At 39.7% G+C, this 54367-nt stretch overlaps 2 protein-coding genes and 1 long non-coding RNA gene across 4 annotated transcripts; 1 reads left to right on the top strand and 2 right to left on the bottom strand.

Annotated features, from left to right (window-relative positions):
- Positions 1-8929: 8929 nt before the first annotated feature.
- Positions 8930-25432, top strand: LOC117438646 (hematopoietic prostaglandin D synthase). The gene is made up of 5 exons (XM_034074081.1): positions 8930-9070; positions 18339-18431; positions 20981-21090; positions 24225-24323; positions 24990-25432. The coding sequence occupies exons 1-5, from the start codon at positions 8938-8940 to the stop codon at positions 25152-25154; spliced, it is 600 nt and encodes a 199-aa protein (XP_033929972.1). The 5' UTR covers positions 8930-8937; the 3' UTR covers positions 25155-25432.
- A 3979-nt stretch (positions 25433-29411) lies between these two features.
- Positions 29412-45996, bottom strand: LOC117438647 (SWI/SNF-related matrix-associated actin-dependent regulator of chromatin subfamily A containing DEAD/H box 1-like). Of its 2 annotated transcripts, none has more exons than XM_034074083.1 (16): positions 45932-45996; positions 42435-42637; positions 41163-41253; positions 39844-39943; positions 38279-38338; positions 37993-38068; positions 37405-37540; positions 36215-36352; positions 35795-35887; positions 34831-34948; positions 34453-34574; positions 33118-33306; positions 32086-32204; positions 30948-31130; positions 30144-30253; positions 29412-29842 (listed from the first exon to the last, which is right to left on the bottom strand). In XM_034074083.1, the coding sequence occupies exons 2-16, from the start codon at positions 42626-42628 to the stop codon at positions 29781-29783; spliced, it is 1791 nt and encodes a 596-aa protein (XP_033929974.1). In that variant the 5' UTR covers positions 42629-42637; positions 45932-45996; the 3' UTR covers positions 29412-29780. The 2 variants fall into 2 exon arrangements, with proteins under 2 accessions (XP_033929974.1, XP_033929973.1); XM_034074082.1 differs by lacking the exon at positions 45932-45996 and adding an exon at positions 45711-45857.
- A 2786-nt stretch (positions 45997-48782) lies between these two features.
- Positions 48783-53861, bottom strand: LOC117438648 (uncharacterized). The gene is made up of 3 exons (XR_004550934.1): positions 53804-53861; positions 50283-50364; positions 48783-48843 (listed from the first exon to the last, which is right to left on the bottom strand). It is a non-coding gene; the product is annotated as an uncharacterized lncRNA (long non-coding RNA).
- Between the last annotated feature and the right edge of the window lie 506 nt (positions 53862-54367).

Below are 54367 nucleotides of genomic sequence, written 5' to 3'. Positions count from 1 at the left end.
TTATGGCCAATCTAGGCACTCCCCAGGCTTCTAGCCAGGTTGTGCTCAGGGCTGTAGCCCACACTTTGCGGTGCTAGTACCCTCAATTCAACTGGTTATGTCTGAAGTGCACTTTAGTGAGGTCCTGGGTCTCCTCAGGCTCGCTCTGGCTGTGAAAACAACTTCAAAATACCTGAAAACACATGAGATCTGTGCCACAGCCCACTGTGCTGCTGCCTCCTGGGCAGAGTGGCATGCACCAGGCACCCCAGGGCAGAGTAGGAGGACATCAGGAATATGTGATGCTGGAGAACTCTGCAAAGTGAACACCACCTTGCCTTGCTCTGGTGACAGGGAACACATGTTGTGCTGAAAAACCCACCTAATTCTTTTTCTTTCATGTCTGTAATTTTGCATATTTGTGGAAAGTTGTACAGCAGACTCACAACATGCAACAGTTCAGAGCAAAGTAGTTTAGACTAACAGGGGGAAGGATTTAGTGTTTGTATTCCCCCGTGTACATACACACATGCACATGGCTGAGATGAGATAGGAAAAAAAGCTATTTTTTTTCACATCCAAGGAAAGGTGCAAGTTGGCAAAACCAGCAGCCACTTAACACCCAGCAAAGTCACTCACAGCTGCATTCTCTGCTTTGGAGGAATATTGTGAGGTGGTGCCAGTTTATCTGAAGACTACAGAGGCAGATGCAAGACATGAGTTTTATGGGAACGACTGGTGTTGTCAAGAGTTAAGATTATTTAGGCTTTTGTTCTACCACAAAATGCTTCAGGGAGTTCTTAAAACATCTATGAGAAAATAAAAGACTTAAATAGTCTCTCCTGAAATGTTATCCTAACTGCTCCTTAGTCTGCATCTTTCCTGAGATCTCTCCTTTTGCATTTTATTTACCAGTATTTCACAGGCTGAGGTGCGCAATTTATTCATTTGAAGTTCACTGCAGCTTGGGAGGCGGCACAGAACAACTGTAAAAGTTATTTACATAAAACTAAGGCCAAGTAGCTGCAAATCAAAAGACTGAGGATCAGAGAGAGAGCAAAGTCATCACAGATGCTCAGGCCCTAAATGGAAGAGCCTGGCACGCAAGGCAGACCAGCAAAGCCCTGCCTGTCACGGCCTCTCTGCCTCCTTGTCCCTGCTGACATGAAAGCTCTCCCTTGCTTATTCAGTTCAAATGACTGGGGTGGACTGCAAATGTCTGAATCCTTGTCGTTTTGACTGCAGCTGCCTGAGGGGCATTCACATGAAGAGCAGCAGCTCTGAAGTCAGCCTGAAGAAACCCAAATGACCCTGGTGTGCTTCCCACAACAGTCTTGACAGCAACCACCCATTCACTGTCCAGGCACAATGGACTCTCACCTTCAAAAACCTCTCTTGGAATAAGTCAATTTCTAATCCTCCTCTTTCGACCAGATGTGTTTTTTTTTCCCCCTGTCTTCTCTAAGGATTTTTCTATAGCTCCGAGATAATTGCTCTCAGGTCTCCACACCCTCTTTTTTAAACCCACACATTCACAGATCGGGCTTTCAAAAGGCCCTGCTCATCCATCAGAGCTTACTCATCAGGTCACTTATCATACTCATATCATTAACACCTCTCAGTAATCCACAGCAATTTCATGAAAACCTCTTCTCATGTTAGGAGATTGATTTGCACCACAGGTTGCAAACAACTGGGTAAAGACATGCAAAATCCCACTAAAACCCCCATATACATGCTTTAAGCCATGCACATATCTAATCTTGAAAATCATGCTTAGAAGTATCAGGCCACAACCATTACATTTGAGATCTGTTATTTCAAAACTCAACCCTGCAGCAAATTGCATAAGCATTTACTTCAGATTATTTGTGTATTAAACAGAAAAGGGAATGCAGATTTTTTTCTCTTTCCTCTCCAAGGTCCAGACTGTTATCTGGCATAGAAAAGGAAGGGATCAAATTAAAATACTGATGTTCTATAACTGGGGCAAAGCAGGAAAAAGAGAACATTGTTTTTCATAAAAAGTTTATCTCAGACTGAGAGCTGACAGGAATTAGATAGAATTACTAAAGCTTTTCAATTTATTTGCTGTCAAAACACAGACTGCTTTGGAAATCTTCTGCTGGATGATTTGAAGTCTTCCATTAATCCAAACCATCTCCCCCAAAAGGGGGGAAGAACATTTCTTATTTTCTTCAATAAAAACAGAATTAATAGAAACTTTTTTTTTTTGCAAGAAACAGAAAGAAAAAAATCATTTTTTGTTTTCAAAGGCTGAAAATATCTCTTAAGCCTCTGATATTTTTTACTCCAAGTTAAAAGAAGGTTATGCTTGAGAAAGGGAAAATAAGCCTTTCTACTTTTTGCTGTGCAAAAGAAAGCACCATCTTGATTCTTCAATTCTGTTTCTTAATGAGAATCCCAAGTCACCAGCTACCCTATTCAGAGACTATACCACATAACATACCTACTATATCTCTTATTTCTTACCAGGGAACTGCAAAAGTTATTTGTCTTAGTGTTACTTACATCCAGATGAACTGCTTGGACTAAGCCAGTGCCATCACCTGGCAGCCACCAACCTTCTTTAAAAGCGAGGAATCAGAAGGGTGCAACAGCAAGCACATGGCTAGTTCTTGTTGATATGGATGTATTTCTTAACATCAAACTCTTTTCTCCCCAAAAATGGCCAATAGGAGGCTATTTCTGTGTTGAATTTCAGCCCTGAAGTTAGATATAAAATCTAAACACAGAGACACTTTAGACAGAGTAACTTTTCATCCCAGAGAAAAAAATCTAATGCTCCTGCAGTAACCGATTTGATCAGCAGTCACAAGAGCTGGACCATGCCCTGCAAACAGGGCAAGGCTGCTTCCCAGCAGCCCTTTTTGACATTGCTCAAGCAGGAAAAGATGACTAAGCATGCCTTTCCCCAAACCTTTCTGACCGTTAGGTTAGGTTAGTTAAATAGAAAGGAAGAAATATTGGACATTGACACTTTCTGTCTTTCCTAGCTTGCCAAAACGGCAAGTTGCACAAAGTTATGGCTGTGGAAGCTTTTCTTTCACTTGTCTCCTACTATAACTATTTAAATCTTGTCTTTCACTTCCTTCCTCTGAAAACTGAAAATTTTAAACAGTGAAGTCAGGAAGACTCACTTGGACAGGGAAACGTGTGTTGTTTTGTTGTTTTTTTTTAACTGAGGAAGGAGAAATCTGCTTCAACACTTGGCTTTCCAGGCATGAGTAATTCACATATCCGAGAAAGACAATAAGCAAGACAGGCAAATGGAACTTTATATTCCTAATGTGTCTCAGGTCAAATAAGACAAAATAAGTCTCCTGGTTAAAATTTTCTCTTTGGTACTATGTAAAGTAACACAACTCTCCCCAATCCCTAAGGATCAGAATCAAAAATCCTGAGCTAATAGCCTAAGGAAAAGCTCTCCTGTAATGTGTAAAGACTCTTCTGTCTGTATATACAAATTAAAAAACAACTCCTACAGCAGCCAACTTCTTTCCCTTTCTAAAATGAGCTTCCTAATGGACTTTAACACTACCAGGCCCTATGACTGGGAGTAAGGAAGACAAGGAATAATTTTCCCTCTGAAATGCCAGTGTCCCCATTGATCTTCAGCTGATACTGGTTGTAAGACCTTCAAGCCACATAGGTGGCATGGTACCTCGAGGACATCACAGGAATAGATGAGTAAATACATGAATTGCCTCAACTTGCAGCTCCCTCTCCACCCAAGCATGATACCCAGCTCAGGCTGTTGGGTATGCATCTTTTTCAAACCTACTCAACAAATTTCCAGGCAAACTTTGCAGAAACACCTTGTATAGAAACAGCAACTGCTTTAAAAGCAGCACTAAGAACAAAAACAAAAGAAATATTCTCCAGGCTTTTCAGCTTTGGCTAGATTATTGCTTAGAGAGGGCATGAACTCTGTTTCACACTTCATAAAGCAGGATGCTTCTTGGCAGTAAGAGTATGTGAGTGGAAGATGAACTGTTATTATACATTCCATTTTCATGATTTTATAAAACAATAGTATAACATCAGCTCCAGCAACCCAAACACTCCAAACTGGTAAGACAGCTGAATCTTGTAATAAGATCCACAGAGGTATCTATTGCCCGGATCATCAGTCACTAGTCCTTGGAGGGACTTTTTCACCTTTCTCATCAGAAAAGGCCCTACAGCAAGCACTGGATTTCCACCAGGAGATCCAAAGGTCCAGCATATTCTCCTGGTTGCCAACCACAGGCCCCAAGTTTACGGATGCAGCCCAAAGCTGTATTAGCACAAGGAAAGGAAACGGAGCTCCCTCAAGGCCCACATTTTGGTCCGGCTGCAATTTAAGTGAGGATTATGACACTAGGTAGCCAAGACCTTCAGCTCCCCTTTTCAGGCAGGCTCATGGCCAAGGCAACACTGTGTCAGGTTCTAGGTGCAGTGCTTTCCATAAGTGACTCCTAAATTAATGAAGAACCCTGACATTCCATATTAAAAAAGTACACATACAGCATTATGCATCATCTCTTCCAGGCAGACAGCTCGAGTTCCAGATTTTTACGGACACACAAATGATCCCTAACCCAACCCTACTGGTCTTGCTTCCTAGAGGAAAAATTTAGGATTTTTTAAATCTTCTGTCAATGATGAAACCTTAAGGCAAGGAAACCCTTAATCTCTCACAGTGCAAGGTACAATTAAAAGGGACTTTGAATCACAGGGTCATTTGTCAGACTTTGGATGGATGTGAACAAATAGCTCAAATTAGCTGGTTTCTCCTCCTTTGCTCCCAGCTCAGGGAAAAGCTCTCTGCTGCCTGTTTCCTCAAATATTAATAACCTTATCCAAGAAAATTAAATAAAGTCCTGCCTTTTGCTTTCTTCTTCTTTTGTTTTCTGAATTCACGTACTGAGTACCTGCATCCAGGTTTCAGTGTCTGTTATTAGCCTGAGTAATATTTCCATGTATTACTTTGAAGGCTGGATTTTCCAAAGCAGAAACAAACCCTGCTCGTCTACAAAGTCCAGTTTTCATGGGACAAAGACTTGGGCTGGGAATGCAGAATTGCACACCGTCTGGCAGAAGCAGCGTGCTCCAGTTGCACTGGGCACACACCATAAACTCATCTTGAGGAAGCAAAATACAGGCAGTGCACTTGTGATTTACCCTTTAAAACAGAGCAGGGACGCATACACTGTCATCCAGTGAAAGCGAAAGTATTGCACAACTTGCAGGCACCAGGACTGTTTGCTTCTATATTGTCCTGGTGCATTCATACAGTTTCCAGTCTGCCAGTGCTTTTTCTCTTCTGCATTAGTGCTATCTGAAATTCAGCATTTTAGTTCTCAGAGAATGAGGCTGGTCCCTTCCTGGGCTCTGTTTTTTCACCCTAATCTTGCTTAAAGTTTTCAAATTGATTTGAAATTGATGAAAGTATCCTGAACGCAGCAGGTTACATAGTACCTCCGTAAAGATATGAACAGAAATGATTTGAAATCTGTTCTAAGAGGTCTGAGACACTTGTAACTTCAACCGGAATTTTGACTCATTAATGACACAGAGGGTGCCACCTTTTACACATATTTTACCTTCTCTTTTCCTTTTTGATTTTGTCACAGAGGGGCTCCAAAAGTTGAATTAAGTCACAAGATCCACTAATCTTCTGTTTAAAGGTATGTTAAAGCCAGTTAAGCTGGCTTTAAGAAAGCTGCAGAGAAAAGCTAGAAAATCAGCTAAGCAGGTCAACAACTTTAAAGTATTAAAGCTAATTTAATAGCAAATTTAGATTAGTTGAGTTCACTGCTTTGAAAGTAGTATGTCATAAAATTGGGACTATGTCATGAAATTGGGGCTGAGATTCCCACAGGTCTCCCCCCAAAAATCCCTAAAGCACAAACTCAAAGTCTCAGAATAGATTCTTTTTTTTTCCCCTAGAAGTGACCTTTTTCAATTATTTAATGATTTTGGATGTTTTTAAAACGGATTTAATTTGTTCCTCATGATCCATTCTTTTACAAAACACACTGGGAAACAAAGTAAAAGGGCATAAAGAAAAAAACACCAACTGAATTTGAATGTTTGGCCAAAAGCTGTTCCCAACACAACCCTTTCTTTCATTTAGAAAAGTATCTGTAACTGTTTAGGAAGCGCTACTCCTGACATTTCACAATAAATACAAATAAAAAATAAAACCTACAAACATTTACAAAAACACGCTTACAATAAAGCTATAGAGACCTTTCAAATGTCAAGTATTTTTGGTAAACCCCCCGTAGGACTTTTTGTTCACAGACAGAAAAAAAAAATCCATAAGCTTAAATGTGCATCAGCGCTGCAAATGTTTGATTACTCTTTATGGTGTATTCATTAGAAATCTGTTTAGCTTTGCTTTAAAAGTTTCAAACAATAGTTCCCACTGCTTCCTTGACAGACCAAAATATTCCACCGTCTACTACAACAGCCAAAAAGACCTCCTGATCTTCAGCCAAAATTCCCTTTTCTTTACATCATCTCACTACTCCTGATTATACATGTCTTTATATACAAAGTTCTTCCACAGTAAGAATTAGACTCTTTCAAAACACTCACCACCAGAAATGTTACACTTCACTCACCTCCAGCCCCCTGTGGATGTAGCTGTTCACTGCCTTCCTTATGCTTCTACCTTGAGACCTTTTATTTTTGTGCTTCTAAATGCCTTTCAGCTGTCAACAGCTCTCTGCTAATGAACTTCTATGGCTGTTTGTCAAAGAAGGAAAGCACACACTGTGGGTTCTGCATGTTAAAGGTCATATCCTCTCCAAATGCAAATTGAATCAGTAGTACTTGCTTGCCTCTAAAGAAAAATTAAAAGTAACAACCAAGTGGGGGTTTTTCTCCCCTTTGACTCCCAAATCATTAAGTCATGTCTAAACTGAACCTCAGATAACACATGCTTTTAAAAATGCCATTCCTTGCTCTCAGATGACCAAAGTCAGAAACAGGGATGAATGGTGGGAAAAAAAAAATCTGCAAACTCATCCTCTCTTCTAACATTAGCTTTGTAGACATATAATCCAAACTCATCCTGTATAAATAAAGTATAATAATACATAGTTTTATCATACAATAAAACATAAATAGCAATAAATCTGGGCACCGAATTTGAAAATGGAATAACAAAGTTTCGCCGCTTAGCTAAAACTTGCTTGAAAAATTTGGAATTGCAAAAATTCTCTCTTTAGAGATAGGAAGAGTTACACTTGTAATCTGCAAACTGTTTACCAAGCAATACACAGACTGGTGGCTAATACATCTAGAAAAAAATCACATCCTAATGTAACTAATTTTGCCTGTGGCTTCCCTTTTTTATATGGTGCAAAGGAATGCACTTGCTTGACTTTAAAGAAAAAGGAAAAATAATAATTGTAGTGATGTCCTTGTTTTGAAGTATCTGTAGATCTCTCCATGGGTAGTTTAGTTCTGCTTCTCTGCTGGGCTATCAGCTGTGAAAAATCTCCATTTACTAATCTCCTCTGACCCTGCTGTGTGTGGTAGGGGAACAGGTAACTTTCATTCTGAATTAAGCAGCCTCCAGTGTATTCATTTGCTGTAGATATTTCTTTTTTTGCCTTTGCCACTCTGAGGATGGGAAGTTGATGTTTTGGACTTTTGGGGAGTAAGTGGCAAAGGCAATTTGCTCTTGTCAGCAAGAGTTAAGTGCAAACTTTTTCAGTTTCTGAACAAAAAGCCTCTCCCTCTAAAGTGAAAGCTGATGATATATCTGCCCTCAAGCATATGTTTTTCAAAGGCAAGATGACTAAATAGGGGGTTGTTTCTATTGCAAGGTTACGTAGTAGCACTTACTCATCAAAAAGTTCCCTTTCTTTCCTGAGCTGATGATCTGTGTTGCGTGCTTTATTACTAACACTCTGAATCTGATGGATATAAAAAGATGGTAAACGACATGCAAGGTCTACTTTAAGACCAAAAGGAGACAGGGTTGTGCTTTCAGTGAGGAGGTTGGATGGTTGTTTTAGTTTTCCTTTAGACAGTACATTTACATCTCAGCTGAGCTCATAGATCTCCCTAGTTAAGGTGCTCTGTGTGCAGAGTTTAAAAGTCTACTTTGATTTAAAGAAGACATAGCTGTTTATCTTTCCTGCATCATTGTTATTGTACAATCAAACTCATTAACATTTTCTTTTGTTGCTTGTTACACCAAGAGCCAAATAGAGCTTTTCCTGTTAGATGAGTCCTAACTAGAACTATAGGGGAAAAAAATCATATGAAAACCTAGCAAAGTCATTTCAGGTTTTCTTTTGGCTTCTATACAAGAAACTGAGAATTTGATGACCATTTCTCCAAAGCAACCATGCTGACTGCTTTTCAAATCAATTTTCTCTTCTAAAATAACTTGGGCTGATTGCCTATGCAACTAGGGTAATAGTTAATGAGAAAATTCACAACAGTTTGGCAATTCCTATGATTTGGTCTTGGATGAAGATCTCTGTAAGCAATAGAGGCTGAACAAAGCAGGCTTGAGCAAAATTGCTACTCAAGACAACAGCTATTTTCTGTTAATTGTGATTTCAGATTTGCTCTCTGAAAAACTTTATAAAAATGGCCCAAATTTGGAGTCACAAGAAAAATAAAAGAAAACTGAAAGTTCTTAATATGTTAAAAAAATTCAAACCATCTTTCTGGAGATACACAAGGAGGAACTGCAGGTTTAACTGCCATTGTCCACGTCCGAATATTGTGGTTGACAAATGCAGAACAAAAAGGTGTGACTAACGCAATGATTGCAAAGCACAACACATGATGTCTTCCTGTAATATTTCCTTTGCATTGTACAAGCATGTGTCTCAAAAACAAGCATACGGTGCACTTTTGCAAATAGGAATTGAGTTACTCATTCTAAAACAACATGGTGCCTTCCTTTCCTAGGGATCCAGCATGCCTCAGTACAAGCTGACATACTTCAATCTGCGAGGACGAGCAGAAATCAGCCGCTACCTGTTTGCTTACTCAGGCAAGAAGTATGAAGACCACAGGATAGAAGCAGCAGACTGGCCCAAAATCAAACCAAGTAAGTAGCATGACATCTTATGCCCAAAGCACAAATTGCTGTCAAAAAGCATAGCAAATGAAGAGGTTCTTATATGTTTCATGAGCAGAAATACATGTAATTCCTTTCTTTAATTTAATTATATGGGCATTTTATTGTCTACACAGACAAATGTCATTTCTGATGCTCCCACACAAGTCCAGATCCAAATCTTTAGACAATCAGCTGTCAACCGGCTGGGCTTTTACTGCTTATCAATTCAGTTCAGCTTTGTCTGTCTAAAGCTAACCAGATGCACGCTAATTTTCTCAGCTACTTAGGAGGATTTGTTCTGAAATAACACACTGAAGCCTGCACCTTGGTTTTTGGAAATAAGTGCCAAGGACACCCCTTTGCAACCAGAAAGGTCTTCAGAGAGAGGAAGTGATGATAGAAAACAAAGAAAGAAGTCAATACAGCGAAGAGAAAACAAAGGGTCAAAAGAGGTGCTAGAAAACAATTGTTCCTAAGAACAAGCCCTACCAGACCTTCTGAGAGTACTTCTGCATGCTGCTATACCCCATTCATTCATGTTTTTTAGCCAAAGTAACCTCTCCCCCAGCTATTAAAGCTATTTGTTATTTCTGTTCATTAAATGAGCCTCAGTTCAAATTAAGCAGATTGAGTTTGGAGACTGAGAATATGAAAACAGAGCTATCTGTGCCTTAATTTCATGGATTTGACCTGTATTTTACTAACAGGCTGTGACTTTTCACATCCAGAATGAAGATCCTTTAGTTTGAGGAAAAGACACAAGTAATGCACAAGGTGATTTCTGTTAATCAAGCATTGTGTCTTGATAGGTTTTCACATTGTTTAATAAGCCCACCCAGTGGGCTACCAAATTCTTGTAGGGTGCAGTTAAATTTGGTCTTTTCCCATAATGTTCACAGTGACCTGAATGACAAATACTCAAGCACCTCTGCTCTCCAGGTGGCAGCTGAAGCCGCCCATGATGCCAAATCTGGAAAGCACTGGCTCACAATCCACAGAGAGGAGTGTAAATGAAGCAGTGAAAACAGGGTATTATTTTTCAATGAGGGATGACTGACTTCAGAAAACTCTTCTTTGTAAGAGCTTAAGCCTGTTGACCATGTGGTATAGCTTATTACTCTCCCACTGCAGTTCTCAGGGAAGCAGGGTAGAAACTAAAAGTGAGATCAAGAATTCACTTGTGAAAGTGAGCTAAGGGGAGCTCTACATAGACCTTATTCATACTTAACTATTCACACATATACACACAGAAATTTAGATTCTGAACCAAGGTTCAGATAATATTAGCAAAGTACAATTCTATGTGGAGTTTTACATACTGATTTTTAAGTAAGACAAATTAAAAAGGCAAAGCATACATAGTCACTTAAAGGCTACAGAGGCATTAATATCCCAGGACAAGATGTTCTAACAGCAGATCTGTCAGACAAGGAGAAGGTATTGCATCTCTCTTTGAATATTGATGTCCCTAACATCTGAGCCAGTGCAAAAACACTTCCTATGTTCTCACATCATAAACCTCCCAGTGAAGCTTTGTATGTACAGCACTTTTCACTACAGAGTATAGCTAGGAAAATGCTGGGAGCAGAGGCACCCTAGAAATACTAAGACACACAGTTTGTAGATGTATATGCTGCATTAATGAGTGTTGGATAAGTCATTTAACCCTTGGGGTCTTTGTTCCTCTTTCTGTGGAAGTGAACAGCTTGTTAGCAGGTTTACCAAGGGTTAAGTGAGATTTTTCATTTTCTCTGCATAATGGCCTTTCACAGGGGCTGATCCCGAGGTGAAATGCCAAAGCAGATAAGGAGTTTCGTAAATTGTGGGAGCTGCTGCTCTCAGGTTTGTGAAATCATCTGTGCAAAATTTATGTTGGCCTAAGAGTTCTTTGAATTTCAGGCTTTTGTAGACTCCCAGGCAGTCAGTGGATGGGAACTGGAATGTATTCTACTAATTGACCTGGAAAATATACACCTACAAAGAAATAGCTGGATGCATGCCTGAAAATGCTGTTACATCTCATACCAGGATGCTAATTTCTGTTTCTGGAAGGCTCTCTGAATTCTAGCTCAAGCACTAATGTAATGGTAGCATTTGCCACCAGTGGCATCCGCACTGCAGACAGCATGCAAGTTAAGAGGTTCCTCAACTAAAACAAGAGTAAAGATATCTTGTTTGCATGATTAACAACGTAATGCTGCTAAGGAAATCGCCTGGAGATCAACTAACTGACGACTGTCTCCTCCTTTGTGAAGCAATCATTAGTCATGGTATTTCCAGACAAAGTAATCTCCCATAGGAAAATCATTCAGCAAAAGTCTGAATAAAGGTAGCAATAGGGCTTCCTAGTAAACAGCCTTACACTGTACAAGACAAGCAACAGACACTTCCCTAGTTTAAGATACCTAAACATTGACTCGCCAGTCTATGACTCAACACAAGAAATGGTTACCTCCTAGCTAGGGACTAGGCTGTATAGGGTTTGTGTCTTAATACCACAACAATATTGCATGCAGCAGAGATGAACCATGCCCTGTAAAGGAAACAAACCACTTGCATTCCCTACTACCCTGAATTGTCAAAATGTGCTTCAGCGGCTGAAAAGGAAAAAGCCAGTCCTCAGGAAAGCAGATAGCAGGACCCTTGCCAAACAAAACCTTAAATTACTGTTGTGTTCGACGGCAGATATGAAATGAGGGAATCTACCCAAGCCATTGCACATACCAGAAGCATAGTTCACTCTGCTGAGAGATCTTCTATACTACTAGCATTCATATTCTGCATTCAGATCTTTTTTATGAAGATCAGGCTTTTTTTCCCCATTTTTGCCTGGACTGGGTTTACTTCAGACAGAAAAGGAGTAAAGTAGCAGATTCCAGCCAGTCTTATTTTGGTGGAAACAAAAAGGTGTTTAGCCATGATAAGGGGAATTACAGCTGTATTTGATGTAGAGGCAGCTAATGTAATAACAGTTTGGTACACCACTTATTTTGCAACCCTCAAAAATAATTAAACATTGGTCCAAATAATTAAACTAATTACATAATTATATATTGAAGTGAGAGCAAGAAATATCTGACAGATTGCTATGCACATGTGCATACACCATGTTTGCATTTACACACTTGACTATGAAAGATCTAAACCCAGTTCTGACTTTAGACTCTGCAAGTACAATGTAATGTCCCTCTATTTTATAACTTCAAATATGATGAAAAAGGATAAAATAAAAATTACTTATGGCAGAAGTCTGGACAAGGAGAGCTTTTCATGTTTTATGAGATACTAAGGGAACAAACCAGAGAATTCAAATTTGCCTAAGTATATGAGGAGTCAGGTCTCTGCACAGAGGGTAGGTTTGCTTCATTGATTTTCACAAACTAAAGTAAGGCTTTGCAACAAATATCACCTCCCAGCCAAATCATCATACCATATGAACCAGAAAATAAATGTATCACATAACATCGATAAATAAAGTAGAAATCAGAGTTGCAGCTGCTGAAAGTTTAATTTTGACCTAGACAGAAGAGTGCGATATGTTTTGTTGTTTGTTTTGGCTTTTTCTTGTATTTGTTCCTCATGATCCAATTAAATATGAATGAAAAGGAAAAGCAGTTACTGATAATTTTCAAGGCAAAAGGAGAACTTGTTTAGGCAGAGACATCATAGCAAGAAAAGCATGGCTGTGACATTTCTTTTCCCTTATCTTTGACCCACTTTGACTACTGCATCCATCTAAGCAAAACCATTAATTCTTCAGGTTTTGGGGAACAGTTAAATGCTTACACACAGACTGCTTAGCATCAAGGTTGTGGATGGTTTCAGTAGAGGCAGGAGGCAGTATGGGAAAGGATGGGTCAGCTTGAGGGAAACAGGGGAACCTAAACTCACTTCTGGAAGCAAAGCTGAGTCAGAACAAGTGTGCGGAGGAAAGAACGGAGATGAGAAGAAGAAGAAGAATGAAGTTGAGTGGAAAAGGAAGAAAGAGCCAAGGGAAGGAGAAAACTAAAATTGTACCTGCATAGGGGCTCCTCACTGGCTAGGGGAGGACAGCAGGGAGAAGCATAGCACAGCACCAAGTGCTAGTTTCTTCACGCCAGCAGCCCACCAGCTTAGCTACCAGGCTAGGACAAAACTATGCACAGCTGTGTTGTGTTTCCCCTCCCTGTCCCTGAAGAATAAACTGGCCCACATGAGCACCATCCACTGAGTCATGCCCAGGAGGATGAGCAAGGAGCTCATAGCCAAAGGGAAGGCCTCTGAACAACACTAGTGAGAACCTATAGGCATGCCAGGATGGGAACAATTATCAGAGCCCTTAGGGACTTAATGGGATGGAGGCAATTTACACAGGTGTCCTTGCTTTTAACGTACATTGGGCCTAATCTCCCCTGCTCAGCATCCAGCAGACCATATAAACATCACAGTTTTATTCACAAAGCCAACCAAAACTAAAGTAGCTTAAAAAGGAATTAATCCAAATCCTGAACACCTCACAGGTCCTTCAATGGGTCCTTCCTAAAATGAGAAGAGAAACTGCAAATTGGTCCGATGACTTATGCTCACTCTCTGTGTCAATGTTTTCTTCATGGACAGTGTAAAACCTGTGCAGATTTCATGCCAGCATTCAATGTTAAAACCAATGAATAACCAAGATAACAGGAAAAGTAAGAGTTTGCTCATGAAGTTCAATTTGAAGGAGATAACTAACTTTTTTGGATAACTAACTTTAGTTATCCAAACAGCATTCTTGTTAAAAACCCTGTTCCTCTCTTCAGTGAGTTTTCAATCTAAATCTGGAAATCAACATGCATTTGTAGCACCTTCTAGTTCAGAGGAGCAGCAAAGCAATAAGAAACTGAAAGGGAAAGGTCACGTATTTCGTGCATGCCTGAGAAATGATGCTGTTTGTACGATGACAGCAAGATTTTTCTAGTTTTCCTTAAAATACATTTGCTCAAGTGGGAGTCAGAAACTCTGCAAGACAACATTGTTTTGAAAAGCATGGAAATGACATCCATATGGATACACAAGGCTATAAACTGACACAAGCACAAAGCAGCCCTCTAACCGACCAAGATTAAAGGAAAACTAGCCAAGTGACATGCATGTCCTTCCAATCTGCACTACTCTGACTTAACTGTTCATTCATGATTGCTTTCTGATACATGTTGTTTCATGACTTGCCCCCACAACCTCATTCTCCCCAGTTGAGATCCCTCTCACATTCCAGTTTCGTGTGGCACTTCTTTCACTTGCTTGCCTAAAGCAGGAGCCTGGCAGGAAGGAACCTGTATGCTTTGCTCATCTGGAGTCACGCAATCTGTCTCTTTTGTCAAAACCATGTAAAAATTAGCAGTTCTGATACAATGCCTATACACATGGCACATTTGGCCATGCCCAGAGGTTTTTTGAACATATGCTATCAATGAACAGAGCTGGGGTGAAAAGCACCACAGGAGACTCAAAGCAAGCCACAGAAGCCTATATCGATGAGTTTAAGGGTAACACAGCTCAAACTTATGTACAGACAGATGGTTTTCTGTTGTGCACAAGGAGCCCTTGTGTAGATGGCTGTGGATTTTGTCACACTTCAAGAAATGGGCTACAGGCAAGGTGTCTACAGGTCACATTGAGGTAGTTTGTTAAACCCTGACCTTGCCTCCAGCAATCAAACTGCACCCATCCATCCTGAAGGCTCTTCGCATCCTGCCTTAGGATGAACTGTGTGATACAAATCCACCCTCCTCCACTTGGCAAAGGAAGTCTCAAGTTTTCATAGGGAATCAATTAATCTTCTGGTTTTGCTATGAATTTATCAATATAGGATGTTGTTCTTTTGGATGAGGCCTTGGGTGACATGGTTTAGTGTGAGGTGTCCCTGCCCACGGCAGGGGGGTTGGAACTAGATGACCTTAAGGTCCTTTCCAAGTCTAGCTATTCTATGGTTCTATGAGTTACAAGAGCAAAGAGATACTTCACTGCAGGTTACTAAAACCTTTGGTCTTGATACATGAAGTTTGGATAATAAAGCTTCAAAGGCAAAGAGATTTCTCCCCTTCCCTATCTTTTCCAGACTGAAAATTCAGCTTTATAAGCCATTATATCTTTTTGCCCAAGAGAGAAGAGATGTACTATAAATATTTTCTGCTCCTAGACTGTTCTTTGATATTTGCTTCAGCTGTAAAGCAGGCTGGGTATCTGCTGTGCTTTCTGGTATGCAAGAACAGCACACCCTGAACCCAAGAAGAAACAATGATTTTTACAATGACCTGCACAGCACAAGTGTGCATAAGCACTAGCTTATGTTCAAATCAAAATTTTTTCCTCCTTTTCTTTATAAGAAAAAAATCAAATGGCATTCTGAACACACAAGAAAGGAAGCAAGATCTCCCATTTACCATTTCTTATGCTTAAGATAATCCATTGTTTAGTAATGATGGCTATAGATATGCTGCCTCTTAGCAAAAAAAAAAACCCCAAGCTTCATTATAAATCAAAGCATAATGCCTTTTGGACATTTAAGTCACATGGGACAATGTGCAATAAAATACGCTCTCATTTATTAATCCTATACTTGCATTAAGAATCATGCAAGTATATGAATATTTGTAATGCACACAAAGCAAAGCTCTATTTGTATTTTTAACTGTAAATTCAGTTTCTTTTCCAGGAAAGAGTAACAAGATCTTAATGAAAGTAGCTCAGCACTGAGGAAGAAGCATTTTGTAGGCACTACTCAAGTTTCCAAGGAATGAGTAGCAATTCTCTTTAATTCTGTCAACTACTAGGAAAAAAAAAGTGAATCCAGAAATGGTCAGATTCCTGAGAAACAGAATATGAGAGTTTACAACCACTCTGCAACCCAGCTGCCTTTCACACCTTAATCCATATTCCTCAACTGTCAAGAAGATGCCTCCCTCCTTTTGCTGTAAAGGTTTCTTAAGAAGTAATATATCTATACAAATAAACCATCTTTCATTTTCCTTGTTGCAACTGATAAAGTGAAACATCAGAGTTGTGGCTTTTAGATTTTCCCCTGTATGTAAACACAGCAGAAATGTTCTATTCAGTTTCTAGATGAAGCAACCATAGTTTCCCAAGCATCAATCGTCATTTAGACAGTTATTGCCACAGAGGCTGGCTTAGTCACTGGCTTAGTTGACCTAGCCAAAGCTGCATCAGTCTGTGGCACTCCTACGGGGGCCTCTGAAAAGGCTGGTTAACTCTGTCAGGGGCAGCTGCTATTGCTCCCGAGCTGCATGCACTTTTGCTGTTACCTCTTGTCAGACACTGGTATACAGCCCCGTGTGGTCTGGGGATCTGATGGTGGCTGTAGGCTGCCATGCTGGAACCTCCAGCAGCCATGCACGCTCTCATCCCCTCTACTCACACTTGCTTGAAAGATGTGCTGGTACCCTGCATAACCAAATGTTCCGTCACAGCTCTGTGGCTTTGGAGGCAGTGATGCTCAGGGCACTCTGCACCATTAATCCACAGCACAGAACCAAGGCTCTTCTCATTTTCACAACCAGAAAGCTTTTCAGTTTAGCCTTCAGCAATGCATCATTTTCTCTCTGGATTCTCAGTGAAGCAATACATGGACTTACCAGGGCCTTGCTACTCGCTAGATAATAAACATATGAAGTCTTCTGTGCAACATGTCTATTATCATTTCAATAACAAGTAGCAGTACACATTTTCTCCCGGGGTACAGCAGCTAACGCTCCTTGAGCTCACTTGCTTCTTCTAGTCATCAGTATCAAAATTTAATCTTCACAGTGTGCTAAACTTAAGAGGGATAAAAGGTACCCTGAGTAGTGTGTTCAGATGCAAGGGGAAAAAAATTGCACAAAGAAGACCTGGATGTCTTATGCAGCTGCCAAATTCATTTTGCAGATACAGATTAGACATCTAAGATTTTGTAACTGATGTGATTCACACACAGCATGCTAAATGACAGAGCCACGTGGCACTGTTCATCATTGATTAAGTCAGCTTTCTAAACACAACACAAATACATGAGGCTTCATTATTTATTACCTTTCATTAAGAACTAAAAACCACTCAGGGAGTAGAAGTGTCATTCCATCTGTCCCATAAGACAACACCAAGTTCTCTTGGAAAGTGCTTTGCAAGTTTCCAATGGTCAACATGCTCATTTTTCTGCTACTGTCCTTTTACAGTCTTAAGATGAGCATACATAAAGTAATCCAGATGAAAACCAGGTACAAAGCATTAGGCTGTGACCAGCACTTGCAGTCACATACTTGGAATTTATGAAATAACATTCCTTGAAATGCAGAGATTTAAAGTTCCTCTGGTAAGCAGCACCAGGGTCCCATGAGCGGATTTCACTGCCCTAAACACTACAGCTCTTCCTAGCTTAAGCTTTGCTCTCATGTTCCAGCCCCATTTGGTATCATGCCAGCAGCTTCTCCGTAGTGTAGCAAAACAGCAGTCCAAGTTTTCATGTACATTATGCTACTAAATTAATAACTGAAAAGTATGATTGATTTCTTATCTCAAACTCTCTTACAGATATCCATGATCTTAACAGCTATCCATGACAGCCGCTTAGTTTGTCTCCCCCTAATCTTGAAATATGGAGGCTTCTTCTCTATGAGGCTTCTCCCCCATGACTTCCCCATCCAAGCCAAGTCAATTAAATTTGAGTATCTTAACATTTGTGGTTCAGTATGGAGGATGTGTTTGTCTCTTGGTGATGACTGTCAAGTGAAATGTCACAATGTAAGTGTTAAAATACAGATAACTTCTCTGAATGACTGCTGCTGAATTTAAAACAAGTGTAAATGAAAAAGCACCTCTGTAGTCTTTACCCAGTCTTCATACCCCATCTGGATCATGCAAATCTTCAGTAGTACTTTGCTTAACCTTAGCAGTCACTCTCCTGGGGAGGAAAAAGCAGGGAAGTGAAGGAAAAACCAAGATTCTACTGAAAAGTTTCCCTGAACAAAGAATTTTGGATATGTAGGGGCACATTCAGCCTTTACAGCACAAGCCTAGGAAATAGGAAACACAGTACTTGGTTTTTACTCTATAGCTGCCTTCTTACAGTGTAATCTGATTATATCTTCAACCTTAGTTCTTTTCAGTCCATGCATTTCCATACAGAAATACTGTTAAGTGCTATAACAGGGCTTAAGTGGTAGAAGTGCAGCTATTACAGACTTCCACCATTAAAGGCTGTGATTTAACTTTTGGTTGTTTTTTCCTTTTTGCTTTCTCCTCCAAGCTATCCCATTCGGCAAAATCCCCATTCTGGAAGTAGACGGAGTTACCATTCACCAGAGCCTGGCCATAGCAAGATACCTTGCCAGAGAATCAGGTAACACATTTGACTATTTTCTTGCTCTGTTTTGCACCCACCTTTAAAGCCTCAGGAAAAATACACTCACAGCAAAAATAGAAACAAACCAACAGCTTGGCAAGCTCAACCAAGTAGAAGTCAACACCAATGTGGCAATAATGGTACTAGGGCTTTTCCCAGGCACAAACAGCTAATAGTTATCAGATTGTTGTTGCATCTTTAGTTTGTCAGCACCAAATGCTAACCACAGAAAAGCAACATATCACATAGGATGCTTTTAGAGGTGCCACTCAAAGAGTGATGGTTTTAAAAAGCACTGTGTGGTAGCATGCCCATATTCAATGGCCTTCCTTACCATTATTTGATGCCAATTTTGCTCACTGGGTTGGGGCTGCTGTTGTAATCCTGATGAGACCTCGGGCTACATCCCCTCGCAGTTCCAAGGTCAGAAAGAAGAAGTAGAGCAAGGCACATTGTTAGGATGCTGTGTGACAGAGTTTGAAGTCACTCAAAGGTCATGCAGAAAGTAAAAAAACAGACAAGGTTCAAAGTAACAATCCATATTGTGAAATGCTGTGCTGTTCAGAATCAAACTCAGGTAGCTCAGCTCCGTATCTGCACTGTGTGTAAAGTGCCTACAGAAGAACTCAGAAATTCCCCCTTAGGTATGATTGAGTTTCCTCTGCATATAATACCTGGGGTGTGGGCTTACTCCTCCAGACAATGAGTTTTATTCATGTGTCACTGAACAACACAAAGCAGGAACCTGTGGCTTCCCTGAGGCTTTTGGGGCAGTTTCCCCTGAAGTTAAACTTTGAGCTGCCAGGCTAACCAGAGAGTGCAGGAGGAGGAGGTTTTGGAAGCATTAGAGATGATCACAGTCAGCAGACAGAGCACTCTGAAGCAGATTTAGGCAGCAATTCTGAGCTGGCAGAGAGATTAGATCGGATGGTGACATCACTTGTATCTTTAAATACTTACATGTTAGGGAAGTACTCGACTGGGTAGATAAGGTGATATAAGACTTACTAATGCAAGTAACCGAAGAGAGTAGTCAGGGCTTGCTTTAGGTCAGCAAGCTGTCATTCAAAACCATCTGCAAAACTGGCCTGGCTGAAGGCAGATGTGTTCATGGTGTGCTGAACGTCAGCAAACTGCTGACTGGGGCTGGGAAGTGAGTACTATCCTACTTTTTCATACTCTGAGCAAAGAGACACAACCCACCTATCAAAATATCCCACATTTTGCAATTAAGGAAACAAGCAGAAGTGCACAGAGTTATTCTTCAGGGCACAGCCAGCCTGCAATGCTGTGCTCCTGCTGGTTTCCTCCATCCCTGATACAATCTACCACTTGCAAGAGAAGAGAATGATGAACATCCACATGGTAATAGAAATGGATGGGAAAGCCTGTCTTCCACTCATGCTGCCTTCTTCCCTACCTCCTGGCAGGATGCTGATCTGGACCTGTGCTCTTTTTTCAGTCTGATTTCTGACTTAGGCATTCCCCTTATGTTTCAACAGCCACAAAACCCAGGGTTCTGGAGCACATTCAGACCACTCTAGTCTGACAGTGTTGGTCACACTGTCAGCTATGGCAAGACAAAGAGCATGCATGGAAAGGGCAAGAAGTCTCTTCAGCTTCATAGTCAAACTTGCTAGTCCTGCCATTAAGTCTGCGTACATGTCACCAATGCCTTAAAATTAAGAAATATCATTTTTCAGTGCCCATCAACAACAACTCTTTACTGAAGGCTCATGGGATTTGATGCCCCAAAGGGGAAGCACACTTCTCACCTTCAAGAGCATATTGTTTCAATACAGGAGATGACTTGGAAAAGGATGGGTATATGGTTTATGGGAAACACAGAGCTTCCAAGTGAGTCTTAGAGAAGAGGAGAAAGATGACCTGCATGTGCACAGAGGTAAAAGCATGAGCACAGGTCTGTGAAAAGAGAGTGCGGGAGAAAAGTAGCAGCATTAAGAGGACTGTAGGCAAGCCACAGGAAAAAGGGAGGAAACCAGATTTATAAACAAGACAAAGTCAGGCTAAGCTGTCTGATCACAAGGAAGTGATCAAAAGCAAGCAGGGTGTAACAAGAAGATTCTAAATGGGGCTGAATCAGCAGGAGAGAGGGAAAGGGAAGCGGACTTTCACAGAAGCAGGAAATTGTATTGACCAAGAGGGAAAGACCATGAGATGGAGAAGGACATTGAAAGCTGGGACAGGGAAAGATTAACAGAAAGGAATTAGTGCTAAGCCTCACTGAACGTGCTGGCATAATTGAAGGCAGAGAAGATGAAGAAGCAGGAGTCCGGCTAGGGGTTCAGGTGATGAAAACTCACTACCATGGAAGGCTGTATGAGGCTGGAGGGGGGAAAAGAGCAAGGGTAGATGAGATTCCATCTGGAAGCAAGGGGTCAGATGCATGTTGTTAGCATCAAATGGCCTCTAGAGAGCATATATATATATGGAAATGTTCACAAAGAAGAGAGTTTACCTTTGAGGTATCAGAAATTCCTGTTGATGCTGCCGCCAACCTCCCTTCATATGCTTGCTTCCCACAGGTCTGGCAGGTCAGACACCTGTGGAACAGGCACTTGCTGATGCCATTGTGGACACCATTGATGATTTCATGACACTGTTCCCTTGGGCAGAGAAAAACCAGGACGTGAGAGTAAGACAATCACTAGCTTAAACAAAAATAACACATAGGGCATGACTCCATACCTGACCATCTCCTCTGGAGACACTGCATGTGTCAACCACTGCATCCATCACCTCATCTCATCAAAGCAGAGCTGGAGGAGCTCTGTATTTCTTCCTTAAGGATAATCCAGCCAAGGCCTTCTGCTCCCTCCCACCTTCTCCTTCAGATTTTTTTCCACCTTTGGTGGAAATGAGGCCATCAAGGGTGCCATATGTGCATACATCAAACTGCACTTCAAAGGGGAAAGACCGGATACAACCCCAGCCAACACCATGCAATACCTGTATCATGTTGCAGACAGACTACGATTGAATATTTCTCTTTCTGCTAACTCAAGAAGATTACAGCCCCAGCCCATCTTCTTTCTGTGCTTCTGCACCTTGATTTCTTATGGAATTTTAATAAGTATCAGTCTTCAATAATATCAGCTGCCAGGGACAAATGCTTTTCAATTACGAGCAATGGGTACTGCTAAAGAGGGGAGGTACCACTTCCCTCACTGTAGCTGCAGCCTTGCTTGTCAGACCCCTGTGGTCCCTCATTGGTCCTATGCAGTACCTCTGCATATACTGAGACCAGGCTAACATGCTGCCACAGCTGCTTCAACACACAGTTACAGGCAAGTCCTACAGCATTTGGGGTTGTTTTTTGACATCAGTCCAGTTTCTCTCACTACAGCCCCAAGTGAAAGCATGCAGACCAGCTGCTGGGGGAAGAGGATGATGGGTGAGTTAACTCCTGCATTACAATGGCTCTGACCTGAGCAGATTACTTGACCCTTTTAGGAAAGCATAACAATAGGTCCCATCATTTGCTGTGGGTGCAGCTGCATTCCATTTCTTCAAAGTTAAGGGTAGATTTAGGTTAGATATTAGAGAAAAATTCTTCGCTATAAGGGTGCTGAGGTGCTGGCACAGGTTGCCCGGAGAAGCTGTGGCTGCCCCATCCCTGGCAGTGTTCAAGGCCAGGTTGGACGGGGCTTTGAGCAGCCTGCTCTAGTGGAATGTGACCCTGCCCATGGCAGAGGGTTCTAACTGGATGAGTTTTAAGGTCCCTTCTAAACCAAACCATTCTGTGATTTCAGAAGCCACAAAATGTTGCCGCAAACCAATAATAAATAATGAAACAATATGAAGTGCTATGAAATCTTGCAGGTGAAAATGTGAGAGTATTCAGAGGGTTTAGTGTTCAAAAATAAGAAATGCTTAATTTCCTAGTGCTTTCCTGAAGTTTCCTAATATGGGGAGAGGAGCCTGACTCATGATTTTTAATCATTTAGGAACAACCACACTATTGCTAACGTGCTAGTGTAGAAGCAGCCCTATTGCTACTCCTTTACAGGGAAACTCCCATTGTAACCCTTGCGTGTGTCCCAGCTCACGGTGAAGCAGTTCTCCAAAATAATGACCCAGACCATGTCACCACTGGCTAATTTAAAAGAGGAGAGAGTTCTCATGAAGCCCTTATATGCCTGTATGCACGTATGCATGCAAGTGTTTCCGGACCGAGGAAGATCAAGAAGCTTACTTGCTGGGAGCTGATTTTCCCCGATGTTAGCTGTTCTCCCTCTTTCCTCCCGGATCCACTGCTACCACCTTGTGGTAGAAGTCCCGTCTTATAAAGACTGATAGAAGTAATTTACACACACGAGTCAGAAAAACTCTCCAGGACAAGTGTTTACAGGAACACACATCCCTCAGAGAAAGATGAAAGAATGCATTATGCTACCCGGCCAGCAGAAAAGAGAAAACCAAGCAAGGTAAAGGGGGCAGAGGTGGATGCTGCCTGTGGAAGCTCCCTTGGTGCCAGAGACAGAGTTTCCCTTCACCTACACCCCTCATACAAAACTATAGCTGGCCCTGCAATAGCGTTGTTATGCCTTACTGGAGAGCTCCAGGGTTGAAACAAGAGGTCCTGCCACTCTAGAAGATGGATCCTGGTCCTGTCCCCGTCACTGTCACTGGTTGACTGCATACTTCTGTAGCTGGGAGAGGTCATTATCATCATGATCACGCCTGAGGCAAGTGACACTTCACACTAGACCATGTCACCCAAGGCTCTGTCCAATCTGGCCTTGAACGCTGCCAGGGATGGTGCATTTACTAGAAGTACTAGCATTAAAATTACCAGTAGAATTTACTGGGATTAACCAGTTTCCCTCTCTAAAAGAAACAGCTAACCTTTTAAATTAGCCTTAAAACTTCCTGCTGTGAGGAACAGCTAACAGAGAAACACCACCATACACAACCTCATGCTTCATCCATTAACATAGAAGTAATAAGGTCCATACCCTTCAGTGCAGACTTCAGCCTTTAAAAACATATTTTAACCATCTCAAATCTCATTGCTGTGAAGATAAAAAAAGCAGAATAACCTGCTAACAGCAAAGTCCAAAGATAAACCCAGCAAAAGCTCAAAACCCAGGTTCTACATCTCACATGAGAATGGCTGATAACTGACCAGCATCTGACAGCACACAAAGACTGAGCTTAAGGGATTCTGGAAATCTGAGACCCTGTGCACTAGAAAGCATAGCATCCAAGAGTCCCCAAAAAGACCATGAGACATTGAGAGTCTGTTTTATAGATGGATTCTTCCCATATCTATGGCAGGGCTCCCATCTTGATGCAGCTGGGTGGCTGTTAGCATAGGTAAATGAGGAGCATCAGACCACACCTTGTGTCTCAGCATCCAGGAGCTCTCAGCTGTGCAATAAAGGAGCAATTGAGGCTTAAGTCATGGCTCAAGTGAGCCACAAATGCTGTGTTTTGGGCATCTAAGCCACTTCATGGGCAATTACTTCAGCTTTCCTAAGTTCTACAGTGCCCCATTGCATGTATCCAAGTGTATCCTCTGTATTTCTTTACTTACCTTAAATAATTGCAGTTTGCTGTATTAATCCTGACTTGGATGTTAACACATTCCTTCTTCCAAAGAGAACTGGCCATCCTCCGAAGTTTGGGTCAGACCAAACAATTTCATTGACCCCCTTTTCAGGTGTCAGCTTTCTTTTTGACAAGTAAGAAACCCCAAAAATTCAATTTTGTGGACTGCTATCCTTCTGCATTGTTGTGCATCTTTGTGTTTTGTTCATCCCCCAGAAACAAGCATTTGATAATATCCTCACGAACAAAGCACCCGAGTTACTGAAAGACTTGGATACTTTCTTAGGGAATAACACCTGGCTGGTAGGGAAGTCTGTAAGTATAGTTTTCATTTCTCTATTCCAATCAGGTTGCCAGAAAAATAAATGCATTGACTATTGTTGTATGTCTGGGTTTCAAGCCAGCCCATGAAACAATTCTCCTCACTCTTGTAACTCTTTGCTATTACCATCAGTCACTCAATTGCAAAGTGAAAACTGTTTTCTGTACTATTAGAGAAGTGAGGCAAACCAGGACTAGGATCTGCATTTTCTAAACCAGTTTAGAAGTATGTTGACAAAAAACATTATAAATATTTTGGTACTAGTCAAAACAGATGGGAGTTTAGAACCTCACTTACAATCATTGACCAGTTTATAGGACAATATGGAAATAACTCTGTGAAAATGTAAACCACTTTTTTACCCAAAACTGCTCAGAAACTAATCAAAACACTTCCCTGCAGCACAGTTTCAGCAAGGAAGATTAATATTGCAATGCAAGTAGTATTCGTAACAAGGGCTTTATTCAACCACTTTTTACTTAAATCAAGCTTTGCACTACAACCTAATTACACATTCTATAATCATAGGCTTAAAAAAGCCCTTACACAAACCAGCTCAGTCCATGTTTCATTTTTGCAGTTTACTGATACTGTCAGTAGCAGTTACATCTTTTGAGATTACCAACTAAAATTACTGCTTTCTCTCCTGTTTCCACCAGGTAACATGGGCAGATTTCTACTGGGATGTGTGCAGTACGACACTTCTGTCCTGCAAACCTGACCTGGCAGACAACTACCCCAGGCTGCTGGCTCTCAGGGACAGAGTGCAAGCACTTCCAGCCATTGCAGCCTGGATCCAGAAAAGGCCCAAGACTATAATGTAGATTAGCTTTTTAGACTGGAAAATACAAATGCATGTTTAGTGTTCAACACGACAAACATCCTAAGTTATTGATTTTAGAATCATTACTTTTAGATGGATAGGCTATGCCAAATCAAAATCTACCACTTGTAGAGGAGACTAAATAGCTGATTTATTAAAGCCTGAGGGAGAGGTATGGTTTCAACCACATTCTCCTCACTAATAAAGTGCTTTATCAACTTAATTTATGTCCTGTGGGATCTCAAAAGAAGATGAGACGAATAAACCTTCCTGAAAAGATGCAATCTGTTTGTTGCAAACTCCTGCTCTGGAGGAAAGCAGGGTAGTTAAGAGAGAGGATAAAAAAACCCTAAGACCTGCTTAGCCAACTGTCATGGTTTGAGCATGTTTTGAGGGTGTTTTTGTTCAAGGTTTTTTCCAGCCAGGGGGAGTCTGGGAGGAAGGAGAGACAGGCCACCTGACCCAGGCTAGCTAATGAGGTATTCCATACCATAGCACGTGATGCCCAGGATGCATACTGGGAAAGAGAAAGCTGGAGGGGGGGAGCTGTGGAGAAAAATGGAGGAGGGAGCACATGGTGCTTGGCCGGGCAGGGTGGAGTGAGTTATGGGTCGGTGGCTGGTGGGGTGTTGTATTCTTTTCACTTGCTGTTTGCTGTATCATTATTATTTGTAGTAGTAAATGGCAGTAGGGGTTTTGTGTTATGCCTTAGCTATTAAACCGTTCTTATCTCAATCCGTGGGGGCTACATTCTTTGGATTCTTCTTCCTAACTCTCCGGGAGTTGGGGGACTTGGTTTAAACCTCGACATTTTTTGGCGCCCAACGTGGGGCCCGAGGGTTTGAGATAAGAACAGATCTGAGCGGATTTATGGTCTCTTGTCACAATGCTGATTTATTGGCTCTTAGAGGTTTTTCTCTGGATCTCGCTGTTTCGGGATTTTACCGGGTACTTTGTGTATGGATTGGATGTGTTTGTGTTTGTGTCGGAGGCTTGTAATACGGTGGGGCTCCGGCAGCAGGGGGGGATGGACGTGGCCGTGGACTTGAACTTGTACCAGGCCGTCCCGCTGCTCTTCGCCGTCCTTGTCCTTATCCTCGTCGTCGTCTGTGTGGAGCTGCGTGAAGCCAGGAAGGAGCGGCCCCGGGAGCTGCCGGCAGCTGAGGCTGCCAGGGAGAGCGGCACGGGGAGCCAAACGGCTGTGGCAGAGCAGCGGGAGCAGGCGGGGGAGGAGCGGAGCAGGGCGGTAGCTGAGCAGCGAGATCAGGCGGGGAGGGTGAGTCTTGCGGCCGTTCCCGACCCTCCGACGGCCAAGAGTGTCCCCCGGAAGTCGCCCGCCGACCCCCAGCAGGATGCAGGAGACTACGCAGCACTTCCCAGCAAGGCAGAGGAGGAACCGAGTCCCGCCGCCGTTCCGAACCCCGCAGCATCCGAGAATATTCCCCGGAAGTCACCCGCCGAGCCCCAGCAGGATACAGGAGACCAGGCAGCACTTCCCAGCAAGGCAGAGGAGGAAGATCTGGACTCGGGAGAAGAGAAGCTGATAGTGGGAGAGCTGGCAAGCACGGCAGCTACATCAGCCCCAGTGACAAGTGCAGCAGCATCATCTGAGAGTTCTGACGGTTATGAATGGCTTTTGCGTGCCCTTGGGACCTGCCTGCTGATTGTGATGGTTTTCGGCATGGTGGCACACACACAGAGTGTGTTCCATCCACAACCATTTTGTCTGATCCCAAAAGTTAAGCAGAGTCAGGTCTGGGTCTTGTCTAAGTTTAGACAAGTACATAGGAGCACCAGTAGACTGTTCCCAAGGCTGGACAGTCATGAGTGGCAGGGCATGTGGGACAGTATAGCCGGGTATCTGATCCACTGGGCCCCTCCAGTGCTTTGGAAGCATTGGAGGTGGAAGGCAGCTGTATGGAGTCCCCAGCAGCAAGCTGTAGAACTGCTGAAGGGGACGGTGAATGATTTTGGTGGGCCCAGATACTTCAGGCTATTAGTCCAGAGATGCAACTTAGAGATGTCTCATGATCGAGGGGTGGACTTAAGAGTGATGGTGTATTGAAAATGTGGGATCTGGGCATGACGTGAATGGTATGGAATAAGGGGTGGATAATGTCATGGTTTGAGCATGTTTTGAGGGTGTTTTTGTTCAAGGTTTTTTCCAGCCAGGGGGAGTCTGGGAGGAAGGAGAGACAGGCCACCTGACCCAGGCTAGCTAATGAGGTATTCCATACCATAGCACGTGATGCCCAGGATGCATACTGGGAAAGAGAAAGCTGGAGGGGGGGAGCTGTGGAGAAAAATGGAGGAGGGAGCACATGGTGCTTGGCCGGGCAGGGTGGAGTGAGTTATGGGTCGGTGGCTGGTGGGGTGTTGTATTCTTTTCACTTGCTGTTTGCTGTATCATTATTATTTGTAGTAGTAAATGGCAGTAGGGGTTTTGTGTTATGCCTTAGCTATTAAACCGTTCTTATCTCAATCCGTGGGGGCTACATTCTTTGGATTCTTCTTCCTAACTCTCCGGGAGTTGGGGGACTTGGTTTAAACCATGACACCAACAGACTTCAAGCTTCTTAAAGCACTTTCTTTAGCCTCTCTGAAACTTGTGCTGTACCACTGAAAAAAACAACCAACCACCAAAAGCCCAAATCAAACAAAAAGCAGCGGCACAGCTGAGGTGGTACCCACACCAGTGCCAGTTCTCCATAAGCACACCAGCTGCGAAACATTCAGCAGCTATCTCTTCCACTAAGGAGAAGACAGATTGGTGGGAGGCAGTGGTGGAAACCAGGTTTAGAATGAATGAATGAATGAATGGTTTGTTGTTCTGGCACTGGGGTAAACAGGTAGGTGGAAACCCTGGCAAGGTGGAGGGTTGTAGATGCAAGTGGTTTATACAAACTCAAGGGGAGACAAGTGCTTGCAAGAGGACCCCACTGTGTGGTGTAAGCAGATAAGCCACAAGCTTGGGCAGTCCTCTTGGCTGAAAATGGCCACTGTTGGGAAAATATTTCCCTTCACACTTGATTTTCCCTCTCACTGTATTGTTTCATTGAATCATATATGTAACACCAACAAACCACTAACAGTTCAAAGGCAAACCGGTAATAGCACAACTGAAAGCAAGGTCCAGTCATTTGCTCATTCCAATGTGGCATCTTCACCTCCTTTCCAATTCCTTGCATGCTTTGTTCTACCTCTCTAGAGATTTTTCCTTCTTCAGTTCCCACTGTCTTCTTCAACAGACTTCAGACAGCTGCATTCTTTCTTCTTTTCCCTGTACATCCTTCCAAGCAGGCACAGAATCACAGAACAGTTGAGGCAGAAGGGACCTCTCAATGGCATCTGGTCTGAACTCCACTTAGAGCCAGCTGCCCAAGACTGTGTCCAGACAACTCTTGAGTATCCTCAGGGATGGTGACTCTACAATCTCTTAAGACCCCTTAAGAGATTGTTTAAGGAGTAACCACTGCTCAGCTGGACTGCATTAACCGATTACATGCACATACCACATCGTAACACCACACACACTACTGAGCTCTGCGCAGAGCACACAGCAGCTGAGGCTTTAACAGAGAGCCGTGACAATAAGGACTTCCCCACACTTTGCCTTACTGCAGCTTCTCAAAAAGCAGCAGTTTTAAATACTCCTGGGTTCAAAAGACTGAATTTCAGTCTCTTCCTCTGTCTAAGGAAATGGACATCCTTCTCCCTCCTCAAATCACACCCTTGCCAGGAGATTATAAACTTCGGGTGAAGGCACACCTCACCCTTGATAGCACTAAAGCTCTTCATTTCACTGAGATGAATTAAAAATTAATCGAAACTTCCAGAGAAGAGCAAGAAATACACTTTGTGTTTAAGGTACTTCACTGTCAGAACACAGATCTGGTATCTACACCAAGGAATGACAAAAAGCCCTTGCAACCTGGATGGAAAGTCCATTTGGCAGGAATTCTGCTTTTATGATCAGTATCCTTAAAACAACTGTGATTGGAGAATGATGAAACATTAGTAATTAATTACTGCTGGATAAAGCCAAATCAGTTCAAATGGAACATTTCAGCTAGTTTGAAAGCTATTTGCTTTATAAATACGAATTATTTCCCCTCTCCACTTTCCCCAAAAACCACAAAATGAAACATTTGGTTAACCTGTGGAATTTTATTTGAGCAAGTTGATACAAAGCCAGAATGGTACATCAAATGACTCGAGACTAGCTGGAACAGACTCGAGCATTGTCAAATAAGGCACATATAAAAAATCTGTAAGTGTAATCCAGTGAAACTGACAGTTTAAATATACATATTCGGAGGTAGAAATAATTATAAAAATACTGACAGATCTTAAGCAGTAGCAGTTATTGAAATGATGACTACACAGGTCCCTGTTCTGAAAATCTGTAAAAGATGTTTTTTCAGCATCCAATGTTGGCACATTTGGGCCATTAATGTTCTTAAGCATTAAAAGAATACTATTGGTGTTAAAAATTTTCAACAACATGAAATAATTATAACAATAATAAGCTACAAAAAGTTATAAAAGTACGTAAGAATTAAGTTAATCAGAAATGTAGAGTCCATGGAGTAAAATATCAACTTCTTCCTCGAATTTCACAGCATATTTAGAGACCTAATGAAGCTTTTAATAGCGTGGCTATATCCGCTGGGATGGCTCCTTCTTCACCTAGGGAATAGGAACAAGGGTTAGTAGAGCTCAAAATGTTTCACACAGACAAAAGTCTAGATCCCCAAACCTGTCTGAAATCCTCTACTTGTAAAAAGTCTGTCATTGACTTGTGGGTCAAATTCAGAGGCACTGCCTGTCAAACTGCACAATCATCAGCACAAATACATCTTTCTAGTTTATTTAACATGGGGCAAAAAAAAGACTTGTCTGCATCAAAAATTCCCTCTCTTTGTCAGAATAATACATTGCAACAACCTTAATTCATTTAAGTGGACATCATTACATGCAAGAGACTTACCTGAATCTGCTGCAGTCATATCTTGTTCTAACTTCAGTTTCTGCTCGCTGATTTTGAGCATGTGTTCTTCAACAGTCCCCTTACTGATTAGCTTTATGACTTTCACTTCCCTGAAAACCACAAAATAGGATGAATCAATTTTTACAGTTTGTTTGGATTAGTGCAAAAGGGAGGCGTGCTACACCGTTGCTCAGCTCAGTTTAAAACAAGGAGGAAATGAACAAAAGGGTGATAAAAAGCTTCTGGTTTTTGTGTCTGGACCAACTGTGCTCTGCACTGCCAGAAAACTTGTTTTCTCCTGCACTCCAGCCACCGTAAGTCTGGGCTGTCACCAAAATTTCCATTAACAGACACAACTTAAACTTCCTTCTCATGCTATATTACACAAATACCAGTTATTAAAAACGTTTTATTTCTCACATCAGCTTATTCTGACAGAGGACTCTAAAACAGTTCATGACTCTTCAGAGCTTAGAAGTCTCCCAAAGAGAACAATGAGCTCTGCCAAACAGTTTCAAAAGACCTCAGATCTGCCTTGAAATAGTTGTTACCACCACAAATTTGAGGATTATAGAGAATTTGTGAGTTAGAGGACTGGAGAAAAATAAGGAGAGAATGTAAATAAAGTTTATTCTGGCCACAGTATGTGCTGAGACACAATTACCTAACTCCCACACAATCCTGAGCTGGTTTACACAAATCTCTGCTTAAAAATGACTTTTTAATCATTAAAGATTGCTCTTTTAGCTTCCTTTGAGAACTTGCCTCCAAGAAAAGTCAAGCATTAGAATTAAAATGTCTTACCTTGTCTGTCCTACCCTGTGGCATCGGTCTTCTGCTTGTTTGTCATTGTATGGGTTGCAGTCAATGTCATGAAGAATAACAACATTTGCCGAGGTCAGATTAATTCCCAATCCACCAGCTTTGGTTGACAGGAGGAATACAAATATGTCGTTATTGTTATTGAACTCATCTATTAGATGTATCCTGCAGAACACAAAAAAACATACATGAGGCCAGAGAAACCACTACACTGGCTCCAGAGTCAAAAGTACAGTAGTTAGGATGATAATCTTCTGAAAGAAAGGAGAGTAGTATTGCAAAGCAGCCCAAAAGTACAGATGTTATGCAGAAGGAAAAAGGGTACCAACAGTCCTCAGCAGTGACCAGAGAAACATACTCAGAATAATAGATCAATAACAAAGAATGAAAAGAGGGTTGGAAAAAGATTTGGATGATCACAGAACACAAAGAACAATCTGGAGGGCAAGGGAAGGCTGAAACACATGAAGCAAATGGTGAGAGGGGAGGAATTTAGCTCCAAGACTGTCTTCTGTACTATTTGCATATACAAGGGAAGTAACAGACATCAGCTGTAAGTGGGAAGTAATACCACAGCAGTAACAAAGGGTAACAACGGTTTTATGAAATGTAGAAAAGAGCATCTAAGAAACATTAAAAAGAAAAATCAGGAAGCAGCAGAAAAACAGCACACCTCAAAGAAAAGCACTGCACTACTTTTAGCTGCAAAAGACAGAGTAAATGGTTTGTCCTAGAGAAAGAAACAGGTTTGTATGTCTATTATAACAGGTATACACTATACTTCCACGGGATAGCTACAAGTGAGCTTTTGTCACAGCACACTGTACAGAAGCAAATCATACACACCATGAAGTGCTGAAGATTAAAGTTTTGAATTTTGGTAGCTGAGACTGTAACTCAACCATCTAAAACTCACTCTTCTGCCTCATCCTTACTAAGGCAATCTGAAATCAAGCATAATCCCTCATTTATATATAACCCCTTCTATAGTTAGTCACTAACTATATATATATGTATAAATTACCACTTCTATAGTTAGTCACACATCCTTCTCTTTCCTCCCCTCCCCATTCACACTTCTATGTTTTTCCCTCTCATCTTCAGCAAGAAAGTCACATACCGGTCAGAAATCTGTGTTTTTCCATCCAATCTTAAGTATCTGTGTTGCTTTTGTTTTAGGAAAACTTCTAAGATATCCAGCATCATAGTAAATTGGCTAAACAATACAACTCTGTCTCCCTGGAAACGACAAAGTGAAACAAAAGTTTTAAACCACATCAATTACAGATAACGAACTGAACAAATACTTCAGTAGTGCAAATATGTATGCATAGTTGATTTTACTTCGAATCCCTATTTTCTGAACTACAAGGCTATGCTGAAATGCAACAAGTCAGGACTAACTTTCAGTGAAGGTTTCATACCCAGTACTGCTGCTGCATTAACCCACCTTTTATCAGTGCAATTTGTTTTCTTGATACTTTGCACTTACGTGACTCAAGCAACCTAGAAATCACATGTCACATGTATAAATGACAGATCTACTCCCTCTATAAAACATCAAGAAAATATTTTCATTAAGAACTTAAATTTAAGCTATATTCCATACAGTATTGACTAGTAGCACCCTTTTGTCTGAAATAATCAAACAGATGTACAGCAAACCCTTGTGCAAATTCAGGATATTCTGAAGTACTATGGTACATGCTTATTTGTAACATAAGCCAGCCTGAATTTGTGAGTCAAAGCAGTGACCTCATCTTATCTTTACACTTGCTTAACACATGCTGATTATTTTAATGTAATACAGACTTCCTCAAATGACAAAAGGTCAAAATTAATGAGCTGTGAAAATAATGCTATCCCTATGTAGATTGAGAAGTAGTGTTAACTTGGGATGACTATTCTGAAATTTGGGAAAATGGAAAAGCTTATTTCAGCTGTCTCTAAAGGGATGTGCATAGGCAGGACTGCACATTAAAAGCTGTAAGCACTGCCTTGCAATGCTGCATATGCACTAAACCACATTGCAGTACTCCACAGAAAAGCAACTGGGTTGCATATACAACTAGCAGATGTTAATTTGACCAGTTATTTACAGCCACCCTTCAGATGGACAGAAAAAGATGTTTCAGATATCTTCAGCACCAACCTTCTCTTTAAGGTCAGAAAGAATGTGGTCCAGTGTCTCAAACTTTCCGGAATCCAAGATCAGGTCTGTGTCTAACTTGAACTTATTGATGTGAGAGAATTGCTCACAAAGTAAATGCAGCTCAAAATCCGTCATTACCGTCATATCTTCAAAGATAAGGACAGGGTCAGCATCGCAATGTGTGGGTTCCTGTTAGCAGAAAAGAAATGAAATAATGTGATACACAACCATGCAAACAGACGAGAAAAACCAAGAACACCACACAATGACATCCAGAATCTCTGAGAAAATAACCAAAACCAAACCAAAAACCAAAGTAGCACAACTAGACATGGACAAAGGCCAAGGTGTGGCTCATGCAAGCAACAGAAGATGAACTCTGCAACTCCAGGTTTATAGTGGAGGACCATTATTTTGCAATTCAGTGTTTATAAGAGCTTGCACTACCAAAAACTAAGATGTATGTATAACCTCCATAGCAATTACCTAGTTCCCATCAAGCCCTATGACCTTTCACCCCCGTATCAGACCTCTTCCCCTGATGACACATCCCCTAAAAGGGAGGTCCAATCCTTGGACAGATGGTAGAAGACATGGGAAGCCCAGCCTAAGATGTAGGGTGGGTAGAGGGATGTCATGCCTGGAAGAAAGAGGAGAAGAAAAGCCATATCTGGAGGGTACAATGGTATGAGCAGGAGTAAAAAGGGACAAAAATCCTTCACAACCCAATGGGTCACTTATTCCTTTTCCCTCAGCCTTGGCTGGCTTTATCTTAAAACAAAGCTGAAGACATTCAAAGCTAGCCGCAACTTTCTTAAAATCCCTGTTGCACATTCTGATTTTATTCTTTTTTATACTTTAGAAAGAAGCAACATTTTTGCCCAAACTCCACAGGCATTAAGTCCAGCCAAATTAAAAACAAAACAAAAAAGTCCTCACACCTTCCCTATTTCAGTTCTGTACAGCCTGGATTTCTCCCTACTGAGAAAATACTAGTAAACTCAAATGCCCACACATGAGAAGTACTTCAATTTTAAATTTTGGGATGAAAGGAAGAGGTGTTAAGGGGTTGCTAATGAAAAGAAGAGGACTGCAGTCCCATAGCTGTTCTCTCCATTCTAATATCTGACACAAAAATCTGTGCTAAGCACATACAGAGCTTGATTAGAACATTGGAGAGATGAGGAGAAATAAAAACCAGCAATAATGAATTAAGGTTTGCAAAGACACATATTTGACCAGAGGACTGACAACTTAAAAAAAAAATCAAATCTATTTAAGTTGCATTAAAAATTGTGAGAAATGAAAACCAGCTTTGGAATGTCATGATCTTACCTTGAGCATAAGCTTGGACATTTTCCTAAGCTTGTCATTCGTGTAATACTGGCGATGTAAGAGAGGGTGATTAGCCATTTTTCTAAGTTGCATCATCACGTTTCTCATATCAGACTTTCTCTCTGTTAACAAAGAAATAAGGCATATTCAGGAGAGGTACACAGATTCCTACCTGACACATCTCTACCTCTCAGAACTTTACTTGTAATAGCTGAATTTGACATTTCACCTACAACCTGAACTTATGAAAAATCCACCGCAGGGATACAGTGAGTTTATGAGTACCAAGACATTTCTACAAAGCAAGGGCTTTGTAGTCACATTTGACATTCCAGACATGGAAAAAATCCAGCAAAAGGAAACGAGACTGTCACATACCATTACTCTGAATATTTTTCTTCAAATTTTTTAGGAAATCACAGTATAGTTGTTCCTGTTTCTCGGACATGGCACACAATTCAGTGAATTCTTTTTTGGGAGGTAGTTGTTTAAGGACCTGACAAAATAAAAGCATACCAGGTAAAAAACAGTACCGTAGACAACAGTCAGTAATTCTGCACTTACAAGTCTGCTTTTAAGTTACTCTGTTCATTCTCCCCATCCCAACTCCTTTAATTGGCTGCAACTTCACTGAGTCAGCAGTTTGACTTATTCAGAACTTGATGTGGATTATACATCACACCAACCAGCCCCCAACAAGTAACATGACCAGCACATTCTAAAACTGCATGAAATAATAATACATGCAATACCTGGAACTTACTCTGCTAATCAGAGATATTCTCTTCAAACTACCGACTACTGAAGCATGCATATACACAGAAACACTTTTCAGGTCACTATTCAGTTTCCCTTTCTTTTATACATGTAATTCTAAATAGAAGAATCCAAAAAGGTTTTGGATTTTAGAATGAAAAAAGAAATAATTTGATGATAGAAAAGTAATTTGTAACATACATTTCTAGTCATACATACATACAACTACATATAGGCACATTCACTACCTTAATCCTTTCAGTTAAAACAAAATGTCATTACTATGAAGTCACAAATATTTTTGTGGTTAATGTGGAGGGTTTCTCACTTCTCAGCGTGCCAAATCATCTTTCAGTGGTCTTTCCCAACTAGAATTCTTAACTGTAGACAGCAAAGAAGTATCAAAACTCAAAGCTGCAGCAGGTCACATTTTTTCTTGCAAACTCATGAAAAATGAGCTCAAGTTTCTTATTCTCCCTAGATAAAAAGCTAAAACTAGCACTGACAAAATTTGACCCTAAATTTTATCATTAGCCTCAAAGATTTTTGATAACATGAAACCATTATTTTAAAGATAAAACATTACCTCATCTTTTACTCTTCTCAAGATGAACGGTTTTATTATCCGTTTTGCATGTGCAATCCTCTCTTTTTCATATGTGGTTTGTTCTTCAGCATTCTTAAGGAAAACATTGCAAGAATTTAATTAGAGTGTGACGTTTTCAGCTGTCACAACACTACCTTAACTATTCTAACTCATTGAAAAACCCAGCCAGAACAGACGGATCTAACAGGACCATTAGGATTCTGAGATGCCCTGTTGTATAGAACATTATTCTTTTATAGAGTTCATTTCATTGCTTCATGTTCTAGATTGTTATCATCACATTACCCATTTCCGTAAGATACCAGTATAACATGAGTTACACAACAAGAGCAGTGTTCTAGCAAAAAAAAAAAAAAAAAAGAAAAAGTTATTTTCAAGGGAAGAATATACACTACTTACTGTTTTTGAAGAGAACATCCTTCGGATTTCAGCTGTGCTACTGCTGAACATATGTGGCATGACAAAATTCAAGAGGGACATCAATTCCAGCAGATTATTCTGAACCGGAGTCCCAGTCAGCAGTAAGCGATGCTGTGCCTGTTTATTTAAAGTGGAAAACAGCAGTGAGAAACAGCAGTTGAACAGCTTAAATATTAATACTGGCAGAAACAACACAGCTATGGAGAAGTGATAAAAAGAGCTTGGTTTATATTATAGCTATTTAAACTCAATAAATATTTAAGTCTCATGCAATAATTTCTTGGTTAAAACAAAAAAGCTATTTACAGATCCGTGGGTAATTGAGCACATATCAGTTTCAGACTACTCAAGAGTCTAATCCGTATTTAAGAAAAGCCTTCCTAGGTTTCTTAGGATTTTTCTTGTTTGGCTTGTTTATTGGTTTGCTTTTTTTTTTAAGTAACTGGCTAATTATTACTCGTACATCATATTTCTTCCTATGTCATACATTACTTATGCACTAGTTTTGAATTGCAAGCATGAGCAATAGTTTAATTGCTTAAGGATCAGCTTCTTAAAAAGGCTTTTGATGAAAATATGATCTTGAAAAGCAAGTTGTAAGTAGGTGATCATATGTATATTATTATTATACAGATACTAACATGTTAAATCACAGTAAGTGGAGAAAGAGCTATACTCATGTTTGCTCTTTTTCAAAATGCTGACTCAGGCCACAAGCTACAAGAAAAAATTATTTTACAACTACCTTTTCCTGCAGTCCAACCACAGTAGGTCCTTAAATACTACAGTGTTTCAGCACAAGTCACCAGAATAGCATTTTTGCCATCTTTAGTTTACTTTTACAGTGAGATAAAACTGGGAAATCGCTCAACACTGAAACTGAACTGTCACTGTATTGACACTATAGGGAATTTAGTACATTTCTTTGGGAGCCTGTCTCCCTGAAAGAGTTCACAACTATCTTGGGTTCAGCTATCTGAACCCAGAACAAGACCACAGAATCCACTCTTGAGACCACATCAACACATATCCGCTTGCATACTGCAGTTTCTGGAACATTATGTGGATATGAACTTTACAGTTAATACTCATTTTGCCCCAGCCTGTAAACACAAAACAGAAAAAATAGCAGTTGTTCCCCCTAACCCAACAATAATTAAACCTCTTACATTAATTGTCATAAGGTGCTGGTAGCGTGCAGAGCTCATGTTCTTGAGCATATGACCTTCATCAAAAATTGCATAGTAAAGTTTCAATCTGCGAAACAGTCCTCTATCATCTGAGCTGCTAATGGCACAGTTGTAACTGTCAGAGAAAGACATCATAAAAGATACATTAAATCTAAGTTTAACATGGACATACTGTTATGATAATTAAATCAGAAACTCTAAAATTGTGAAGAGTTATGGAGAGAATACAAGAAGGGCAGTAAGTAAAACTGCCTAGAAGTAACCAATCATAACACAGTTTACTACTGGCAAATTTACTCTATGAGCCAGTACTCTCAGTAACACTTTCCCTCAAACTGTGCAAATCTATTACACAGTAATATGTTATCTATCCATATGTCTCGAGAGATAGTACCTAAAGCCTCTACTGCATAGGATCTCTCACACATTAATATAATCCTAGTTACCTCTGAAAACAAAAATAAGTTCCTTTCCCATACCTAACTCCTAATATTGTTTGTTGTCTTGCCCACTAGAGGTCAGTAGGAGCTAACTAAATCTCATTCGCTATTTAATTGCTGTACTTACGTAGTTATAATCACATTAAAATCGACCATTTTATGAATTATTTCCCCTCTGAGACGTTTCCTATCTTCTTGGGATCCTATAAAAAAACAAAGTATCAAATGGGTACAATTACATATATTTATATACATAAAAAAATTAGGACAGTGTGAAGAAACACATTCAGCAATAAATACATGTATTTAAAGAACTGTCTTAAAACAATGCTTCCATGAGCAATTCATCTTTTCTTAGGGTGACCAAGAAAGCAACTGTATTTTTGGATTCATTTCTAAATTGGATTCCTCACCATAGTAAAGAAGGACTTTCAGATCAGGACACCACAGATTAACTTCTTTTGTCCAGTTATCTGTAAAACACCATTAAAATAAACAGAAAACAATTTATACTTTATTATGACTTACATAACTTCAGATCCACCTCAGCATTAAACCAAACATCTGATTTTAAAGCAAATCCCTTTAAATTCTACTGAAGGTCAAGAAACTTTCTGTCTCAATGCTGGAAAAACTGGTGATATTTAGGGAAATTAAACAACCCACAACAGGGCCTTAAGTAACTTTAGCTTAACCAGCTTGCACTTTAAAGTCCTACAGAAACAGACTCTGCATGGTCTGTAACCACCATGTAAAAATAACACAACACTTAGCTTTTCAGCTCGATTTCTTCCCTAGACAGCTAATTGCTCAGAGGGCAAATCACTTCATTTGTTGGTACTCACACCCGGAAGTGTTTCATCAGGAGAAACAGTGCCTCTGGGAATAGGCAAGGAAGCTTGACAGCCCAACCCAGCTCCAGGTGTGCAGTCAGCAGAGCGGCCACCCCTGATGTTACCATGCCCAAGGGGAAGCTGCTTGACAGCCAACACAAGTGCTGACCCAAAAATACATCAGGAGGGAGTCTCTGCTAAATGCCACTTCGCTCAGACTGGGGCTGAGGAGACACCTCCAAGGAAGTGTCAGGAAAGCTCAGGGAGATGGGACTTCCCAGGCATTCCCAAGATGGATGGCTTAAGCCAACCTGCCACTACTATTCATGAGCCTCTACAATTCACTTCTGAAAAGCACCTTCATTTACACATTTATGTACACCTCAGGTTTTAAGTAACACACATTTTTAAGAGTTATTTTAAAAAACAGATTTTAGTGGATTTTAAAAGCATACTGAAAATGGCAATTTCAAACTGACACTGAAACAATAAAGTTTTTCTATGTGTTAAGAGGAATTTTTGAAGTCCAAATAAGTATTTTCTATGAAAAACAGCATTTTCTGTCTAAATTAAACTTGCCACTTTGTCCTTTCTATAATCATTGAACTAAAACAAGTTAAATTCCATACAGAACTAGTTTCTCCAAACTCATCAGCTTTTCTGACACATTTTATTCTATCATATTCTGTCTGCTTTTGACTGATGCCACTGAACAATTAAAATACATATCTAAAACACAGCCTCACCAGTTTAGGATATTGATCTGTTTTGACACATTCTGAAGAAAAAAGACACTGAATGTCTCAAATGCCATGAAACCTAATCCTAAGCACAGCCTGAAGACTAGGAATTTCAGCCAACATTCAGTGACTAAAAAGACTACTTTGCTAAGAGACAAATTTCAACAAGTAGGTTGACTGTTTTTGTGAAGCATACATGCCACATTGAAAAAATTCCATGTTAGTCTTAATTAATTCAGAACAAGCATGTCTTCAGTATGGTTTGCATTCCTGTTGGAGTTACTTAAGGAGCTGAGTAACACCATAAGAAAATCAAGTTTTCCTTTACAAAATAACCTTTGTTTCAGTCTGTCCATGATTTTTTACTTTTTAAACAAACAAGCTATTTTGAAGCTTGTAACTTACCTAATGTTGAAACCGGCACAACAATCAAATGCGGACCCGTACTGCCCTTCTGGTAAAGATAAGCTAGAAATGCAATAGCTTGAATTGTCTTTCCTAAGCCCTAAGAGGAAACAAATCCATTTAAACAAAATTTACAATCTGTAGAACATAATAGTGTTTTGTGCTCAGAAGACAATTACAGTGTAGTCAATGTTAACTAGAGATTACAAATCTGCACAGAAAAATTGTTCTGTTTAGCCACATTGTGTTAAAAAGACAATTGCTTCTTAAGTACAATTGCAGTCAAACTCAGTTATCTTTTCAGCTCAGCATTTGAGCATCAGAGATTCATTTTTTCCATTGATGAAGTTTTTTATTTTATTCAAGTTCATACCTCAAATCTTCTTAAAAAAAAATTACTTTCCTGAAATGGTGCTGCAAACAAATGATCACTTGGAAACTAATTGTTTTTTCCTATCTGAGCCAGTTGTACAAAGGCTATTCCAGCTATTTCTAAAGTGGAATCTAGCACGGAAATGGAATTCAAGATAAGCTTATGTTTCTGTCAGTACTCACTTTTCTGTCTTCCATATTACGGATTTAAAAATTTACCTCATCTACCACAAAACAGATACATAAGGTAGTTCTTACAAATACAAAACATATGGAAGTTGAGAAACAATGCCTAAATCTTAGTGAAGCAAACCCATCCATTTATTTGTGGTTCTTCACAAGATGAACAAAAGCCAGGATTAAAAGCAACTGCCAACACAACTAGCAGCTGCTTTACCAGGTTTGTTCTGCTATACAATTACTGGTGGCATCAGCACCAAACAAAACCTCAAACCTATAATCTTTTTTATTTCAAAACTTCTAGGGAGTATAATGACAAGAGATTGCTGAAATGCTGAAGAAGCAAGAAACCATTTCTACCTTTTTTTCCCCTGTATTGTTAACTATGTGTTTTGAAACTGATGGAGAAGTGTAGAAGTTAGAGGCTCACTACAACTAAATGCTGGACAAGTAGAGTGAGTTGTATTTATGGGCAAGGAGCTATTGGAATCAGTGGATTTGAGGATAACCTATTGCAGTAGAAACTATTTCCACTGCATCAGAAGGCACTGTGCATCTTGTACTTCCTAGTGCTCAGGCTACCTTTGACTTTCAAATTGAAAGTAAGAGCTCAGCAGCTTTTAAACATTTGGAGAAACTGTTTGCAATTTAAGCTATATTAGCTAAACAAGTTACTTAGAATCTGTTTGGGGTTTCCAGGAAATTAAAGAATTCAACAAACTAATTTTTGCAGTTTTCAACGATTCTTAAATAAGGTGTACACTTACCATTTCATCAGCCAATATGCCATTCAATCTGTGTTTATGCAGTAGTGCTAGCCAGTTAAAACCAACCTTCTGATATGGCTTGAGAACAAAACTGTTAAAAGATGGTGACATATTAAGCTTGATTTCTTATTTGTTTCTCCACGAAACACAACTTTACACTTCTGTTAATCACAGAATAGTAATATTGCCTATATTTTAATTCACTCTAGATCTCCTCATGTAGTGAAAACCACAAACTTTAATCAGTCACCTGAATACCAAAGAGTATCTCTGATCCTTGTAAGCAGTTTATCTGAATTTTCAACACCTTAAATTATCAAAATTAATGTTACAATACATACCTTTCTTCAAAAATCAGTGATCCATGACCAGTTAAAACCAGTTACACAACTGGTAATTTTTAAAATACACACAAAAAAAATATGCAGCATTTAGTAGCTGCATCACTAAATTTGCTCTGTTATACAATTACTAGTGGTGTTGGAACCAAACACAACCTACAAAACGTACTCAACAGCAAGTCACCTAGTTCATCATTTTTTGCCAAAGATGCAGTAGCACTAATAAGCTCCCTCCAAACAGTTCTGTCTTCCTCTCAGATTTCATTTTGACCCAGCTGAAAATCCTTTTGCTATTTATCACTAACAGCCTCCAAGCCTAATGTAGGCTGCTACTCCAGCCATTCCCACTTCATCCCTATGCTTCCCAACCCTTAGGATAATGTTCCCCCACCATATCCACCTCCATTCCTCCTAAGCACTTCATTCCCAATATTCATTTGAAAAAACTTACAAATTTACCTCTCTAAAATAAATCCTTTCCCCTATTACATCCCTGGTGCCTGTCCCACTGGATACAGCGTTCCAGATAATTTTGTACATCTGAACTTCCTCACCGATGTCTTAAGCCCAGCTGATAAACTTTTCCCCCGTTATAAAAGCAATATTTTTTTGGTCTTTGCTTTGTAGTAAGTTGACAAATCATGATCCCATCACTCAAAGTTGGCTTATACATTCACAAAAAACTGGAGCAAGTAAAACAAGGTATTGAGCACTGTTCTAAAACCTCACCAGCTTTCCTGATACACTTAAATACATCTGTTACACTTAAATACATCTCAAGTCTTGCACATCACTGTCTAGCTCACTGAGAGATGCTAAGTGTCAAACATTTGCAACTCTACTTTCAGAGACCGCAGTTTTGAAAAATCCCAGTCTTCACAAGTATACCTTATTACCTGACATCCTTGCAAGAATAAAAAAGGAAAGATACCTCTTATTCAGAATGGAAGGTTGAGGAATGTTCCAACTGCATGCTCCATCTACAGTAAGTCTGGTTATTTGTTTTGTCAGTTTCCTTGAAATGTCTTCACATTTATTCATGAGCTTTAGAACCACGTCCCTCTCCTTCAGCAGCGTTTTGCAGTTCCACACTATGTCTTCAGTCAAACCAGTTGTCTTAGTCATTTTTGCAAGCTGCAAAATAAAAACAATAAAGAAACAGATACTATGAACTCTGATCACAGCAACAAACGTGCTACAGTGAAAATCCACAGCCACTGCAGCAGCAGGTAATTCAGGACAGTGATGGCACCCTGATCTCCTCTCAAAACTTCAAATACTCCTTACACACATGTTCCCACCTTGATCAAGGCTAACTTCCTCTGTTGCTCTGTACTCTCAGTCTCCCAAGACCAGAGGCAGCTCACTTGTGCTTTCTAGAGTATGTATATAATCTAGCATCAACTTTTATTTTCTTTTAAATAGTATCTCCATGTCACAATCCTTCCTATATCAATCATGAACACACGCTTTCTTCAAGAACTCCCAGCTTCTTAGTTGTTATGAGAATTGCTACTTGCAAGTCTCATTCTCACAACCTGGTGCCAAATACTGACCTACCATGTGACACTGCATCTTTAATTAATACTTAAATGTACCTTTTTTCCCCCATTTCAATTATAAAGCCTTATTAATTTGACAGAGAAGCCTTACTTCTACCACTTGTTTCCTCAAGGCCATACTACTTTGTATTTTCTTCCCGTAAACTTCATTATCTTCACTACAATATGGATATTCTATGTTTTTAGAGCCAGGCACCCTGAAGTTGTGCCAAAACACAGTCTCCAGGTCCACCAGCTTCTCCTTGATTCCATGTAGGGCTGTCTGCAGGAAGTGTAAAACCTTCTAATAAATTTAGTCCTGCAGTAACTATGGTCATATTTGTAATTACAGTATTTACATGCATATTTATGCATAAAGTTATTTCACTGTAAAGAACAGACATCTTCCTTATTAATGGTTTTAAAGAATTGAAGAATAGCAGGTCCTTTGGATTCACCATTCTTTGTTAAAACAGAAGTAACTTCCACACAGATTTTTCTGAAATTTAAATCAGGGATGTGTTAAATTTTAGCACAAACATCACAGGTGCATATCCCCTAGAATTCTTTCCTTTAAAAACCTACACATGTTAAGTAACTGATCAATTTTGCCATATTGCAGAGTAAAAGCAGAGGGAGAGTATAAAAAACATAATGAAATGGTGCCCTCTACTGAAAGCCTCCAGTTACAGTTTTGGGGTTTTCTTTATTTTGTGGTTTTGTTCCATTTTAAAGAAAACCCAGAAGTTTACCAACACTCATAGATTAAATCAGGCCAAGGTACATGTGTCAACACTCACAATGAAGTGTTCTAGATAAACACCTCTATTTAGATATAACAGAGACATAAAAAAACATGATTTTTAATAGGTTATTAAAAAATTTCAACATTTGTTTTGATGCCTAAAGCTTTTGTTGGCATGAATATAAATCCTGTAATCTATAAATGAAGGTGTGGAGAACAAAGCCATCTGTTATGACAGAAATTGTATTGTTTCATGTCAGCACAATAACATTAGCCTCAAAGTTAAAACAAGAAAAACTTCAGCCAATGGTTTAGATGTCAAACACACAATGTTTTCCTGTCATGCAGAACACAGCAATGAGACCATCACAGACAACTGAACCCATGGACTTCCACAGCGTGTATTATGGAAGGTCCAGTGGAGCTCAGAGCTGCAGCACTGCTCCTCAGTGTAATACCACCATGCCAGCAGACCCTGCTCAGGCTCACTTTACACCACTTTAAGGCAATTTTTTTTATTCCACTTTACTCCCTAAGGGTGAAAGTCAGCCTCAACCAACAAACTCTAACTCCACTTCAAGCAGCCTCCATTTCTAACCCGATGCATGTGCTGCTTCCCTTTGGTTTGCTTTGGTGAGAAGTGCTTTTGGATTTCCTGTTAGTTCAGTTTTCAAAGCAGTTTGCACATTTGCAGCCAAACAAAATGAGATGATAAAAAAGCCAAAGCTACTTTCCCTTGAGTTTCTATCTCCTCACTCTTACACTATTGCAGTATACAGAATATGATGGACAAGTCCAACTTAAAAAGGTTGTCTACAATAAAAAAAGCCATTTTAATTTATGTATTCCTGGAATAAGATGTCTAATTTCCATATATGCTGAGAGCCTTACAATCATTCTCAATTCTAATAATGCATAAGTGGAACCAACTTCTAGTGCTTTACACTGTATTATAAAATACACCATTACAGTAAAAAGAAACCTTAAAAAAAGCCAATTTGTTTAATGCTGAAACTGAATCAGCTCCTCCATTATTCACCACACTTTTTAATTAGTAGGAAAAACACTGGGTCACTGAGCTACTAAATCTTTACAGACAATTAAATCCATACAGATACAAAACGTCTGCTAAAATCTGCTGCAAACTGCTTCTACTCTGGGCAAGTATTCACAGTACTATATAAATATGTGGTTGCTGACAGCAGGAATCTTTATGAAAGGCAAATTTTGAACACGAACAGGCCCATGCAGCTTTTTTTTTCCATTACATATTTTACACAGAAAAGGAGAACAGCCCTGTAGCAAATATTTCTGCAAAGACTTAAGCTCAGGCAAAATCCAACAAGTTTTAGAAAGTAATAGCCACATGACAGATGTTCTGTGAGAAGCCAAGGGCTTGGGGCAAAACGGATTTCTTTTGCCGCATACCTGCACCTTGTTATTTTTTTTGCATCTATCCTCCTCTTGCCTCCCCCCTTGCCACACAACATACCAAGATCATTTTGTTTTCCTTAAAATCTGTCTAGTATAATTTACTATTTTGTGGAAAAACATTTCACACACAGAATAATAAATGTTATTGTTTTACCCATACTGAAAAAATTCCGTTTTGCTCTGGAAAAAATACAAGCAAATCTTGCATACATCAGCACGAGAGGTTTCGGAACACAAAGTGGTAACAAAGCATATCAATTACTCTGTAAGATGGCCTATGCACAGTTACTGCTTTAAAATCCAAAGCATTAATAAATTAAACCAAGAAAATCTGCTGTAATGCATGTCAAAAGTTTTTACCAATGTTGCTCTTACCGGGATCTGATGGCTGGCACTTAACTTAAGTTTCATGAAATGTAAAGGCAAGAAACAAACCATGGGAAACATGTGAAAGTAACATCCCTACGACAGTAGGTAATTTACTTACCAAGAGATATCATTTTTCCCTCTGCTGTCGATTAGCCTTCTGATGCTTTACCTTGTATTAACAAAATCACAGCAGCTTGCTCCGCTAAAAATGGCTGCATTGCTCAGCTAGCAAAATCATGCTAGAGACTAAGCTGTAGTAGATTAAAGAAAAAATGACCCAAACACCCTCTGCCCCCAAAAACGACTGTTTATGCAACTGAAAATATTCATGCTGGGCACCTTCAATCCATCATGGAGCTACTCTGGAAGCTGCTGCTGTTGCTGTTCAGGTATCTGCAGTAAAGGTCCTTGCCACATTCTTGCCTCCTGCATAGGTTTTCAGCTCTAAGAGCTCAGGAGAAACTAGCAAACACCTCCTTTCCAAGTGAAAGCTCTAATTTCTTCTTCTGCAGTGAAATCAACCAACTTTCTATGCAACAGAGTGAGTGGCAGTAAAGTCAGCCAATCAGCTTGAGTTTTTCCAGAAAAATCACCCTTAATTCATTCAAAATCAGGTCATATGACACTATTTGAAATGCTATTGGCTTAGGAGGAACATAGCATTTTAGCCTAATCTGGATAAGGCCACCCATCTAAGCCTCCCTAGGCTGAAGCCACCTTGACTCTAGGCAAGCTGGGGATAGAAAAAGAAGAATGCAGACCTACCAGAGCCTCCCAGCTATTAAAGGGCCGGAGCATTATTATCTTCTGAGCTGTTTTCTGAGAACACTGGGGAATCAAAATCAGTTCACTCATAGAAGCATCCTGCAGGAAGCTGAGGATTTTCATTCTGTAGTTATCCTCCATCACTTCGTTGCTGCTGTGGTAGTCCTCGTCAAAGATGCTATCGCTGTCTTCAGAAGATGACTCGTCCTCTGAGTCTGTTTTCTCTTTTAGTACTCCAAAAGTTCATTTGGCCTTCGGCCTTTATCTGGAAGCGGCTCTCCGTTTTTCTGGGAGAATCCATTCTTCAGCTTCTCTTTACTCTTACCACTTCTGCTCTTGTCGGAGGTTCTGGTCCAGTCAGAAACGTCATGGTGGAGACAAAATTGTACGTCTATGAATGCAATATAGAAGGCAACAAGTCAATGCACACTGTTTAAGAGCAAATTAAAACCTACTGTTCTTTCCAAAATAAACCTATGCAGATATAACACACAGTTCGAGGATTTAATAACACAACATGTTAACAGTAGGTATTACTAAGAGAAAAGAGTAGCTAACACCATGGAAGTCTGTCTAAAATGTAAATAGTACCAACTGTGAGTGTAAGAGGAGTCATGATAACTTGTACCCTACTCAAACAGAAGAAGGTTTTAAGTAGCTATCTTAAAATACAACTGACCAACATAACGTAGTATGTGTGAGCTGCAGAAGTCTGAGGTAATAGCAGATAGTAAGAACACTGATGTATCACTGGATGAGATACTGGTCCCAGTCCACCCAACTGCAGAGAGATTAATTCTGCTGATTTCATAAAACAAGCCTACTTTCAACACTAAAATTGGGTATTTTTCCAGCTTAATACATCTCAGTACAGCATTCTTCTTTGGAAGACAGCATTTGCAACATTTTTCTTCTGCCCAATCTCAGCTAGCTGCTGATTGACTCCAGCCCTGATGTGTACCTTCTTAGAAGCAGCAGCAAGGACCCAACCTCATGCAAACTGATAACTCTCTCCACTTGTAAAAATCCAGTCCTACACCAAGAATACTTCAGTAGCTGATACAGCAAAACATACACATTTCTGACAGCCATTTAACACCAAAAAATAATATTTAATGAGTTGGTGACTTAAGTTGTAACTCACAGATTTACCTGGAATCATAGTTCTTGCTCCCTACTACCTTTAATGCACTGGTATTTGTAAATCAGTTGCATAATTTAGGGGCTATTTCTAGTATTTTCCTCTCCTATAAAGTATTTTAGAAGGATAAATGGCATGTCACTTGTCACCTATGCAGTTATTGGCAATCACCAATTTACAAATTTACTCCAGTTAAAATACAGCCCTTAATTTTTAAACAAGCAGGAGGGGAGCAGATGTCAGCTTTGACACATTTCAAAACATATTTATGATATACCCATAGGTAATTACAGCTTCTTATGCAAATCTGTATTAGCAAGGCAAAGATATTTATCTCTACTTACAGAACAAAAGATATAATAATCATGACACTTAAAACTTTTATCCTCCTCATTATACTAATTTCAAGTATCAGTGCAAGTTTTCTAGGCATACTGATGTCAGGGCTGTCATTGGACATTAAAAATTATTTGTATCACAAGTCTCTATGTTATCCTGAGATAAAAAGGGGTTATCAATCTGTCCTTACTTTCATCTTCTGCAAATGCTCTCAGGGTCTCCTGTGCTTCATGAAACACCCAGTTATGGTCCTGTAGTACCTCTCTCACTTCCTAGTAAGAGAAATTCTGTATTATGACAAGCAAAACTGATTTTCTGTGCATAACATTAAGGCACTAACAATTTTAACTGCATAAGGCAAAGAAAACCCCTATAAATAAAATGATTCAAAATAAAAAGAAATCGAAAGGAGAAAGCAGTTTAAACTTATATGCTCAGTTTAGGCAGAGCTGCACTCCACTTTTCAAAAGGGTAGAACACATATAAAATGTAGAACTAAAATGACCTGACCAGTTGCTGAGTATTATCACTAAACTAGTACAATGCACACAGTATATTTAGTCATCCGAGGGAGAATGTGATAGAGAGGGATTATTTTCCTCATGCATTTTTTGCACTATGCCAGGCCTGTCACAGGACCAAAAGTAGGATGAAAAGTTCAATATTCCAATTACATCCAATTGTATGATGAAAAGTAGGACCAAAAGTAGGATGAAAACTTCCATATTCCAATTACATCCAACTGCTCTCAGTTCAGTTGCAAATTACATTCCAGAAGCAGCAGCAGTGAACACCTTCCTACCATGAGCTCTTTTCAAGAGTGCTGCTGGTGTTAGTCCTGTTTAGTTTTGATTATAAACAGCTACAATTTTCTCAAGAAGTCAAAGCCTGATGTGCCATCGAGAGATGAGCTCACCTCCTTATCCAATACAGGGAATTTATTTTGCAGCTTCTCCACCAGCATCTCTTGCTTCTCCCATTCTCTCTGGGGATCTGCCTTATCCTGCTACATTAAAAAAAAGAAATCTGTTAGATTTAATGTAAATTATGAGCCTAGAAACAAGCAAAACAAAAAAAACCCAAAACCTCCACAATTAAAACCAATCAAATGTAATCAACATTGCTTATCCTTAAAAAGCCATTCTGAGTTACAAAAGCACTTAAGACAAATCTGATTTGCAGAAGTGATTCCTTGTCCATAGCTGATATAAGACCAAAACTTTCATAAGCATAGAAAGTGTCTTCAGTCTTGCAAGGCTTTCATTCTTTACTCAATAAAACATACACAGTGCAAAGATATATACCAAAATATAAATAATTTAGAACTATCTAGTTTGCATTTATTTCAAGTAAAAAGTTAGCAGGGATTCTGGATGATATTTAAGGCAGAAGATGGCAGGGTTAACAGTTACTTCAGGTTAGATTACTAAGCATGCAGTATTTAACCCACCAGAGTCTATAAATGTGTCAAATGGTGTGTTTATATGAACATGTACAAGTAAAAAATTCCACAAATACTATGTCACAGCACCATGGAGTCACATCAAAAACTGGCAAAAGTTTTTATCAACAAAAGCTGCACTAACAGCTACTATCAGCCTGCAAACAGGGAGTTCTTTTATGAACCAGTGCCAAAAGTGCTACATGCCACAAGCCGCTCTGTTTATGTATTCGCCACAAAGAATTTACACAGGTTTCTTCACAGAGCTTTGAATGCAAACTGGTTACAAATCTACTTATCTACAGCAGAGATGCCAACAGGCTTGATCAATATTTACTTCACTGAATGATGCTATTTGCTGAAAGAGCACAAACCAGATCACCCAGAAGCATTCCTAGTAACAGAGGACAATGTTCCTTTCCTCAGTGAGAGTATGGTATCATTAACAGTACAGCTGCAGTATGGTACAGTAGCTGGCAATGTATGCTCTAGTCCTGAGGAACAAGCTCAGGAATCAGAGGAAAAGCAAAAGCAAGGGGAAAAAATAAACAACCTAACAACCAACCCTGCGTGTTGCTCACTACAATTCACAAACTCTAAAACCCCATGTTTAAGCTTTACTTTTCCTCAATCCTTACCCTTTTCACTGTAATGGAACTGTCAAAACACAGAAATCAAAATACTGCATAAACCCAGGTCCATTGAGCCCTGTTTTGCTAAGGTGACTAGGTAATAACTCAGTAAAGCTTCCTTTGTAACCACTTCCACAAAAGCTGCAAACAGGATATTGGGATACAAATCCACAAATACTAGAGAACAAAACAGGTAATTCCAATCCGAAGTCCCAAGGAGAAGAACACAGAAAAAACGTCATTCAGATGGCAAGATTTGAATTTGATTAGACTTTGTGATGAAACACACCAAGTTCATGTTACCACCGTCACTGACCAAGTCAGGTAATGCCATTTATTTTACAATGCACAGAGTGAAAAAACAGTACTTACATAATCAGTCTTTGCCTTTTTGTGACTTGTTCAGTCGTCTTTCTGAAAGTTGGGGGACTTTGTTTCCTTTTATGAGAAGCAGCTTTAAAAAGAGTTGAGGCAGAAAGGAAGAATTAATTACTTTCATTAAGCTTACCCCAAAACAGTAGGATCATTCAAACCAACACTATAGTAGCTACTTATTGACTGCACAAGACATTTACCAGTCTCCATAATAGTTTTTTATTACAGTCCACACATAGACTGAAACTTCAAGCAAAACAGCTGGTTGAAAATACATGTTTATTTACCTCCTAAGTTTTCTTTAGTAGCTTGGCAATTAATCAAGCAATTACCTCTCATACATTACAACTGAAATAGCTTTGCTTATTTTGTTTTTTTAATAATTGCCAAGTGACTATGCATATATGTTGCAACATATAAGTTGCATAAAGGTCTGTCTGGTTTTTTTGAAGCTGACTGCTTTTGGAAATTTGTTATTTAATGAAGGTTGAACCCCAATCACAAGTTAGAATATGTACATTACTGCCAATCTGGAAGTGCTGATGACTGATTTATGCTCAGCTGCACATCAGAGAAGTTATCACCAAACATTTTTCAATACTAAACCAAATGTCTGAAAGAAAATTATGCATATTAAGTCAGTGATAACCAAGTATCAATGATAACTATGATACTTATGAATAGTTCATATGAGCCAGAACCTTCTGAATATCTTTGGTCCCTGCTGATTATCAAGAGATTATCATCTCAGCATTAAGACCTGCCCAGTCAGGTATGTTTTCTGACTCTGCTGTGTGCAGCTCATGAACACATTACCATCATCTCTGCACATTAGTTTTGCTTGAAGCAGCAACTGCTACCAGACCAAGTTATTGTAAATTGCTGTACTGCAAATTAAGTCTTTTTTAGAAGAATAACTGCCTGCAGAGCTGCCTGCACCAGCATGCCACCCTTCCCTCCCAGACTGCCAAAGGTGACCAGTGAACAAGCACATGCACACACAGCACACTCCCAATCCTGATGATTGCCTGGACAATCAACACAGAATTAATTAGAAATCAACCTGTGGTCTTCTGAAACCCACCACATTTGTAAATGATGAAAAATCCCAACTTTCTGAAAACATTCACTTTTGCAAGGTACACTCAATTACTCCTTCATGTGCTAAGTGAGCATACAGCTGAGGAGATGAAGAAACTCTATTACTGCTACATAAGAACAATCCCTGGAGTGGAGCCAGAGCACATCAGGCCTTCCAGAGGAATCTTTGTTCTCTCCAGAAATTTTATGATTAATGAGCAACAAGAAAAGCAGCTCCAGGATTTCAAAATTTAGAGAAACATTTGCAATTATTTCCACTGGTATTTGTTGCTACCAGTACAAAAAAAAGCCTTATTATTATGACATTCTTATATTACAGAACAGCCATTTCTACCTGTGCAAAAAGTAGTGAATATCAGACAGGTTTACCTGAGGCTTCAGCTCAAAAGCACCCTCAGTGATTTCAGATCTCATGGTTTTCAAGATGTAGAGAAAGCACCACCAGAAACAAATCACAAGCCGCAAGCATCAGTATAACTTCACACCTCTCATTCACATAGCTATTTTCAGTGTCGCATACCTATCAGTCATACCTCTAAGGCATCTGCAATGTGTCTTGTTTTAGCTACATACAACTACTGAATTCATGCTATAAATACAAATTTTTATCATTCTGAAAGGACAGGAAAATTTGAGGGTGACTCAGCCACACTTTTTTAGCAAAGCCATGCTTCACAAAACAGTATCTTGTCCCTGATCTCTCTCAGAGTCAATGCTTCACAACAAGTTAAGCATATCATAAATTGACACAGATAAGCAGATGTTCAGTAGTGTCTTGATTTTTAAAAATGTGTCCAAAATGATGTGATTTATACCATCACTTTCAGACACGCTTACTCCTAACTAAATATTTTATACAACAGCTGTGATTAGTGAGAATTTTGCTGCCAAGATTTTTCTGTGGGCTCATATTGAAAGTATGTGAAATAGCATTCTTAGATCAACACAAAAATGGCCAAAAGGCAGGGCCTACATAACACAAATCAAAGTGTTTTGGTTCAAACACTGTGGACTTCAACAAAGTTTAAGTATATATACTTGCTTAAATTCGGTTCATATTAATCAAAACCCTTGCAAAGTACTCATAGTTTTCCAGGAAAGGATTTTCCAGGAGCAGCAGCACTCAAAACTAGTGTGTCCCTCAAAAATATGCTAGCTTTTGTTTTCTATTGCCAGCATCCAAGAAGTCCCATTTATAGAATCTGATCATCTGGAAACCTCAAAATGTTGGTCTGGTTGGGTAAAAAAAAAGCTTTCTGATAATTGTTTTAAAAATATCTTTGAAGTTGTATATAAATATCAGAAGACAAAAATATGGCAAGTACAATGGGGAACTGAATTAGCAACAGATCTTCTACTTTAAAGAGGGATTAAACCTGTTCTCCTCAGCACATGAGCATCGTAGACATGTTGCTTCAAAATCCATAGGATACTGCATGAAAAGACACCTTCACCACTTAGAACAACTAAAGTAATCAAGAGTGAGCATAATTAGCTTTTCAATCATCTCCAAACCATGAAGATATCTCAGGAAAACTGTGCAACAACTGAACTGCATTTGGAATCTTCAGCTTTTTATAATGATGTTAATATCCATACCAACCTTCCCTTCTTCCCCCACTTACCCCAATACATCAGCCAGAAAGATTAATATAAGGCAAGAGATTTAACCTGGATTTAGATGATGTCAAGAAGCAACCCCAAAGCTCAAGAACTACGACCCTTTTACATGCATACCATTTCCTACAAACTCACACATCATGTGTTGGGTTTTTTCGTTTTGTTTTGTTGTTTTGGGGTTTTTTTTGATAACAGCATGAGACTGCATAAATTCAGATGCAGAATAAAAAATCCTAAATAAGCTCTGAGGGCTCAAAGGCATGGTCTGGGACATGTTTTGCTAGAGAACCATGGGGATTTATCTAATGTTTAAGACTAATGGTTCTTAGTGAGAATTACAAGCAAGTCTTGAAGTCAACATGAAGAGAAAATTGTGATGGGCCTTGACACAAACATTTATGAGTGGCTACATACTCGGTATATTTTTTTCATATCACATTTCTTACCTACAACATTTAGAATTACTATTGTTAGCCATTACTATTTGCCTCAACTTCGGGCAATGAAGGAACCAGCAGGAACAGAATTCACTTCATGACACACACGTAAAACAATCCAGGGCTTCAAGGAACAAACTCCCCTTTTTGTTCTATTTTTGGATTTTGGTCCACATCTTTTCACCTTTGCCTTTGCAAAGTCTGTCATTTCAGTTTTGTGATTGCAATAAAAAATAGTGTAACTTTTAGCATATGCTTTACCACTTTTTAAATACCTACCAGCAAAGTTTACTTTATTGAATTAGTTACGGTTCCTAAAGTTTGGGTTTGGGTTTGTTTTTCTGTTGTTGTTAAACATACCTTCATAACTGAATTGCAAACCAGCAGCTTCATTCATTGTGTGTGCTGATTCTAACAACTGAAAGAAAAAGAAAGACAACTGCTAAGTGATGAGATTTAATCCAGTTGAACACAGGAGGACAACGATAAATCAATGTGTATTAAAGTGTATTAATACACTTTAAGAAAAACACCTCAAAAATACATGTATCATGAAATCCAAGCACAAAAATTACATCACCAAGTTAGCTAGACCAATCATATAAGCTGTATTTGGAAATACTTTTGAAAAAACCTACTGGAAAACATTTTAAACACAATCCCATTTTATTACCACCTTTTTCCCTACTTCAAACACACCATGCAGGTTTACTTAAAAGCTCTTTGTCAAAAGCCATTCTATGTTACTATCACAAAACCAGATAATCCAAAAAACTAGTTTCTTAACTCATGTCTGTATACTTATGTCTGTGAGTTACGTCACATTGCTTGATTAATGACAGTACACGCACAAAACTTACAACATGCTTCAAAGTTTATCTCTGCTTCCTTGCAGTTAGATTCTTTCTCTGTCCAAGTGTAAAC

Source organism: Melopsittacus undulatus, unplaced genomic scaffold (genome assembly GCF_012275295.1).
Source record: "Melopsittacus undulatus isolate bMelUnd1 unplaced genomic scaffold, bMelUnd1.mat.Z mat_scaffold_541_arrow_ctg1, whole genome shotgun sequence".
NCBI classification, from domain to species: domain Eukaryota; kingdom Metazoa; phylum Chordata; class Aves; order Psittaciformes; family Psittaculidae; genus Melopsittacus; species Melopsittacus undulatus.
Note: the sequence above shows the minus strand (reverse complement) of the source record. Positions and strands in the feature narration are given on the sequence as shown.

Coding starts and splice junctions, on each gene's coding strand:
- LOC117438646 (XM_034074081.1), top strand. CDS start 8,938: ATGCCTCAGTACAAGCTGACATACTTCAATCTGCGAGGACGAGCAGAA. Junction 18,432..20,980: donor ATACCTTGCCAGAGAATCAG/GTAACACATTTG, acceptor TGCTTCCCACAG/GTCTGGCAGGTCAGACACCT. Junction 24,324..24,989: donor CCTGGCTGGTAGGGAAGTCT/GTAAGTATAGTT, acceptor TGTTTCCACCAG/GTAACATGGGCAGATTTCTA.
- LOC117438647 (XM_034074083.1), bottom strand. CDS start 42,628: ATGACTAAGACAACTGGTTTGACTGAAGACATAGTGTGGAACTGCAAA. Junction 38,069..38,278: donor GAAAGTCCTTCTTTACTATG/GTGAGGAATCCA, acceptor GTTTTTTTATAG/GATCCCAAGAAGATAGGAAA. Junction 32,205..33,117: donor TTTCTGACCTTAAAGAGAAG/GTTGGTGCTGAA, acceptor TGTCGTTTCCAG/GGAGACAGAGTTGTATTGTT.